This window comes from Camellia sinensis, chromosome 15 (genome assembly GCF_055761805.1).
Source record: "Camellia sinensis isolate YWXY chromosome 15, ASM5576180v1, whole genome shotgun sequence".
Taxonomy (NCBI): domain Eukaryota; kingdom Viridiplantae; phylum Streptophyta; class Magnoliopsida; order Ericales; family Theaceae; genus Camellia; species Camellia sinensis.
Window position 1 is genome coordinate 7,154,891 of NC_138975.1, and position 71,534 is coordinate 7,226,424.

Here is a 71,534-nt window from a genome sequence, read left to right on the forward strand (position 1 = left end):
ATTAAACTTTAATATAATATAATAAAAAAAGAAGACATTTAATTCCTTGAAAAGTTCAACATATATAATTATTATCAAAATATTAAACTTTAATATAATATAAAAAAGAAAAAAAATAAGACATTTAAAAAAAAAAAAAGACATTTAAAAATCGCAATTCGTATATATAGATAATTGTAAAGATATTAAGAAAAATGGGGTTTCTAAACCCCAAGCCTTGTGGCAGCTCCAATCTCTCAATCTTAATTTTCTAAATTTTTGATTTAAAAAAAAAACTCAGCATTTATTGATTTGGTCAAAATCTTCTGATCACCATTTATTAACTTTTTCCAATTCACATGCCTGCATTTATTAATTTGGTCAAAATCCCTGATTAACATTTAAAATCCTCTCATACAAATAATTATAGATACAGCCCGTGCATAGTTACTGCAGTAGTTTTTTTTAATTTCTTCTGTACATTATGGTTATTGATAAGATTGTTAAATTATTTTTATAAAAAATCTTAAAAAACATAATTTATATATTAAAAAAAAATTAAAAAAAATATAAATATCTATAATTATCTCGTACATAGCACGGGTGATAAGCTAGTATATTATATAAGGAAAAGAGGATTTATAACCCACAAGTCTTGTGGAAGTTTTAGTATCTCAATCTTAATTTTTTAATTTTTTGATTTACAAAAAAAAAAAAAAACTCAACATTTATTAACTTCTCCCATCCTACAAACTTTTTGGCGGATTTGGTCAAAACCCTTTCATAATAAAACTTTAATGTATTAAGGACTAGTATAACAAAAATTTTCTTAAAAAATCCAACACATGATTATTATAAAAAATATTAAACTTTAATATAATATAACTTTCGATGTTGATATTAATCTGTAATAAAATTAATATTTTTAGAATTCTCTCATTAAGATCTATCAAATAAGATCAATATTGATTATGAAATTCTTAAAAAAAAAAAATTATTACCTCTGACAATAACATGCTACTTTGATTCACAGTAGCATGTTACTCTGTCAATATTATCTAAGAAAAAAAAAAGATATTTTATTTGGTCCTTGCATAATTATGTATTTTCTCACTAAGCGGTTTATGAAGCAAAATAAATTAGGCTGTCATTTTTACTATACATGGGTCTAATGGAGGGGTTTTGACTAAAATTTTCAAGCCTTTTTGACTTCTCTCATATCTACTGCCACACACTTTTCAATTTCTCTCATACACTATGATTAGTGATGAGATTGTTAAATTATTTTTATAAAAAAATCTAAAAAAATAATTTATACATTTAAAAAATAGCTAAAACAAATATAAATTTTTATTAAAAAATAACATGTTGCAATTGCAGAAAAAAAAAAGAAAAAAAATTACACTATGCATTTCATTAATAATGCTAAAAAATGTGTTTAGTGTTTGTATAAAGAGTTAACACGTATCCACTCTCAAATTATCAAGTGAATATAGATGAAATCAAATAACTCAGTTTTAATGGCTAACAAATATTAGAAGCCTGACCATTGAAGCTTAATAACTATTGATTAATACAATTCAGCAATTGAAAGGTTTCAAACCACATTTCTTTATCTCCTCAAATATTTCCTTCTTTTTGTTCACACATTCAGTTTAATATTGATAGAGAATTGGACGTGTGGAAAATTGAGAGACATTAAAATTATATATTGAGCTACATAATTGTTGTGATAAAAAATAAAGATTGTCTTCTTATTCTATGGTGATTTATCTGGTTATACCTCTAATTAAAACGTCAGGTGTGTTTATAAATTCGAAATCAAAACTATAGAATTTATGTAAGTATAATTGCTAATCACATTTTTTTACTTAATCTATAATATTATATTGATTACATTTTTTTACGTTTATTTTTTTAAATATTTATATAGAAGTAAAAAAATTGTCGTTAGGGATAAATTTTTTGTTAATTTAGTTATAAATTTTGCCCATACATTATTTTTAAATTTTGAATAAAAAAAATATAAAATGATTGATTCAAAATATGCTGCATTTGTTATATTTCTTTTTCATTGAGCCAAAAAAAAAAAAAAAGACATTTAAAAATCGCAATTCATATATGTACAAATAATTGTAAACACAACTTATGCATAGTACAAGTGATACACTAATAAATCATAATTATGTTATTTTTTATTTTTACAAAATTTAAAAAAACTAAAAATGTGAATCTCCAAGCTATAGCCAAAATTCAAAAAATGAACCTACTTTTCAATGGAAGCCAATACTTAAGCCTCGTCTGGCAAATGATTTTTTTAGCTAAAAAGTCATTAAAAAAACTAAGGCTCCGTTTGTTTGGAGAGTTAGAGGTGAGATTGGGATTGATAGTGAGGTGGGACCTACTAATATTGTGTTTGTTTTGAGAGAAGGGGAGGGGATTAATAGTGAGCTCCGGATTAGGATAGGCCTCCCTAAGGGGATTCGGATGGACCTCCAGGACTTGGTATTAGAAAAATAGTCCGGTGGATTAGAATTTTTTTATTTTTATTTATTTTTTATTTTATTTTTTACATGTGGGCAATTTTTTTTGAACATTAATGTTTAATTTTTTATATTTTTTGTTAAGTAAAAATCATTATTTTATTTGTTTTATTTTTTTCTGAAATTTTTTTATTCTATTTTATTTTTAATTTTTTTTTTTGCATGTTGGGCATTTTTTTTAAAACATGAATGTTTAATATATTTGTATTTTTTTAATTTTTTTTTATTTTATATAAAAATAATTTAACAATTCCTACACTAACAACTATCATCAAAACAAACACAATTTTACTTAGTCCCCTCACTATTAATCCCTTCACTATCAATTCTTTCAATTCTACATCTGAAAATAAACGGGGCCTAAAAAGCCAACAACCCATAATAAAAAGTCAAAGATTTTATTTTCTCTCTATTTTTTGTACATTTTTTCGTAAAATGTCAAAAATTCATCCCAAACATACTAATTTTTTTTAGTTCATACTTTAACCAAATAGTTAAAAAATTACTAAATTAACCTGTTCTATAATAAATTTATAGAATTCAATATATTTTTTCTAAATGTTATCGTAAATTACCAAGAAAATTCCAAGAGTCTTACAATAGGGACAAGTTAGGAATTTTGATGGAAGGTTAGGGCTGGGACTGACATTGGATCAGCCAAAGCAAAGAACAGGGGCAGAGAGAGAGAGAGAGAGAGTGTGTGTGCCTGCCTGGGAAGGTGGAAGGTGTTTTCACCTTTTTTCTTTTCTCTCACTAGAAATGGTACCTTTCTCTCACTAGAATTTATTTATTTTTTATAAAAAAAATAATTTCATTATAGTATCTGGGTTTGGATGTTACTGTTGGACGAGAGACAACCCACCAGTTGTTGCGGCTGTCTGAAGGAGAGAGGAAGAGAGAGAGAAAAAGAGTGAGAGAGAGAGAGAGAGATGGCGATGGGATCACACCAGATTTTCAAGTAACAGAGACCCCATCCATACCAATTCTTACAACAAATCCCTCCCAAATACATATCCATACCCATCTTTTCTCCAAATGTTCCTTAGATTTGGACTCTGATGCCTTCTTCCTCAGGTACAAATCTTCTATTCTTTCCATTTTACCCTTCCATTCTCTCTTCCTTCTTGATTTTCTTGGTGTTTGTTCAGAATTATGAAATGGGTATGCTTTGTCCATTTGGTTTGCGCTGTCAAAAGTTCCAAAACTATTTTTGCATTGTTGTCTAAAAATTGGGGTTACAGTACTTTAGATGAAATCTGGGTGTAGTTTTCGAGTTGGGTTTTTGTGTTCTGGAAAATGCTGGGTTTCTGTGAATGATCCTTTTGACTGAGGGTTTTGTTGGCTTTGTTTGGCAAATTGCTGTCTTACAGGTTTTATCCATTACTCAAATTTCTGATCTGTGCTGATTTGTACATATATACTTAGATGTATGTTCTCTCTATGTGTCTTTTCTGTATTTTTTGTTTGAGTTGACTTGGGGAGTCCTAGAAACTGAAAATTGTTCCTGGTTTTTGGTTCCATATATGTTGCTGATAAGGTTAAACTGTCATATCTCTTGATTTGGTCTCCATGCCCTTTTGAACATTTTATTCTCCTTGAATTGCGGCTTTTAATTTTTCTGATCTATAGCTTTTTTGCTTTCTTTTATTTGGTTGAAATGGGTGGCCGATGGTTTGGTTTCCTTCCAAGATCTGGGGTTAGGTAATCCAACAGATTTTGTTCCTTCAACCGATGATGCTTGATTTTGAAGCCTATTTATTGTGATTCATATTCTGCATTTTTCAGAATATATCGAGTATCGGGCATCGGGTTTTCTTTATTTTATGCTTCTCTTTCTTTATGTGCTTGTTTTGAGTTTTGATATTTTAATTGGGACCGTGGGCGCTAGGAATTCAGTTTCTAAATGCCAATGATGAAAACAATGGTTTCTACAATATATTGATTGTCTACTTTTCTGAATCAACAATTCACTTGTTGTATAATACAGGTGATGAAGCTGGCTCTAACGGTTGATTACTTTAGGATGATTTCTAAATGTTTATTATTATTTTAAAGTTATCGATTCATAATATTGGTAGATTGCCCAATTGATGCCTTGGAATGGTTCTTGAGTTAAAAATGGAATTATTTTATTCCCACTACTCCTTTTTAAACCTACCTGAATTTGTGATCTTCTTTGTTGTGTAGTCAATGGTAAATCGCATCAACGATTACATTACTCACGTCTCTGTTTTTTTCGTTCTCATGGATCATTGAGTAAATGCTTCTATTTGCTACATGTTGAAGTTTGCTCCGGTCCTCCTTTTATGTTATGTTATGTCTACGAGATGTTTAAAGATATTTGTCATTTTTTTACCAAATCTGGTGATTGGTTCTTTATGTAGGACTATTTATTTGGAACGTATTTCCCCTGAAGTTATGGATTATGAAACATTTTCTGAATAGACTATATTTGCTATTATTCTGGCAGGGGTTCTGAGTTTCACAACAATATACTAGAAGTGGAACTTTCCTTTTGTGCCACACTCTGAAGAATTCTGATGGGTTCCAGATTCCCATCCCATCAGCTCAGCAATGGCCTTTACGTATCAGGAAGGCCAGAGCAGCCAAAAGAAAGGGCTCCAACTATGAGCTCGACTGCGATGCCCTACACTGGCGGCGATATAAAAAAGTCGGGAGAACTTGGGAAAATGTTTGATATCCCCATGGAAGGTAAGTCGAGGAAATCTGGACCTATAAGTGGTCCTCCTTCAAGGACTGGATCATTCGCAGGTGCTGCTTCACATTCTGGACCAATCTCTAATGCTGCAGCTAGGGCTAGCTATTCCACGCCAGGTCCTGTATCATCTGCTGGACTTTCTGGTTCAGCTTCTGTGAAGAAATCAAATTCTGGACCATTGAATAAACACGGTGAACCCATAAAAAAGTCATCTGGGCCCCAATCTGGTGGAGTAACACCAGTTGCCCGCCAAAACTCAGGTCCTCAACATCCAGTTCTCCCCGCAACTGGTCTCATTACATCGGGTCCCATCTCTTCTGGGCCATTAAATTCATCTGGGGCCCCAAGGAAGGTTTCTGATCCTTTGGACTCGACGGGCTCATTCAAAGTACATGGTTCCTCTATTGCTCACAATCAGGCCGTGACAACACTTAGCCAAGATGATGACTATTCCTTTAAAAGGAACATCCCAAAGCCAATCCTCTGGGCGATGATTCTGCTATTTGTGATGGGTTTCATTGCTGGTGGGTTCATTGTTGGTGCAGTCCACAATCCTATTCTCCTCATTGTTGTTGTGGTTTTATTTGCTATGGTTGCTGCATTATTCACTTGGAATACTTGTTGGGGGAGAAAGGCTACTATAGGTTTCATTGCCCGTTACCCAGATGCCGAGCTTAGGACAGCGAAAAATGGACAATATGTGAAGGTTTCTGGGGTACGTACTTTCTTGATAGTGTCTAGACGTTGATTTTCCCCACTCCTCACCTTTCATTGAGTGGTGCATGAACTGGTGATTGAGATCTTTGGCCATTTAACTTTCTTACATTATTCTTATATTTAGTTTCTTAGGACTCTTAAGACTCTGATTCATTATGACTTTCAATTTCCAAACCATAGATAAAGATTTTTTTAAAGATAGAGGAATTATAAGAATACAAGGATGTAAGTTCATGTCCTAAATTGTGCAAAAGATTATATGCCAGTTAAACAAATACTAACTAAAACCCAAAATTTGACTAACTTTTTCTGATTCAAGTTTGAGAATTGTGGTGAAAACATTTTGACTTTAGTATCTGATGTGTACTGTGTGAACTATTTTCTCGATTTTATAATATTTACCAAAAATGCATGATTGAGTACTATTAGGTTGATTCTTGATTGTATGATTTGTATGAGTTTTGAATCAGTCTTATTAGTCTGCACTATGTGTATATTACCTTCTTGTGTATGCTTAATTTATATAAATTGGAAGTATTTAAACTGTGGTTGCTTAAATTCTTGAAGGTGGTGACGTGTGGAAATGTTCCCCTTGAGTCATCCTTCCAAAAAGTCCCTAGATGTGTTTATACGTCTACAAGTTTATATGAGTATCGAGGATGGGATTCAAAAGCTGCCAATCCTACACATCGTCGTTTTACATGGGGTCTTAGATCCTCAGAAGTGAGTATCTGAATATTTTCTTCATAATCTTGATGGTTAGGTTATAATATCCATAATTCTTTCTCAAATTGTTTAGGTCTTTAATAAAATTGCAGCTGTTCTTAGTTTATGAATAATCTAATGGTAGACTGGGTATGGATATAGATCAAGCGTGCCCTTTTTGGTACTGTTGATTTGACTCATTTGACATGAACTACTGTTTATGTTTCTTGGCAGAGGCACGTGGTTGACTTCTACATCTCGGATTTCCAGTCTGGGTTGAGAGCATTGGTTAAGACTGGCTATGGTGCGAAGGTGACACCATATGTGGAGGAATCTATCATTGTTGATGCCAACCCACTGAATAAAGATTTATCTCCACAATTCTTAAGGTGGTTGGCAGAGAGAAATCTTTCAAGTGATGATCGAGTAATGCGATTGAAAGAAGGGTAAATTTTATGCTTTGTTAAAAGAGTCATCTTCACCTTCATTATTGTTTCATTTTGAACGAAAATGAATCAGCGATGTTGCTTCAAGGAGTGTATGAAAATTAATTTCCGTAGAACCTCTTTACATGTTCTGATAAGAAAACATCTATTTATAGGACGTGAAAATTTAGAATATTAAACTTTTCATGTGGCCTAAGGTCTCATGTTGGTCCCTTGGAATTTCTCATGTGAATTAGCATAGTTGTCGCCTAAGGCCATAACTGCAGTTTACGAAGTAATCGGATGACAAATAAAACCCTTTTAGCAGCTCTCTTTGGGTGATTCTATTTACATCACAAAAACACCTCAACCTTAGTTCACCCAATTTCTAATTACACCACACAAAATTTAATATTCTAATTTTAGCTCCTTACACTCACCATAATGCCAAACATACCTCCATCTTTACACCCGTTACCTCTCAAACCCAGACTCTACCCCACCCCAACTACCACCTACGGTTGCCGCCACCTCCACTTCTGACCACCAACCCCTAGCCCTTTCTCGCCATGACTCCGGCTTCCCCAGCCCCTTCCCCCCACTGTGGCGGTCCCCTATCTAGCCAGCCCCCTATCCCCCCACCACCGCAAACCCCCTCCCTAAATCTGGGTTTTAGGAAAGGAGGAGGGGTGGTAGAAGAGGGAAGGAGCTGGGGGGTGGTGGCGGCTGCTGATGGGGGTGGCGGTGAGTGGCTACAGTGGTGGTGGACTGGTGGAGAAGGTGGGGGGAAGTGGTGTGTAACAAGAAATTTGGGTTTTGGATTTTTTGAGTACTTTTTGGTAATTTTAAGCAGGGATAAAATTGTAATAAAAAGAGAAAAATGGGAGTCTCAAGGAGTGTGTTTTTTTTTTTTTTTTTTTTTTTGTGGTTGGTAAATAGAATCTCCCCCAGCTCTTTTCATTTTTATATCTTCTTTTGCCAAGTTGTTAGTTTGCTTTGCATGCATCAAGTTTTGTATTGTGGTGTGGTGTGGTGTGTTGACCTTGTGGATTGCCATTTGTGCTTTGGTAGGTACATCAAAGAAGGAAGCACGGTAAGTGTAATGGGAGTGGTTCAGAGGAATGATAATGTGCTTATGATTGTCCCTCCACCCGAGCCATTGACCACAGGTTGCCAATGGGCTAAATGCATCCTTCCTGCTAGCCTCGAGGGTATTGTATTGAGATGTGAGGATGCATCAAAGATCGATGTTATACCAGTGTAATAGTGCGTGTTGTCACAAAGCACTTTCAGGTATTGCTTCATGAAAATTAGTTTGTTCTCTTCCTAATATATAGATGGTGGTTGTGGTTGTTTGTAACAGTGATGATGATCAGTGGTATAGTTGTTGTGGAGGCCTAATTGTATTTGATATTTACTTTTGTGTATAGCTGTTATTAGGGTATGTTTTCGTTGTTGTTTCTAAAAATAGAGCTTGAAAGGTTTTGTAATGGGGATGGTTGGGATTATTGTATGCCATGGTGAAATTTACATGTTTGAGGAGGAGATTTGTTCGTTTTATGTTAACTGGGGAAAACACGCTGTTGTATTGGGTGTATTGTGTTTTAATTAGAACTCAGTGCTTCGGCTTGTGGCCTCTTTATACTCACATTTTTGTTATTATTCATGTTTTACATTATATTGATTTGTGCTTTATGCCGTTTGATAAAATTTACAGTATACTGTTTTTTGTTCACAGAAAAAGTTATATATGTAGTTGGGAATGCCAAGGATGTCCATAGTTGGGAACTCCTAAAGCTAGATGTTATGGTTGGGATTTCCTAAACTAAAATTTTTAATTTAATTTTTTTTTTTTTATACTTTCTTTGTAACGCAATTTGGACGACGCAGATAGCATTGGCTTTTTATGTTGAGGATATAAATTCAAAATTATTCTTCGGTTGTAACGATTTAAATTGATATTTAAAAATTCATATTGATGTTAAAGCAGGCAACTTAGCTGATAGTATTATATATTTGTATGTGTTTAATTCTCTTAAGTTATGAATGAGAGAGAGTTTGAGCAGACGATTGGAATTACCGTCGCACCGCAGCAGATGATAATTAAATTCAGATGATAATTAAATTTAAATTTGAATTTGAATTTGAATTTAAATTATTATGCCATAGTGCATTGAGGATTTTTAGAGCAGCGGTGAAAGGTAAGGTTTTAAATGATTCAGTTGACACTTTTTAATTGCCATTTGCATCAATTTCAACTTAGCGCAAGTACATGGTCAGTCAATTACATGTGCTACTCATAATTTTGTAATGATTATTGAACCACTACTTACATTACATTAGAGTATCTTTGTAGGTGGAACGTACTGTTATGCTGCGTTTGGTTGGGGGATTTGTGGAGGAATTTGAAAAGGGAAATGGAAAAGGTAGGTGAAATGTGAATAAATCATGCCTATATTTCACATAGTTTCACACACCTTTTCCTTTTCCTTTTCTAAATCCCTCCCCAAATTCCCTAACCAAACACAGCATTACTGTGGTTTAAGGGGGAGATTTTTTTACAAATCAGTGAATAAATATAGTATTTTAATTATTAAAATATATTAATTTTTATTTATTATTATTTTTTTCTGTCACCACTGTCCCGTCATTTTCCCTTTGATTAACAGCCAAAAAATATTTTTAAAAGGGGACTAAAATATGAATTTATTTATTTTATCTAGAAACAAAAAAACTCAAAGATAAATTAATAAATAAATTCAAGGATAAATATAGTATTTATTTTTTATTTTATTTTTTGGGTTAAGCTGATTGTTTCAAATAAAAAATCTCTTACCGTGCAAGCTAATCAGGTCTTGTCATGTAAAAAAAATAAAATCATTGTTATGATAATTCAAAGAGTGTATGTTTAAAGTTAAAATAAAATCAGCATGCTTGGTTATCATTTTTTAAAAATACTTTTCAGAAAATTTTATTTTATTATTTTTTGTGTTTTTTTGTTTTTATTGATTTTTTTTAATATTTTGAGCAATTTTTTTAATTTTTAGACATACCTAACAAATACATACTTAAAAAGTACCTAAAAAAAAAAAATTGAAAAAAATCTTTTAAAAATTCACTAAATACCAAAAGTACAAAAAAAATATAAAAATTTAGTACATTTTTTGTATTTTTATGTATTTATTAATTTTTAAAAATATTTTTTCACAAATTTTTTACTTTTTAGATACATCTAAGTAAGGTGTATCTAAAAAAGTAAAAAAAATATTTAAAATTTTAAAAACATTCATTAAAAACAAAAAAATACGAAAATCAAAAAACTCAATTTTAAAAAAACTTAACTCAAAAAATTCAAACCAAACATACTGATTACTTTTATTTTAGAAGTTGTGATTTTAAAATTATTTTATTTTATTTTTAATTAAAATTGTTGAAATCTATACTATTTATTATTATATTGCAATAAAAAAAACGACCTAACAAAACCATTCCTGATTCCTGAAGCATATTGCAAATTGGGCTCACTATGCGGTTCTCAGTGCACCGACAAAGAAGAGTATAAATACTGTTGGGCTGGGCTGGGCTGGGCTGGGGTGGCCTGTCTCTCTCTCTCTCTCTGACTCTCTTCTCCGACGACGAGGACAACAGCGAAAAGCGATCTCTCTCTCTCTCTCTCTCTCTCTCTCTCTCTCTACATTGTTATCTTGTTTGGATCCGATGAGATGGGAAGGGCAACAACAGTCGGAAAACACAAATCGACCAAGTTTGTGTTGATTTGCGTGGCTCTTCTCGGAGCTGCCCTCTTCGCAGATCTCTTTTGGGCTTCTTCTTCTTCTTCTTCCTCCTCTTCTCCCTACCTTTCCATTTCATCCGATTGGCCTATCCAAAATTCCGACAAATTCATCGTTCCCCCTCTCCATAACACCACAAAATCAAAGGTACCACTCACTTTCCCACTTCAATTCTTGTCATTTGTTATTTTTACTTTGCTTAATTCATGAAAATTCTACACATATTGCATGATTAACATGATTATGGGTTGGTTTCCACTGCAAAGTTGGGTTTTTAGTGTTTTCTTGATTGATTGAACAATTGGGCAGGATAACAAGGATACTGTGCCTGGGAGATTCTTGTCAGCAACTTTTGCTGATTTACCCGGTCCGGAATTAGAATGGGAGAAGATGGCAACTGCACCGGTGCCGCGTCTTGATGGGGCTGCCATTCAGATCAAGAATCTCCTCTATGTGTTTGCTGGATATGGAACCATTGACACTGTGAGAAATCTTTACCACCTCTTGTTTCTTGTTTTCAATAATGCTTTAGCTTCTTCGGCTACAACATATCTTTGTGAATTGCCTTGTGTTCAATTTATGTTTTTGTTGATATAATCACGTCATGACCAATCTTTTAAAAATTGATCAATATTATTAAATGAGATACGAATGTTTAAATAAAAACCTAACAATGTCAAGATCTCATGAGTTACCAAATAAAACACTCAATAGTCATGAAGATTTTACTTCATATCCGTGCCTAAGAGCATCTCCAATGCTTGCCCTCTCTCTCTCTCTCTCTCTCTCTCTCTTTTGTTTCTTCATCAAATTTGAGTGAAAATTTGGTTGAAAGCTTCATATGGCATGGAACACTCCAATCCATACTCTCTCTCTCCACCCATCACATCTTTTTGAAAAATTCCAAACGTATCATAAAAACCTGTTTTAATCATTTTTGATGAAAGAAATCATCTCCATTTCTTGATCCTTTTAATATTTCAACAAACTTGAGTAACAATATGACTGTTGGAAATTTGGCCAAGGATTTGGTTCATCCTTGATTAGGTGAAAATTTTGCCTATCCCTTGATTTTATAAAAGTTTGATGAAATGATTGGAGCTCTGATCGAATTCAAATTTAATGAAAGAATTGGTGAAGGATTGAAGATGCTCTAATGCAATTTGCCAATGTGAACACTTGGAAGTTAACCATATGTTACTGATTAGGATAAGTGAACCAATCATTTGGAGTTGTTTCCTAACTCGTTAGGCTGACAAGCCATGTTAATTTCCAGTTATTCATATGTCTGTATAGGTACATTCTCATGTCGATATATACAATTTCACAGACAATACATGGGGAGGGCAGTTTGACATGCCAAGAGAAATGGCTCATTCGCATTTGGGTATGGTAACAGATGGGAGATACATTTATGTGGTCACTGGACAATATGGTCCACAATGTAGAGGACCTACAGCGCGCACTTTTGTTCTGGATACTGAAACAAAGCAATGGCAAGATATGCCCTCCTTACCCGTGCCTAGGTATGTTGATATCCGGTGGTGATTTTAATTTTTAATTGGTTTGCTGATTATTTTAAGTACAAACTCGCATTTCCCCTTTCCTCTTTCCCATTCCATGGTAGTATTTTCATTTCTGTTCTGAAACATACTTTTGACTTCCTTCTATTTATTGTGATGAAATGAATGTTATATTCTTCGCATATTGATATTGATTCTGACCACATGCCGCTTGCCTGTATTCTTGTTATGATTGCATTTAATGCAAAGTATGTGGTTGCAGTTCATTCCTGCTTCATTATATATAAACATATAATACGTACTTATCATGACTAGTGTACAGAAATAAAAAGGTAAAGAAGGAAGAAGCAAAAATTATGGTTCGAACTCACCAATGCAATTGTAAATAGTTTAGATGTTAATTTATTAATAATGGTGTGCACATTACATGCTTTTCTTCAATAAAAGCATTTCTATTCCTTTGATGTTGCATTATTATTTTTTTTTGTTTGAGTTACATGACTTTGATATCTTCACTGATGGCTCTATGGAGATATTCACCCTATTATATTGTGTTGTCTATGTAGCCTTCGAGTGCCTCAATATAGAGAGATATTGGTTATGAGTTGTTTGTGTTTTGTTAAATGGTATTTGTGCAAATATTTATTATAGATTTTGAGGAATGTCTTTGTGCATTGATATATAGTTTTATTTTCTTCTTTTTCTTCATGGAATGGATGCACTTGCATTTGGATATGTGTATGGACACGACAAAATGTCCACTGCCTTGTTATTGCATGAACAAAATGTGTTAACTTGATATTTTAGGTATGCACCGGCAACCCAACTTTGGAAAGGTAGACTACATGTGATGGGTGGCAGCAAAGAGAATCGACACACACCAGCATTAGAGCATTGGAGTCTTGCAGTGAAGGATGGAAAAGCTGTAGAAAAGGAGTGGCGTAATGAAATACCCATACCCCATGGTGGACCTCATAGGTTTGTTGACTGTCTTCTTGTGAAAACTAGTTATATTATCAGCAAATTGTAAGAATCTTATTCAGATAGATGCATGAATTTAATTGTTAAATAATGACCAGTATCCTGAAAGTGATAATGTGAAATGCAATTGTCAATTTTTTGTTTTTGTAATTTTTCTAATATCGATAAGATGGACTAAATGACTACCAAAAATCAAATACTTAGGCTATGTTTGGTTCATGGATTTAGGAAAAGATTTGGAAAGGGAAAGGAAAAAGGTAGGTGAAATGTGAATGAAATATAACTACTTTTCACGCATCTTTTCCATTTCCTTTTCCAAATTCCTCCCCAAATCCATGAATCAAACACAGGTTTACTGCCAAAAGATGTAGAAAATGAATGATAAAATGAGTATGTTGTCTATCCTGATATTCTTCTAAGCTTTCATTTCTACCATCATTAATGATGAAATGACTGTTTTATTTGTCCTGATATTCTTCCACTCTTAATTTCTACTTATTTATCCTGATATTCTTTCATACTTAATTTCTACCGTTTGCTTAAGTGCTACATTGTTGCTAAAGCAATTGTTGCACTAATTTTCTTGATGAATGGACATCTTTTCATTTAACTTCAGATGGGTGTTTTGTTAATACAACTTACAGTAATAAAGTTAAGATTTTCTTCCATATCCAGGTCAGTTGTTCACCAATTTGTTTTCTTCTATTGTCTGCAACTGGTCTGTTTGTAGTTCTGGGATCTTCTTGGACTTTGCTTCCTTAATTTTCTCATTTCAAGTTCATTTTTTCTGTCCGGCTAGTTTCTCATATTTATTTTGTACCTGAATTGAATCTATTGATGGATCTTCTTTTGGACCCCATCAGAACATCTAAGCTTGTTTTCATTGAAATTTACTTCAGCCACTGATCCTACAATTCTGTGTGGTCAAAGTTCTAATACCTCGGACTGCCAAGTTTATTTTTTATTATTATTCTCCATGTTTTCTTAAGTTATTGTTGCGCTTCTTTCAAGTGATTAACTTGACACAGATGTCAGGAATATTGAAACAGAGGTCAAAAAAATTTATTTGCATTGCATGGATTTGTGAATGTCACTTTTCTATTGGGACCGAGACGCTACAATCCTTTTATTGATCATTTTTACTTTCATGTAGGGCTTGTATTGTTGTCGATGATCGTTTATACATTATTGGTGGACAAGAGGGTGATTTTATGGCCAAACCTGGCTCACCTATTTTCAAGTGCTCTCGCAGGAATGAGGTAATATGATTGGTATGTTTGCAATGAATATTGACCGATGATTAAGTATGTAAGGCTTTATCACTTGAGCATGCTTTTGGGTTCTTTTTTCATCGTCCCTGGGTTGCCATGATGTAAACAGGACATATTCTTCTTATACATAATTGACGCAGAAATCTAGGTACTAACCTACTATATCATATGGAAGTTCCTTTTGACTTGTTCAAGATGATTATTTTCAAACAAATGAAAGTAAATGCTGCTTTTGCATCAGAATTCCATTTTTATTGTTTGTCTTTTTGTTGCTATGTGACCTATGGTCAGCATTATCTAGTTTTCATGTTGTCCTATGATGGAAGCACATTGTGCCGAATGATCAGGGAAGATAGTAAGATCAGGTACAAATGCAAACCCAAGTTCCTTTACAGTTTTTGATTGTCTTTATGTTTTGTACTGAATTTCGAAAACCTAAATAGATTAATGAAATAATATATGGATGTTTTTATGGATACATCTATTTTCGTTTATGTTATAGGCTTTTACCATTCCCCTAATGTCGAAGAAAGACTTCCGGTGATATGCATTTAGGCTTCATTATGACTTGAGTTCTTGACTGTTACAGGTTGTATATGCCGATGTTTATATGCTAGATAATGAGATGAAGTGGAAAGCATTACCTCCCATGCCAAAGCCTGATTCCCATATAGAGTTTGCTTGGGCAATTGTCAATAATTCTATCGTCATTGTTGGAGGTACGACAGACAAGCATCCAGAAACCAAAAGGATGACGCTGGTTGGAGAAGTGTTCCAATTTAATTTAGATACACTGGTAATGTTTCTTTATCATCTATGCATTTTAAATATTGTAGATGAACTAGTACTTGGTTTTGAAATACTCATTTACTTTTGCACCTTGGGGGGCTGCAATATGTAACTGGCTGCTTCCTTATTGCTTAAGCTACCTTTGCTTACTTGTTCAAACCATTGAATTTGAATTGTTGGCTTATAATAGGGCCTCATAAGTTCCTATTCTGCTACATGCCAACATTTGGGTTTTCTTTTCCTTCTTATTTCAATTTTTTTGCCAAGTGAAATAAGGTCCAGGCATATTGATTGGAATTCTCATTCTCTGTCAGAAAAAAAAATTGTTCTTTTGAACACGATAATTTTGCACATGCGATATGTTTAACTCGCATTGAGAGTGTTTCTCTGCCATGACACTTGTTGCCGATTCCTTGTGTGTCCTTAATGGTCATCGCGGTTTGTGAATGATTGCAGAAATGGTCGGTGGTTGGAAAACTTCCTTATCGTGTGAAAACCACTCTAGTCGGGTTTTGGAATGGATGGTTGTATTTCACATCAGGCCAGCGAGACAGGGGACCAGATGATCCAGCACCAAAGAAAGTCATTGGAGAGTTGTGGAGAACTAAATTGCACTTGTTGTGACCAACTGATTGCCAGGATAATCGATTATTAGCACATAACCGAATCAAAATGTATGTTTGTTGCTTGCTTGTCTAATTTTTCTTTTTTGACTCCAATCAATTGTTTATTTCTCCTCTCTTTTTTTTTTTTTTTTTTGTGCCATTTTCTTGGAGGGAGGTAGGCAGTTTTATCAATGGTTTCTTAGCTTGCAACCCTTGTGTAGTTTTTGTATGACCATGGCTACTATCTTATAGGGATACAAATATATCAAATATGCCACCCACAAATATTCTAAAGGGGTGTTGAAATGTGGTGCTCTCTCTGTCTCTGTCTCTCTCTCTCTCTCTCTCGTGTGATGAAATGTGTGCTTCTCACAGGTCAGGTGATGCACCTGTGTAGATTGAGGATGTTGTGTGAATATACAAAGATCAGGGCAAACACATTTTGCTGGTTGTCTTGTGATGATGATTACTTGAGAGCACAATCTGATGATCTGGTGGTGCATAGGAAGAACTGGTTCCAATATGCTCTTTGTGGCGCGGGATTATCTGTCTCATAATCTTTTGGTCATTGATTTTGATAATATGACAATATGTGATGGTTATGAGACACACAACGAGATAGATGATCTCTTCTCGGTGTTGGCTTGCCTTGGTCATACCATTGGCATTGATGCGTTTATTAATAGAGAAATTTTACTCTGCGGCTCAAACCATATCACACCTGATCACTTTGTCCTCTAATTTATATCAATTTTAACAATCAAGGATGAAAAACAAAAAAACAGAAACTCTTTGGATGTTTGATAGTTACCCTTCGCGTTGTTTTTACTGAAAACAAGATGAAGACTGAAAAAGCCATAATCAACTCAATTTACATAAAACGGTTTAAAAGCTACACCTTAGCTAATATTTACAAAACTGCTATTGATGACAGTATTCTTCTTCTCTAGATCTGCAGCACAAGTTCCACAAGTAAATGCTCGCCATCAAATCTCAGCCCAGATGACCCAGAGGGCTGGAGTAACCCATCCACCATTCCACCAAACACATACAAATAACGCCCCGAATGATCTGCGCAAGCTTGATGAAAAGACCTGCAGTTAGGTTTATAACCCCTGGACTTGATTCTTCTCCACATTTTTGCAATCGATCCGTTTTTCCATTTTGGCATCATCGGCGCCATTTTAATGGATGGAATTGAACTAATATCTAGTACCCAAAAATCATCTTTCCTATGCCTGTACGAATCTTCCCCACCATAAATCAGCAATCGACCTCCCAAAATGAGCGTCGCTGAGTGACCAACGCGTGGGAGAGAGAGTCCTTCGGGTATGCTTCGTAGCTCAAATAGTAATTGAAGCCATCTCAACCGCCCATCGGATGAATCAAAGAGCCAAACATCATTGAGCACCTCATAACCCAATCCTCTTCCTCCAAACAAAACCATTTGGTTTCCCCCAATGTAGGTCAAAGAGTGTCCTGACCGAGCTGCAGGCGATGGATGAGTCGTGACTTCGTGCCAAGTTCCGAAAAGGAAATTTTCAGAGAGGTCTAAAACCCATGTATCTCCGAGTCTAAGACCTGACAATCCAATCCCTCCATGGATAAGCATTGTTTTCTTGTCAATGCAACATCCAGCATGAGCCCCCCGTGGTGGAGGCGCAATGGGACCCACATCAAGTAGCGTCCAAGACATTGTAATGCCGAGGGTCTCATGGAATACTACTTGACCTACCCATGTATCGTTTTGGCGGATACCATGGTCATTGATCCCTCCGAAGAGGACAACAGAATCACCAACAACAACACATGAATGCCCAAAGCGCCCGGTTGGAATACCTGAATTAATCTTCTGCCAATTCAATGTCCGCTTAAAGTCATTACCAATGTATGCCACCCATGTGTCATCGAGATGGCGACCTAAAAGGAAGATAAATCAAGGACAAATTAGCTTCAGCTGAATCACCATAAAACACGATAGTTCAATTTACAAGCTAGAATCTGTTATACAGTTCTAATGTAAGTCATACAAATCATTTTCAGAGCAACAAAGCAAATAATGCTTTGAATTTTTGTAGTAGTCACAATAGTGGAGCAAGGTATTTCAAACTACATGGTTAGACAAGACCACCTATTGCACTTTCCTAGTTTGAAACACATATAGTGAGCGATGAAGTTGACCACTTAAATCCTACTCACACTCAACAGTTGGCATTGTGTTGAAGTAATTCCGTCTTGCGCTCTAGGGTATAACCGATTCAAGCAATTAGTTTTTGGATCAAATTGCTTCAATTACTCCTAATTTGTTAAGAACACCAATAGCAATCCAGGAGCCCGAACACAAGATAACATGACGTCATTATTAATCAAGGCAAAGCAGCCTCCTCTTGAGCGTTTCTATGCACTAATGCAATAAATTTGTCTAGAAGTGCAAGGTAATCCCTCCAAAAACTTGTCTTGATCAGACGAAACCATTTTAGAACTCACTACATTCACTAGAAAACCACTCAAAGGATACAGATCTTAAATGGGAAAAAGAGAGTATGGATCCTATTTCGAGATCTCTAATGGCCATAAGTTTGTTTCAATTGGCTAATTTATTAAAAAAGTTGGCACACACTCAACAGTTATGACTGGTAGTAAGAATCCTTGTTGGTAGCACTCTTTCCACACTTTGTGTATAGTCTTCGATCAACTGATTATTATGAAAATGCTGGAACCTGCATTCAGAACTTGTTAAGACAAAGGTTTCTAAGCAGAGTGGAAAAACAAACAAAGGAAGAGTAGATAAGTAAGTAAGCTTACACATTGACAACAAATTAGATGATCGAAGGAAGATTATAGTAGGTAACTGACAAAAAATAAGAGCAACCACCAAAATCAAAGGCTAAAAGAAACATACAAAACTTATATATAGCCATAGTCATTATATACTCATGCCATGAGCCTGTATGCGTGTCATAGCCACACGGGAGTATGCCAAGTCATCAAGAAGTAATTCCAATGTCCTAAACATCCATTTTTATCTAAGTTTGGATTACGTGGCAAGGGAAAACATAACCCAAAAGTTCCAAGGAAATTTATCCCTAAATAAACAACGAATTGGGAAATTGCCTAAACTACACTTGAACCGCGACATGTTCAGTAGATTTTAGTCAGCCTAAATACTTCAAAAGCTACTTATTTATCCCTATAAGTTGCTTGTATGCATCCTGGCCACTACATCAAACCCTTTTTATTTTTTTTCACTAGGTAGGCAGGAGGTTAGCGAGTTAGTAACACAATCGATGCTTCTCCATACACTCCCCAACCTCCTATCAACTTTCAGTTATGCTCAAGTCAGAAAATCAAAAAACTTGCACCTCACAAATTTAAATGTAATAAGGAGAAGAGCAAAAGAAACACACACACACACACACACACACACAAAAAAAAAAAAAAAAAAAAAAAAAAAAAAAAAAAAAGAGGCAATCATCCATGTCCTAAAACCATCAGGGAAAACATAACCCAAAAGTTTCAAGGAAATTAAAATCATCAGAAAAAAAGAAGAGTTAAACCTTGACATATTAAGCCTAAATACTTCCAAACTACTTATTAATCTCTATAAGTTTCTCGTACGCAAATCAAACACTTGCACAGCAGTAAAAGAAAGACGATCAAAAAGCAATCATCCAAGTTCGAAAACCATTAAGATAACAGAAAGAAAGAAATAGACATAAATGGGAGTGGTTAAAATAATAACAATAAAAAAAAGGAATCATCCATGTCCCAAAACCATTAATTAAAATATAAAAAATAAAAAATAAAAATCATAAACAAAGATTACAAAAACAAAGAAATACAAATGGGAGTGGATAAAAGAACTGACCTCCCTCACATCCCCCACCAAACAAAACCAAACACCCAGAAACAAAATTGAGGGAATGAGAAGCTCTGGGGCCTGGAAACACCAAATCACCATCTGGGTCAGAGAGCCTGTTGCAAGAAACGGAGTCTAGCTGATAGACCTGGCGATAGAGCTCCATCCATGGAAGCTGATTGTGTTGTTGGTGTTGTCTGGAATCAGCAGAAGCAGAAGCAGATTTGATAGCATCAACAGAAGTGGAACCCCAATCCCTCCTGCAGATGGATTCCCAGAGGGAATCAGAGTAAGTGAAAGACCTGAATCTCTTGCAAGTCATGGCAAAAGAGAGGATCGAATCTATGGGTAAGAGTAGGAGGATTGAAAAGAGATGGTCTTGAGCTATGTTGGTTATGGGTGACCAAGGTCCATAGCTATTGCTGCTTTCTGCCATGGAAGCTGTGTGTGTGTGTGTGTGTGTGTGTGTGTGTGTTTCTTGGTTTTTTTTGAGGCTTCTCTGTTGAAGTTGAAATTTCTGGCTCTGGTTCTGCAGGCAGAGCAAGAGTGAGTTCTCTTTCCTCCCCAATTCTTTTCCTTCTTTCACAATTTTTGGTTGTTTTTTTGGCACAAGGGTGGAATTATCTGGTTAAATTGTTTTGTCCGTTGTCCTATTGTGATGTGAAATTGTCAATCAATCTATTTCTCAATTAAAATCATCTATATTATTTAGTTGATCATGTTAACCCTTTTGTTTCTTGTTTTGTCCATTTTGTGTGTTTCTTGTTTCGTCCATTTTGTTTTCTATCTCAATTATCCTTACATCAATCGAATTTGTTTAATTTAAATTTGTTTAAATGAATCTCTTTCAAAGAAGATATTTTCGAGAAACAACTCACTTAACATTTTATATGTAAAAATTGAATTAATTTATTATTTAATAAATCTCACCACTCATAATTATTATTAATATAATATTAACATAAAAAATTAAAAATTAAAAATTATATGAAAATATAATCACTTTTAGAAAATGTATTCACTATTAGAAAATTTCAAAGTATTAAGGCTTAATTTGAAAACTTTGTTAAAAGTCAAAAGCTAATTTGAGATCGTTTGGGAAGTCTTGGTTTTGAATTTTTTTTTGTTAAAATAATTATAAAAAAATAAAATAAATTTTTTAACTTAATAAGATAAAATATCACATCTAATCCATAATTATTATATTCTTTCTCTCACTAAGGCCAAGTTTGGGAAGACTAAAAAAGTGCACTTTTTGTCTTTTTGGACTAAAAAATTGAGGTTGAAAATATGGATGTTTGGGTTAACTTTTTGACTTTTTTATTGAAAAATGTGTAATAAAAAATTGTAAAAATTGATTTGTAGAGAAAAATTTGAATTGGGAGTTGTGCAGCCGTAATTGTTGACTTTTGGTGAATAGTGTTAACTTTTTAGCTTTTTGAGTAACTTTTTGGCTTTTTGGCTTATTTGGGACTTCCCAAACTTAGCCTAAAAGTCAAAAAAATCTAAGTCTTTTCTAAACGAGACTTTTTAACCTCAGGTTAAAATAGCCAAAAAGTCAAAAAATCAACCCTAAATGAATCCTTTTTAATCTATTTTTGATCACATCATCCCTCTAATTTTTTAGATATTTTTTTTTTAAAAAAAATAAAAAATAAAAAATAACTTTTAACCAACTTCCTAAAACAATCCTAAATAATCACAAGTCTGGGTGATTCTGCGTACATTCGGATGATCATAATTCAATAATTATGAAAAAAATACTGATAACCCTTTAGTTGAAAGTGTACATAAGTGGCTAACTGAGTTAGCCTAATTTATTAAATTTATTTATATTTATTTTAAGAATTTATATAAAATGTTTGAAACAATTTCTGAATAATATTAATTTGATGAATAATATTGTGTGTTTGGTTTGAATTTTTTAGATTAAATTTTTTGAAAATTGATTTTTTTATTTTTGGTGTTTTTTTAATTTTTAGTGAATACTTTTAAATTTTTAACTATTTTTTTTTTTACTTTTTTAGATGTACCTTACTTAGATGTATCTAAAACATAAAAAAAAAATTGTAAAAAAATATTTAAAAAAATTAATACATACATAAAAATACGAAAAATATACTAAATGCTCTTATTTTTTTTTAAATATTTTTGGTATTTAGTGAATTTTTAAAAGATTTTTTCACAAAAATTATATTTTTTATTTGTATTTATGTTAGGTGTGTCTAAAAATTAAAAAAAATTACTTAAAATATTTTAAAAAATTAATAAAAACAAAAAAACAATAAAATAATTTTTTATGAAAAGTGTTTTTAAAAAATCAAAAATAAGCAAACTGTAACTTTATTTTTTAATGTTGGGAAGTTTCCAATAGTACAAATATTTTTTTAAAATTTTATTAAAAGAAAAAAAACTGCCCAAACATAAAAATTGCACCAAAACATAGTGCCACTAAAACTTTTGAGTTGGTTAATATGATTATTTGCAAGAGTCTTGGTCTAGTGAGCATGAATTCTAAATTAATATGTCAAGTCAGAGCGTTACTATTGTCCATTCCATGGTGGCCTAAAAAGGAGTTAAAAAAAAAAAGAAAAGGAGGGGGGAGGGGGGGTTGTGTGAAGATGACTTGCAACTTGGTACTAATGATGCAGTTGGAATCAAGATTAGGATTTTTTGTCATGATTTTTTTTTTTTATATTTTTATTGTAATAATTCAGTAATCTACCATGGAATCAAAGTGAAGTTATTTTAAGATGGAAAAATTGCCTGTGAGTGTGCCTATCACAACATTATTACAAAATTATGAAATTTTTCATATTTTTAATTATTAATTTGTATAAATTTTAACATTTCTTTGTAATTTTTTTTAAACATTACACCAAATTTAAGTTCCCCCTTTTAAGATACATGGTTATGTAATATTATTTTTTTTGTCAAATTTGAACAATTAAATTATATATTTTATTGATATGTCTTAGAATGATGGTACATAAGGCTGAGCATAAAAATTGAAAGGAAAAAAAAATCGGTCCAGTTCAAACCAAATCGTATAATTTGGTTTGGTTTTCTCAATATACGGTTTGATTTTGAATTTTGAAATAAGCGAATCGTACTTCACGATTCAGTCTTTGATTTTATAGCAATGAATTTGATTGAAACCAAACCAGATCATTTAAATTGTATATATAATTTGTTACCAAATATAAATACAAAAATATTTTATTAGGATCAAATATATAAATAAATTATAATTAACTCCACTTTATAAGTATATTTTTATAGAATAATAGAATTAGTTTTAAACAATCATGTAAACAATTCTTAACTTGTGAATAATATTTTGTAATATATTGTGAACAATAATAATAATATTTTTAAAATTCGTAATTTCAAATCGAACCGAACCATGATTTAGTCATTTAGTTCATATAGATTTCAAATTTAATGGAACCTTAGTTAATAAATTAGTCTTGATTTACAACTTAACCACACCAATATGAACCATACTCACCCTTACCTGCAATGCTATCAGTATAGTTTCATTATCTAGGGTCTGTTTGAAAACGTAGATTGGCTCCAAATTTCATGGAACCTTATAGCATAGTTTCTGTGGGGATATATTTTCTGAGTACCAACACGTGGCAAGGTGACGCCGATGTGTCAGCCGAGGTGCCACGTGTCCTGATCGTGACGCCGAGGTGATCTCGGCTAGGCCGAGGTTGCCTCCGAAGATATCGGAATCCGAGATAAGCGGATAAGGGACAAGAGTCCTAGAATGAAGAGGGAACTCAACTTGGATATGGACAAGAGTCCTAGATTGGGAGAAGACTCCAGTTTGGGCAAAGATAAGACTCTTAGAGAGTTTATCCTAATCCCACTGGGAGTCCCAGATTAGCAGTAATCCTAAGTCCATTAGGGCCAGGCTCCTATTGGGACTAGGATTGGATTGGCTATAAAAGAGAGGCACCCCCATGGGTCTAAGGTATGCTTTTAATACTCAAGCTTGTGAGTTTAGTAGTTGATTTATCTTTGAGAGATATACTGACTTGATCGTCGGAGTGCCCCCGGGTGGTCGAAACCACCGCGGGATTCTTATATTTCTGTTGCAGGTCCGTCAGGTGCCATCTATTCTGCCAGTGCTCTCCAGCTGGTTACTAAGCGGGCAGTGTGGTCGGAAAATCACCCACACAATTTGGCGCCGTCTGTGGGAAGGAAAGAAGAATAGATGGCCAATGACGAACAGAATGACTAGATTAGAGACTACGCTCCTGCTGGGAGTGGAAGACCTATTGATTTCGACGTTGAAGGGGACAATAGCAACACAGACACTCGTGACCAGAGTCACGGAGTGAAAGAAGCCGGCCAGGAAGGTGACGCACCAAAGACAACAGATCGAAGCAACGAAGACGACCTCCAGGTATGAAAGGATAGATACCTGCGGAGGAACAAAGACCCTTTTAGAAGGGATGCAAAGACAAGGGGCATGAGCGCTCCCAAGAAGATAACATTCAAGTATAGAAGAGCTCAACCTGAGTGAGCAAATCCCGGATCCCAGATCCCAGAAGACATGATCTCGGCCTAGATGAGTAGGTCCGAGAAAAGAAGAGCTCAACCTGAGTGAGTAGATCCAAGATTCCAGAAGATAAGATCTCAGGACCTGAGTCCGAGAAGAGAAGAGCACAATGAGCAGATCTCAAATCCCAGAAGATAAAAAGGAAACACACAAGATCAGACTAAAGTTGGCCAGAATTGAGAAGTATGCTAGGGCCGAGGAAGACATGCCAGGAACAAAGGCATCAGAACAAGAAAAGAGAAACGGCTCGCCGATGCGAGGCTGAAAATCAAACTCAGGTTGGAGCCAAGTAAGATCAATAGAGAAACCAAGGCCGACAACCTCGGATTGAATTCAACCTCGGCGACAAGGTCGAAGCTACATGATGAGAACCCAAGAGGAATGCGGTTACCACTTGTTGAAATTTGTAGCAATTTACAAGGTGGTTAAACCAATATGATGCTTAGCCGAAGTTAAGCCGATATGATACTTAACTGAAGTTAAGCCGAGATAATGCTTAACCGAAGTTAAGCCCAGATGATGTTTTACCGAAGTTAAACCGAGACGATGCTTAACCGAAGTTAAGCCGAGATAATGCTTAACCGAAGTTAAGCCGAAGATGATGTTTAACCGAAGTTAAACCGAGACGATGCTTAACCGAAGTTAAGCCGAGACGATGCTTAACCGAAGTTAAGCCGAGATGATGCTTAACCGAAGTTAAGCCGAGATGATGCTTAATTGAAATTAAGCCGAGATGATTCCTTGTCTCCACTTGTTGAAATTTGTAGCAATTTACAAGTTGGAGTCAAGCTGATTCCTTGTCTTAACTTGTTGAAATTTGTAGCAATTTACAAGTTGGAGTCAAGCTGATTCCTTAATTCACTTGTTGAAATTTGTAGCAATTTACAAGTTGGAATTAAGCTGATTCCTTATCTTCACTTGTTGAAATTTGTAGCAATTTACAAGTTGGAGTTAAGCTGATTCCTTATCTTCACTTGTTGAAATTTGTAGCAATTTACAAGTTGGAGTTAAGCCGAGATTACTGTTTCTCTTCACTTGTTGAAATTTGTAGCAATTTACAAGTCGAAGTGAAGCCGAGGTTATAGTCTGCACACTTGTAGCAATCTACAAGTTGGTTAAACCAGAGAAGATGCTTAACACTTGTTGAAATTTGTAGCAATTTACAAGATAATGTTAAGCCGACATGTGATCATCTGTTGAAATTTGCAGCAATTTACAGGTTGAGGTAAAAGCTAAGTATATTGTTTAAACACTTGTTGAAATTCGTAGCAATTTACAAATAGATTATTATTTAACACTTGTTATGTTAATCCTTGTTGAAATTTGTAGCAATTTACAAGTAGGCTAGACTGAGATCACCGTTTAAACACTTGTTGAAACTTGAGAAAAAGTTTGCAAAGTTAACATTGAGTAGTATATGTTTCACACTTGTTAGAATTTATGAAAAGTTTGCAGGTCAGTATCTTGCCGAAGTAAAAGTTTTGTAGCTATTATACCCGAGGTATGTAACCCCGAGAAGATTGCACAAAGGAGGCAAAGTATGAAAGGCATGCACAATATTCTAAGTATAGAATCTTGCAAGAGCAGTTAGAAGAAGATCAAGACAGAATTCATGATGATTAACACGCCCTCACCATACAATATCATCTTGGGAAGGCCATGGTTGCATACAATGGGGGTAGTTCCCTCAACGTTGCATCAACTATTGCGATTCCCCACAGAACATGGGATTGAAGAAGTCAGAAGAGACCAATTGCATGCAAAGAATTGCTCCATGGCAGCAATGAAAACTACCTGTAAACATTCAGGAACCAGGGAAGACAGAGATTGAAGACGAGGACATAGAGGTCCTAGATTATGTCGGCAAGGAGCCAGCCAAAAAGAGTGAAGAGACACTGAAGAAAATCCTCGTCCAGGAGGGCGACGAAGAGCGCTTCATTCAGAGAAGGAAAGTTGAATTAGACATTCAAGAACAAGGAGGCACATCGGCCATATGCAGAGCTTACATTATCTAAAGAACAAAAAGGTATAGGAGTACAAGCGACAAAAAAAGAAAAAACTTCAAAAACTAAGGTGATGCTTAACCGAAGTTAAGCCCAAATGATGTTTAACCGAAGTTAAACTAAAGTGATGCTTAACCGAAGTTAAGCCGAGATGATGTTTAACCGAAGTTAAACTGAGGTGATGTTTAACTGAAGTTAAATTGAGATGATACTTAACCAAGGTTAAACCGAAATAATGTTTTACACTTGTTGAAATTCTGAGAGAATTTACAAGTTAAAGAGTGCACAAAGTTAAATGTCGACAAAAGATTTGCCGGAGTCAAACGTCGTTTTGATTAGAACAGAACCACTAAGTACACACCAGAAGAAGTGACCAGAATTGTGAAAAGGAATAAATGCTTCAAGAAATAGCGATGATAGTTTGCAAAGGCCAAGAGAAAGAGGGTCTAAAGGGGGTGAATTAAATACCAGAAGTTTTAGTACATCAGCGAAAGAAGAACACATCAGGTCTGTGACTACAGCATGAAGCCCACTTCCCTAATGTGATCCTAAGTACAACTTGCGTTCACATTAGGGGCCAGGGAGAAGGTGTAGGGGGAAGAAATGATAATTAAGAAGCAAGGAATGTTAACACTTGTTGAAATTTTTGAGCAAATTACAAAATGAGTTAACCGAAGATTATGAAGTCTACCACTTGTTGAAATTTGTAGCAATTTACAAGTTTGGTATAGCCGAGATAACACTGAAAGACGTTTCCAAGATATGATCAACCGAGATGACCAACTAGCTTGTTAAGAGCTGAGAAAGTTGGCAAGTACAAAAATGAAGACCCTAAGAACTAGGGACTGAAAGCAAGAACGTCGGACTAATTTATTTCGACGGACGACAATGGTTCAACCTCGGCAGTCAGTTGGAGGAGCTTCTCTACCGCTACCTCGGCATCAATTTCAAGAAGGAAGCAAACTACTTGGCATCAGCAGTAGGTTGTGTCTCACCCCCAGAAGACAGTTGGAAAGAACTTCTTAGCAGCCTACTCAGCCACGAGCTCAGCATCAATCTCCTGAAGAGTTTGATCAAGGCTTTTCTCGGCGATTGGCACCTCGGAGTTTGAAGGCAAGGATTGAAAGCAAGAATCTGGAAAAAGACACAGAAAATAGAAATAAGAATGTAATTCGTAATCAAGAATGGTGATGAAGCTATCAGGAAATCAAGACAAAAAGATTGTACAGGTGTGTCAAGCCAAGAACAGTGGCAGAAATCAACAGATATGTGAACAGTGTGTATTTAAGAAGATGATTTGGAAATAACAGGTAAAACAAGCAATGGTGATTAACAATAAAGCAGAGCTTCTTGGAAAGCAACAAGAAATAAACCAGGAGGATCAGTGGCTTACCAGAAAGAGGGAAGCCGGAATGAGAATTGCCGAAGTCTGACGACAATGACAGAATGACGTAAAGCTTCACCAGAGGAGAGAAACGAAGATAGTTGCAGAAGCTTGAAAGCTTGGAACAAATGGCGGATTCAAGCAAAAGAGCTAGAAAGCGAAGAAGCCAGAGGATTAAATGAAAAAGAGAAAAACAGAAGTCAAGAAGATGACAAATTTCAAAGAATAAAGCCAAGTGCACAGGTACTAAGTAAGTATGTGAAGAACAAGAAAGTAATGAACCAGACATCATGCTAGCAACAGAAAACGGATATGACAAAGAACAGTTCCAGGCATTTTAGCAATAAGAAATCAAAAAACAGACGAGAACAGAAGACAACAGAGAGCAAATAAACAGATTCAAAGTAAACAGATTCAGAAGAGTTATAAAAGATTGAACTTAATAGCAAGTAAAGAGTTTATGAACCTACAAAGTAAAATGAGCGCCGATATGAAAATCGCTGGAGTCAAATAGATGACTGGAAATCACCAGAGAGTGTGAGTAGAACAGTTGCGAAGCTCTTGGAGTTTACGAATTAATGGAACCAGAACCTCGGCTAGGAGGTACGATTTCAAGCAGTTTGGAAAACATGAAACTTGATTCTTGACACCAGTGGACAGTAAAGTCCAAGGAACTTTGAAGACGGCAAGTTTGATCTCGGACAGAAGGGCACAGATGAACGAACAGTGTAGGTTCCATCACCTCAGAATGCCGAGGTAATAGAACCTAGGGGGCAGTTGTGGGGATATATTTTCTGAGTACCAACACGTGGCAAGGTGACGCCGATGTGTCAGCCGAGGTGCCACGTGTCCTGATCGTGACGCCGAGGTGATCTCGGCTAGGCCGAGGTTGCCTCCGAAGATATCGGAATCCGAGATAAGCGGATAAGGGACAAGAGTCCTAGAATGAAGAGGGAACTCAACTTGGATATGGACAAGAGTCCTAGATTGGGAGAAGACTCCAGTTTGGGCAAAGATAAGACTCTTAGAGAGTTTATCCTAATCCCACTGGGAGTCCCAGATTAGCAGTAATCCTAAGTCCATTAGGGCCAGGCTCCTTTTGGGACTAGGATTGGATTGGCTATAAAAGAGAGGCACCCCCATGGGTCTAAGGTATGCTTTTAATACTCAAGCTTGTGAGTTTAGTAGTTGATTTATCTTTGAGAGATATACTGACTTGATCGTCGGAGTGCCCCCGGGTGGTCGAAACCACCGCGGGATTCTTATATTTCTGTTGCAGGTCCGTCAGGTGCCATCTATTCTGCCAGTGCTCTCCAGCTGGTTACTAAGCGGGCAGTGTGGTCGGAAAATCACCCACACAGTTTCATTATCTAGGGTCTGTTTGAAAACGTAGATTGGCTCCAAATTTGATGGAACCTTAGTTAATAAATTAGTCTTGATTTACAACTTAACCATACCAATATGAACCATACTCACCCTTACCTACAATGCTATTAGTATAGTTTCATTATCTAGGTCTGTTTGGTAGCGTTTACGTTTTCAATTTATATTTACAAAAATTTTATAAACTGATTTTTGTTTATTTTTAGAAAAATGTAAACTACAAACGCGTTTGATAATTGACAAAATGTTTAAAAAAAATTAAAAATATAAAAAGAGTGAGAAATGACAAGTGGTGACAATTGGCGGCAGAAGACGGTGGTGGAAAGTGGTGACAGTGGGTGGTGGGTGGGTGGGTGACAATGACGGGTGGTAGCGAGTGGGTGGTGACGGGTGGTGGTGGCGGGTGGATGGTGGGTGGCGGATGGCGGGTGGTGGCGAGTGGGTGGTGGTGGTGGCGGGTGGGGAGTGGTGGTGGCAGGTGGGTGGCAGATGTCGGGTGGTGGTGGATGGGTGGGTGACGGTGGCGGGTGATGTGTGGTAACGAGTGGGTGGTGGTAGTGGTGGTGGCGGGTGGTGGGTGATGGTGGCAGGTGGGTGGTGGATGGCCGGTGGTGGTGGTGGTGGTAGTGGGTGAGTGGGTGAGTGGGTGACGGTGGCGGGTGGTGGGTGGTAGCGAGTGGGTTATGGCGGGTGGGTGGCAGGTGGGTGGTGGTGGTGGATGGCTGGTGGTGGCGGGTGGTGGATGGTGGTGGCAGGTAGTGGTGAGTGGTAGTGGCGGATAGGTGGCGGGTGGTAGTGGTGGTGGTGGCGGGTGGTAGATGGTAGTGGCGGGTGGATGGCAGGTGAGTGGTAGGTGGTGGTGGTGGTGAGGGGTGGGTGGTGGCGGTGAGTAGGTGGCAGGTGGGTGGTGGCTAGTGGTGGGTGGTGGGTGACAGGCGGGTGGTGGGTGGTGGTGGTAGGTGAGTGGTGGTGGCAGGTGGTGGTGGTGGCGGAAGATGGTGGTGGAAAATGGTGGCGGGTGGTGGCTAGTGTTGGGTGGTAAAAAAAAAAAAATTGAAAACTTGAAATGGAAACACATTTTTTGAGTTTACATTTTTTGGCCAAATTTATAAATTGAGACCACTGATTTATAAATAAAAAATTTACCAAACAAGTTTTTATTTGAATTTTTTAAATTTTTATAAATATAAACAGAAAACTGAAAACGTAACCTAATAAACCATTATATCTACATAATAAAACTCACTTAGATGCGGTATTTATTTAATTGTATTGAATTTCCTAGTTACATTTAGATAATAAAATTTATCATCGCATGTAATAAGTTGTTATTAAAAGATATACAGTACGTGTCAACAATATTTTGATAGAGTAATTATTCAAATACTCCTCAATTAAGTAACTCCAATATTGATGTAATATTCATTTAGTCTTTTTTAGAAAGTGACTTATAAATTAATTTATTGACTTTTTAATTTATTTAAGTTATATCACCTTTTTATTTTTATATATCTTTTCATAATAATTAAAAAAAACTAACTTATTTAGCACTTTACTTATCTTAATTAATTGGATGAAATAAAATTGGTCTTATCTATATTTATACTTATCATGTCATGCTCACAACTTTTTTTAATTTTTTTAAAACGAAAAGTTAATTATTTGTTTGGGAACTTGGTTTGGGGCTAAAATAGCCAAAAAAAACAAAATATGCTATTTTAGTCAAAAAAAAAACAAAACATCAAATTCAACTCATAATCATTACAATCCTCTCTCACAAAAAAAGTCAAAAAATCAAAAAGTCAAAAAGTCCTTCCCAAACCAGGCTAAAATAGCCCAGACTAAAATAGCCAAAAAACTAAAAAGTTAAAAAATTAACCTACTTCTCAAACGGAGGCTAAGAATACTTTTAAGTTACACACTTTGTGATTATTCGCTTTTAATTTTAAAAAGTAAAGACACCACCAAATAAAAGAGTTGGAGACCAAGTTGACATGGAATTCCTCCAAGCAATGAAAAGACATATGAAAAGCTCCACCAAATCCTCTTGTTGATAAGGCCAATTGACTTCACTATCTACACCTCCGATTGTCTCTAAAGCACCCAAGTAGCCACTTGAAAAAAATTAAAAATTAAAAACTAAAAAAAAAAAAAAATTCTTCCCTCCAACTAAGGGCATGTTTAGTGCCTTTTTTTTTTTAATCAAATTAATAATTAATAATTAAAAAGAAAAAGTTAAAAACACATATTCCTTCACTTTTTAAAAAAAAAAACTATTTAAATTATTTTTACTCAATTTGAAAACTTGACTAAAAGTTAAAAGTCAAATTTTAACATATTTTGGATCGCATTTCTTCTCTACTTTTTTATACATTTAAAAAGAAAAAGAATCAATAAAAATCAAAGAACCTAACTTTTAATTAACTTTCCAAAACAACCTAACAAAAACATTATCTAACACTCACAAACTCTCCAAAATAAATAATAATAATAAAAAATACTATATGCAACCTCTGCATGAAACAAACCCCAAAAAAGGTGACATCTAATTCTATATAATAGTATATATATGGGTATGGCTTCTGTCCAGTTCGAGATTGCATTAGACCGTACTGTTGGGTCTATGGGGGCCATCACGGGTTCCGTTTTGATAATCTGAACCGTTCAATATGTAGAAATCGCCGAGTAATATATGCCTGTAAAAAATCACGTTGATCGAATATCGATAGCTATGTGATCAAAACAGTTTTTTGTCAACCGTTAATTTGTTCACCGTCCAATTTTTTTAATACGAAAGTAATTTGATCATATAGCTATCGATATCCGATCAACGTGATTTTTTATAGGCATATAGTACTCGACGAGTTTTACACATTGAACGGTTCAGATTATCAAAATGAAACTCGTGGTGAGCCTCCACGGGCCCAACAGCACGATCCAATTCGATCCCAGGCTGGACAGAAGCCATACCCTATATATATGTAGGGGTCTTTTGGGAAGACAAAAAAAAGTCAATTTTTAACTTTTTATCTATTTTGAGTTATATCACTTCTCACATTTTTTATTTACAAAAAGACAAAATAAATTAAAAAAGCTAAAAAATTAATTTTTTACCAACTTTCTAAAATACTACATATTTGATGCACTTAAAATTTCTCTATAACCTCTCACCAAAATCCAAAGTTGGTCAATCTAAAATTGGTAACAAAAATATGCATTTATCAATAAGATAATGGTCCTCAAAAGAAAAAAATCAATAAGATAATGTGTCCACATCACCGGGATGAAAACAAACCTGTTGTATAAGTCTACATTATTTACTCCAAATAATTGACTTTGAGAAAGGAATATCTACAACTAGTATATGATTTTGATCCAGTCAAGATTAGGAAGACAAGCACAACTTTATTTAGTTCTCAAAAAACAAAAAAAAAAAATAGCACAATTTTATTCAAAAGTTAATTAAAATATTAATTTATTAACTAAAAATAAATTTACAAAAAAATAATGTTAAAAACACTAATTTATTTGACGCATTCCTTTTCTTTTTTTCTTTTTAACTTTTAAAAGTGACTATACTAAGACATTGTTTGGGGTACCCTAAAAAAAACAAAAAATTAAAAAATCACTATCCTATATAAGTCACATCATCTTATTTAAGTCACGTCACCTTTCCACCACATCACTTCAAACCCAACTCATATTTCATAAAAAGTCAAAAAATATACTTATTTAGATCACCCCAAACCATCCCTAAACTTTTTAACAAAATAAATTTGTCAACCGGACTTTCAAACTTCTTTAACTAATAAATTGACTTCTAAACTACAATCAAACAATCCAAACCGCGCCACCCCAACCCCAACCCCAACTTCACAAATGGCAAATTCAACAACTTCGACAATTACCTAAAAAGGAAAAGAGGAAGAGAATAAAAATGTTTACGTTTAGATTAGTGGGTAAAACCACGAGTAAACGTGTTGGGTCCAAATACGACATGCCTCTTTCAATATCCAAACATGAAATATGTCCTTGGTTCCATACACATACACTGTCACGGATCGCTAACATTTCGTGGCCCTGAATGGAGGAGGTTGGGATCACTTGGGCCGAATGGCATGCCCAACAACACAAGCACACAAGCAACAAACCACAAGTCTATTACACAGAAATGAAAAGAGTAAAAATTTTCAAGAAAGCACTTGCAAAACCGAGAGTCGACAATCATAGAGAAATTTCATGCAACAAAGTAACATCAAGCACCAGAAAAAAAGTATTATGGCAAATGGCACGATCAATGATTTCAGACAAATTATAGATCTCATTAATCAATGCTTATACTAATACGAACTTAACAAGTCTGCAAAGGGGAAATTAGTGAGAGAAGAAAAAAGATACAAACTCAATTTATGCCTCTCAAAAATAAGCACACAAAAAAGAGTTAGTGAGCAATGCAATCCCTATTTCAACAAATTTTAAACTCGACCTTTGTGTATTAGTTTCCAAAGTGCCGCCTTGGCTTCCTCTAGAGTTTCTACTGCATTCCCCTCTTCAAATGATAACCTCTGTATGTTGAACTACATATAAAAATATAAAGAGAAATATGAAAACATAAGCAAAGAAACAGTTTTTTTAAAAAATGCAAATATTTATTGAACTTCTTCAAGATAGGAATAATACTTGTGCGCCTTGCCGAACACGAATATCAGTTCCCTTGCTGTCTATTGATATAAGAGCAGCGTCATCTACTTCAATTTCAGCGGACAAAAGCCCTTTCAGGGGCTTTGAAAAGATAGCATTGAGCTCCTACAAATTGGGAAAATTCAAAAACCCAAGTGACAATGTGAATGGACATTGCTCGTGCATGAATGCATTACTTCTTCCAAATATTTGCAATCTTCAAATGTATATGCCACACAAAACACCAATTTTAAGATGATTGCACTCTAGAATTATATGTAATCATAATTCAAGAAGCCCACCTTCAAATTCTGCTCACCACCATCCACCGCGATTTTATCAGGTTGAAGAGCCTCGTATTCCTTGACATCAACCCAAGCAACAGTGCCAAAGCCTCCAATGAAATATATGTCACTGATGGCACCAAATAGGAAACAAAAAAAAAAAATACATAAACTCCGTGCTAACAATTTGCTAGTTACTGATTCTATCACCATAGATACACAACAACGAAGTGGAAATTATTTATTAAAAAAATGGTAGGACTAACCTGATATATAAGAGCATTAAAAATGAATTTTAAAATGATAGGTGTAGCTTGATCACACTCCAGGTTTAGAAAACACACCTTATATTCTGCATCCTAAAGTAGTAGAAGTTCCCCCATTGTTGAGAAGGCCCTTGTTGATGTTTGGCTATGTACTGCTTATGAGCCCATTCCTGGCAATACACAATCAGAAATAATCAAATCAATCATAAAAAATATATATCATCACTAATGCATAATAGTAAATGTAGACAATTGGAAAACATGAATGTCTATTCTTAAATTTCTTGTCTTCCCACATGCAATGATTTTATGTGGCGCCAAAGAATGGTCCAATGATTCAATTGGTCTTGTGAACAAAAGATATTCCAAATCATCAAATTTGAAAATTGAAGCTACTCAAGCATTAATTCTTCATGTTATTCTAGGTGGACAAAAAATAAAAAAAACACAGAAACAAAGCTTCAAGAAATTACTAACATGATCATAAAGGTTAATTCATAAGGGGGTCCCCCAGTTTTTTGTTCCTTTCATTTTCAAAAAATGTTTCCCGCCATCATGCATGGCCAGAAAACGAAAACAAGGATGCGTAATTACTATCAAGAACAAACCATAATTCCACATAAATTTATCAAGTCAGGCAGACACCTGCTGATGTTCTGGAAGAGGGAAGACATCACCGAATATTGTTACCCTTGCATTTGATAGGCCACTCCATCCGGGTATCTATGAAGAAGCGTAAATGTCAATACAATCCATAAATGGAGAACTACTAAACAAATATTGAATGTAAAAATAAAAGCACTAACCTGCACTACAAGTGTGCATCTTGGGTCAGCTAACAAATTTCGCGTGTGAATAGCCAATGGTGAAAATGAAAATATTGGATCTGGAAGCAAAATATCACACTCAATTATATCAAACAAAAACAGGGAGAGTAGTGACAGTTCCATTTGGCACAAGTACAGTCTATTTATGACTTGCTTGTAAAATGTCAAAAATGAGGGAACAACACCTCAGCTAGGTGTGCAAAACAAGCAGAGTTAGTCAAGTTCGACTTGATCTTGACTTGGTTTTGGCTCATCTAGCTCCGACTTGCAAGGAAAATGAGCCAAGTTCCAACAATATTTTAGGCTCAATATGTATAGGAGCCAAGTCTAGGAAACAGTTTGATTAACTCATAAAGCTCACAAGCTTTGGCAATGGAGTAAATAATAATTTTTATGGGTAGCAACTTAGCAAGAGCCCAGGTGCACTTTTACTGAACAGCCAACTAGAAGCCCAAAAAAGTACTATTCAGCTCGGCATATAAACACTACAATCCTCCGCTAAGGCTAACAATGCATAGAACAACAGGCTAAACTATACCCCAAGTCAAAAAAATAAAATAATTCAGATTTGTAGAAAGAGAAAAGCATAACCAAGCTAGAAAGGATGGTGAGCGTCATAGGATGAGATAATGGGACCTAAAAGGGTATAAACTAGAAATATTTAAGAATAGAATGAATAAGGAAGATACTTGGGACTTGGAGGATGATGTTAACACTATGTGAAACTCAATGGCCAATTGTATGAGGAGAATCTCAAGGGAAGTGCTAGGAGAGTTGAAAGGGACGGGACCCAGCTCTAGGGAAACTTGGTAGTGGAAGAAAGAGGTTCAAGCGGTAGTTAAGGCAAAAAAAGAGTGCTTTAAAAAGTGACAGAAGGATAAAACTGAGAAAAACCTTAAGAGCTATAGATTAGCTAATAAGGAGATCAAAAAAGTGGTGAGAGAGGCTAAGTTGAAAGCTTATGATGATTTATACACTAGACTAGATAGTAAGGAGGGAGAGAAGAGGGTATACAAATTTGCTAAGATACAAGAAGAAGAGATTTTAATCAAGTTAAGTGCATTAAGAGTGAGGATTTTAAGGTATTGGTGAAGGATTAAGAGATTAAAGAAAGATTGAAGAACTACTTTCAGAAACAATTAAATGAGGAACATGGAGGTATGACAATAGGGGAAGAAATAGCTAACAATACAATAAACCAAGACTATAGGTTCTATCGTAGGATTAGGAATTTTGAAGTGGAGATTGCACTTAAGAAGATGAAATCAAATAAGGTTTTAGGACCCGATGATATCCTTATTGAAACTTGGAAGCGTTTAGGTAAAAAGGAGTTGCTTGACTGACTAAATTGTTTAGCAAAATTTTGTTGACTAGGAACATACCAGATGAGTAGAGGAAGAGTATTTTAGTGCCAATTTATAAGAATAAAGGAAATGCCCAAAATTGCAACAACTATAGAGGAATCAAGCTAATGTGTCATATAAAGAAAGTGTGGGAGAAGGTGATGGAACGCCGATTGCGAGATATAACAGAGGTGTCAGAGAATCAATTTGGATTTATGTCTGGCAGGTAAACAATGGAAGCGATTTATTTTTTGAAAAGAGTAATAGAAAAGTATAGATAAAAGAAAAGAGACATTCATATGGTGTTTATCGACCTTGAGAAAGCATATGATAGAGTGTCTCGGAATATAATATGGTGGGTGTTAAAAAAGAAAGGGATGACAAAAGATTACATTGATGTGATTAGGGACATGTATGAAGGGGTGGTGACTACTATTGGATCGTCTGCTGGAGAGACAAATGAATTTCCTATCACTGTAGAGTTACACCAAGGATCTACCTTAAGTCCTTATCTTTTTGCTTTAGTTATGGATGAGTTGAAGAGAAATATTCAGGATGATGTGCCATGATGTATGCTTTTTGCAGACAATATTGTGCTAGTGGATGAGACTAGCGAATGAGTTAATATAAAGTTGGAGATTTGGAGAAAAACTCTTAAATCTAAAGGATTTCGAATAAGCAGAACTAAAACAGAGTACATGGAGTGTAAATTTAGTAACGTAACAATGAAAGTAGGGGAGAAGTAAAGATTGAGAATCAAGAACTGCCTAAAAGTGAACATTTTCGTTATTTAGGGTTGATTATCACAACATCGGGGGAGATTGATGCGGATGTGGCCTATAGGATTAAGGAGGGATGGTTTAAGTGGAGAAGTACATTTGGGGTACTGTGCGATAAACGGATACCCACTAGATTAAAAGGTAAGTTCTATAAAACGGCTATTAGACCAGTAATGTTGTATGGGACGGAGTGTTGGGCAACCAAGAAATAATATGTAGATAAGATGAGTATGGCTGAGATGAGGAAACTTAGGTGGATGTGTGACAAGACTAGACAAGACAAAATTAAGAATGAGTGTATTCGGGAATCGATAAGAGTAGCACCGATAGAAGACAAATTGAGAGAGAATCGATTGAGATGGTTTGGTCACATTCAACGGAAATCAATAGAGGCAGTAGTGAAGAGATGCGATGCTGTAACGATAGGTGGGAGTGTTAGGGAAAGGGGTAAGCCTAGATTAACGTTGGCTAACGTGGTAAATAGAGATATGGATCTATTTAATTTGACTAACGAAATGGCCTTTGATAGGGCCGTGTGGAAAATAAGGATTCATGTAATCGACCCCATTTGATGGGACTTAAAGCTTAGTTTAGTTTGGTTTGGTTTGGTTTGGTTTGGTTTTATCTAGCCGACCCTAAATAAAATTCTATATTCATGTTAGACTTCCCCAAGGATAATAAGACAACAAATTGGTCAACCAAATACTGAAACTAAACTGACTTACGTCCCATTGAATCTGGCGCAAAATCTACCAGGGAACCAAATGGGTAGCCTTCTCTTCGGTGGTGCATCCGAGACATTACCGTACACAAATGAGCAAACCTAGCCTTGAATTAAAACATCAAAAAGTAAGGGTATTAATATCGTTTACGAGCATTGGTGGAAGGAAACTTCCCTCCTCAAAAAAATAAAATTAAGCATGTCTACCTGCATACTATATTACAAGGGTAGATGAAACCCATTAACGTGGCCTCAAAGCTCATTGTTTCAAAAACAGTGTTCATATTGTTTCATGGAGAGAAATACATTCTTGCAAAAAGGTTCATAAATTCCAATCACGTTCTAACACCGCCTCAAATTAAGTTAAGCAACTTTTTAAAAAATATATATAACATGTGCACTTTTACCATACAGAAGCAGAAGAGAAAAACTGAGCCAAACATGCTTACCGGCCAGCATGCATTTGCAAAGTATAAACATGGAATTAATTCCATCATTTGATGATCCACTATAGAATCAAATGTTCAAAATATTGACAAGGGTAGATGATTTAGTTATTTGACAGTGTTCAAAATAGTTTGCATACATTTACAGTAAGGTAATATTTCAAGAATGTTCCAAAATGTAAATGATGCATGCACCAATGGTTAAGCTTATCAAACTCAGATTCTTAATTGGAGTTGTTGGAATGCCAATCTATTAATTGAGTTGCTACTCAAGTAAATAGCACAGCTCTGTAAACCATTGAATGCATTTCTTCCAATCATTATTCCCATACCCTTCCTCCTTTTATTAAATTTTGAAGGAAAATATATTAAAAATGGTAAATTGCAAAAATTAGGTCAGATATATTCAAAAGTTGGTTGATTATAACCCCACCTAGCAGCTCAGACAAGCTTGGATTCAAGGACTGAAGATGTATACTTTAGCCAAATAACTAATCCTTGCTTCAACATGACAAAAAAATCAGGTTGACAGCAATTATTGGTATACTGACAAAAGAAATACCTTTATTTTAATTTTACTTTTTTTACTTTTGGATGATGAGGTATCCATGCCTCTTAAGAACCCAATTAATCCTCTAAGACATGTACTCCCCCATCCCACATGCAACAGGTAATTGCTGAAATAAAACCCCCTTACCTGCTCCATCAGATTGCGCACTGCTAAGGCAGGTCGAGGTAAACCATGAGCCGAAGTTGCACTCTGCACCCCACCAGATATGGGAGTTCTGAAAAGCCCAGCCCTCGTGCCTCCTCCCGTTCCACTTCCATATGAGACAGTAAGAGACGTCTCCATCTTTGGTGTTTCATCTGCATCCTTTTCACTGTTTTGATTGTAATCTGAATGAACCATCTTTGGTGTTTCATCTGCATCCTTTTCACGGTTTTGATTGTAATCTGAATTATCCTTCAGAATACGAGAGAGGCCATCACAACAAAGCTGAAGTAGCCATTTGGAGTATCCATTCACATACTATATCATAAGAAAAGGACAATTCATTTTCATAAAGCAGAATCATAGGTTTATCAAAAGCCTCCCAGAAGGTGTCACAAATGCATACTTTTTGTGAATCGTAATCCAAATTTGTCAATTTTACTATTTAAAACATGTGTGGATAGCTATATCCTTCAGCTTGCATAATGAAGGAAGAAACATCAAGAAAGTCACAAACAATTTTCCCTTTGGCATACTTTTGTGAATCATAATCCAAAATTGTTAGTTCTACTATTTAAAACATGTGCAGATGGCTATATTCTTGAGCTTGTATATTAAAAGAAAAAACATCAAGAAACTCATAAGTAATTTTCTTAACACTTGTTGGAGTGTTCTCCAACATTGTGACCCAAGAAAATCATTAAAAATAATCAAATTACCCAATTAGCAGTATGACAGCATAGTTGAGCATAATTTAATATCAAATTCTCTCAAAGGAATTCAATTTCTATCTTTGCCTACGTTTTCTCAGCAACCAAACAAAACACGCCGCATAAGTAAGTGATTCGAGTGAAGATTATAAGTACCTGAGACAAAGACGCATTCTTTTCAGAAATTAAACCTAACCCATTATTCAAAAACAGACTCTCTTCTTCCCCTTCGTCCGATACTTCACGGGAAAGCGCGAGAACGCGAGACCCACTAGCCCACGGCGTCCTATTAGGAAAGGCTTGGTTGATTTTCAGAGACCCAGTACGCTTATTTGGAGTTCTGATCGAAGAGTGAGGTACGTGAAGAACTGGAAGTGTCTCTGAGAACACGGGGACGAAAACAGAGCTCGAAAGAGCTTCCATTAGAATATAGAAGACGACGAATAGCTTGGAAAGAGGTAGAGAAATCAAAACCCTAGAGTGAAAAAAGTAGCTTCTTTAATTAGGGTTTGTGAATCGATAGTCTGTCGTTCTCTGGTTCTGATTCCACAACTGCGATGCTAGTAAAAGGTGTGATGGACCTTTTGCGTTTCATGAGAGAGAGAGAGAGAGAGAGAGAGAGAGAGAGAGAGAAGGGTCCACAGTAAAACGGAAGGTTAGAGGAAGGAGCTTAATTTACCAAATCTAGATTAGATTCTGATTGTATTTGGTTTCTCTCCCGTTCGATTTTTAACTAGATTAGATGCCTGAGGTTTTTTACCGATAAAAATAATTGAGTAGAAATTTATTATCAATAAGAATTTATAAAAATAATCTTATTAAAAAATAATTAAAAATTCTTACTAATAAGAGTTTTTTATTTAATAATTCTTACTGATCAAAGTTTTCAGTATTATAATTCTTACCAATCAAAAACATAAACTATTTAGTTCAATTGAAATTTCAATTCGAAACAAGTCATTTTCTTAGGTGTATTTGATAACATGATTAAACACTTTGTACGGGGAGCAAATATTCGACAACGCCCGTACTCCTTTCGTCCAAGCTCCGCTTCTATCCGATCAACCTGTGAACGCAACGGCGGTGAGCTACCCGACGGTGTGTTGCCGGAAAACCCCTCCGATGGTCAAATTAGCACACTCACAGAGATAGAGAGAGAGAGGAAGAGAGTTGAATGTTTAGGTTTTTCTCACCAAATGATGTTCCATCCCCAGCATGGGGGGCGCAGTCATGCTTATATACTTTCTGCGTTCACCTCTGCATCTATTCGCTTATTAACATGTGGAGCTGATCTCCCATCCGTTAGCGCAAATCCAGCTAAACACCACCTACCTAAACCGCCAGACAACATTACCAGGAACGGGGCAGCCCGGCGGCGTCACCTCGAACTCATATGACCGGGCTACGTAACGAGTTTGACAGCACCACTCGCCGAGCTCCACCACAACCGAGCTTAGTAGCATTCCGGTACGACTGAGCTCCAGGCAGGTTAGGCCGGTTTTCAAAAGGCCTCTCTCGCCGAGCTAAATGTGCGAACCGTGAAACCAGGGCCGACAGACAATCACCTCGGCCAACTCTGGACAGACCCACGTTAGCTCGGCCCAAACATGCTCGGACCTCTCTCTGCCCAGCTTCTACCATGGCCAAAGCCACATTATAAATCTCCCTCTCAATTGCCCCTTAATTCCGTTCGCGCAAGCGTGATTGGGATTACATGATCCAACCGGGGTCGATTCTCCGCCCTACTTAAATCAGCAAGACGTTGACTAAGCTAATCCCCACGCTCGGTTTCTTGACTTGCTCGGTCGACGCTTTAACTCGTCATCTTGTCTCTTCAGTATTGACGCCGCCGTCAATAGGGACACGCGTCCTTCGCTCATTGGCCTTGTACAACCAACCCCGCCGCCTCTTCACATTCGAATTTTGGCGGTTCTTTTTTCTCCTATAAGCACGTCGCTTGCCCCTTTACATTTCTTTCTTACTGCTTCTCTTCCATTCTAGACGACCCAATGTGCCATCCTCTCTATCAAAAACCATTCTTGCCCTGGACTGTCTTCGTGCTCGAAGATTCGACCTTCACCCCCAAACTGGTAAGTTCTTCGTATCTTTTCATTGTTTTTCATTTGATACTCACATTTTAGGGCACGATAGCCATAGGTTTTAGGGCGTAGCTCCCCAAAGACCACCTCTGCCCCTTCTCTCTCTACTGTTCTTCAACTTCAGTGATAAACACGCAAGGATCTGGGGCGGACTGGGCTCCAAGTCTTCTTTTGATCCCAAAAAACACCAAAATCGAGCAAGTTGCAAGTTTGCAAAACTCGTGTAGGAATCGAGGTAACAGAGTGCTAGACCGCTCGACCGGGTTAATATTTGGTCCGCTTGAGCGGCCGAGCTTCTGGGTTTACCTCTGTGACCGAGATGGTCTGGCACTCCATCTGACCGAGCTAAAGTCGAGCCCATTTTGCGCGACCGCGCTCCCACTTACACTTACACTTCCTTTTACTGCAGAGTCCAAAGGGACCAAGCACCAACACTGACACTCTCAAAGGCTGAGCAGCCATCAAACGAAAGTTTGCCAAACCGACACAGCCGTGCTAAAACCAGTCGGCTTCACATGGGGCGTTACCACTTCCTGGTTGACAAGCCGGTCGCACTAGCCGCATTCTGGGAAGAATATGGCATCCCCGCAGACATACATCTCGAGCTTGGTGCTGAGGATACAACCCCTTGGGGTAGACTAGACCAATGCCCTTTCACCATGCTTTCCATTATCGAAGGCGGCCTTCGCTTCTTGGTCAATCCTCTAATGTGCGAGTTTCTGAGGCGCATCGGGCTAGCACCAACACAAGTTTCAACCAACACCTACAGAATAATAAACGGGATAGCCGAGCTAAACAACCAGCTAGACCTGAGTCTAGGATTAGCCGAAATTCTACGCCAGTACACCCTCGGGCATACAGGCGATGGACTTAACTACTATTTAAAGATTAGGCCGGGCAAGGAGAAGATTGTAACCGCACCCCAGATAAAGAAATGCACGACGATGACTTTTTCTGGGTGTCTGGGAATTACGAAACAGCCGACGTGCTCAGCTGGTACATCAGCAAGAACTTCGGTTCGACATGTAAGTCGTGCTCACTGCTCGGTCAATCCATTTTCCTTCACTGTTCTGTACTAATGTTCTTTCTTCTTTCCCACTTTGCATCTATCGAAGCCTTGCAAGCAAACTACTATAACCCCAACGAGGCCGCCATCAGAACCATACTGCGGTATCGTAACCGAGATTGCCACAAACTTCTCGGCTACGTATCGAGCTACAGATACACAGTTCCCCGCCGGAGTAGGGTTACAGACTTTCTCCGAGCACCATCTCCACCACCCGATCCAACACTACCGGACGTGCCCCTAATCCGGTAAACCGAAGAAGAAGAGATGGCCAAGCGAAGCCGCATCAAGAACCTCATCACCGCCACATCCACCGAGCTGCCGAGCATCCCTCCTCGCCCAGCTGCTGCCGGTCAAACAACTGGGGCGATGGTTGCTTTGGCGTCAACTACTGCGGCGCAGACCAGCAAGGACAGTCGCCGAGCCGGGAAAAGGCCTCGGACCGTAGATCTCACAGCCGAGCTCGTTGCGGAACTGAGCACCGATCAACCCGCGGTCGCATCTGAGCCAACACCACCTTGGAAGCCTCAGTTGAAGCACCAGGGTAAGGAGATCCTGGCCAACGCTTCGGTCAAAGGCGACAAAGAACACCTCCTAGCCTTCGACCTGACAAAAGCCCTACTCCTGTCGAGCGACGTGACCGGCAGTGACCACGTGCCCAACACCCGGCTTGTGAAGTCCTCGGTCAAGTCTATGACACGGGTAAGAATTCCGCATGCTTTATTCAAATTTTTTTAAGTGTTTGCACGGTTGGCTTTCTTTATTCAAACTCTTTTCTTGCAGGCCATCCAGAAACAACATCTTGTGATGGAGCGGATTCATTGACTCCGGCAAAAGGTGATCGATGCCACCAGCCAGGTCGAGCACCTTCAAACCGAGTTGGGATGGTCGAAGGCTTATTTGGGGATTACAAATACTGACAACTCCAAACTGCTCGGCCAACTTAGAGCCGTTGAGAAGGAAATGGACGCTTTCCAGGCCGAGTTGGCAGCATTGAAGTAATCAAGAAAAGATGGAGTGGATGAGACAAACAATGAAGGTTTCAAGGAGGCCGAAGAAAGCTACACCAAGCAAGTCGAGGCCACCAAGGACATATTCTTTAAGTCCGGCTAGAAGGCTGCTTGCGAATAGCTCGGCCAAGGATTTGGGACCAACGTGTTTGCTTCTCCCTAGGCTGCCTTTCTGCCAGCCTATATGGTGCCATATGCAAAAGATGTCTTCAGTGCCTTGCAAGCTGAGGCCGAGGAAGAAAGCGGGGACAACGCCGAGGACGATGCCGACGGAGAAAACCGCCCTAAGGAGACCGGCTAGGTTGAGTCCGACGCCCGAGAAACCACAACTATGGTCGACTTGGAGGCAGTTGCAACCAGGGACGACTTTGCTGGCCTTTTCCCCTTAGTTTAGTTTTTGAGAATGTAACCGGGCTGCCTGCCCCACCTTATGTACTACAGTTTATCATAAATGAAAAGTTCTCATTTTGTTTACTGTTGCACTGCTTGTTGTACTATGTTTCTTCATCTCGGCAGGAACCTTTGACCAGAGAAAAACATCAACTCCTTTAGCCGGGGTAAAGCATCTCGGCTAGAGCTTTTGAGTTGGGCAAATCATCAGCTCCTTTAGTTGAGATAAAGTACCTCGGCTAGAGTTTTTAAGTTGTGCAAATAACTAATTCTTTAGCCGGGATAAAGCATCTCAGCTAGAGCCTTTGAGCTGGGCAAATCACTAAATCCTCTAGCCGGGATGAAGCATCTCGGCTAGACCCTTCGAGTTGAGCAAAACATCAACTCCTTTAGCAAGAATAAATCATCTCAGCTAGAGCCTTTGAGTTGGACAAATCACCAACTCCTCTAGCCGGGATGAAGCATCTCAGCTAGAGCCTTTAAGTTGAGCAAAACATCAACTCCTTTAGCCGGAATAAATCATCTTGGCTAGAGCCTTGAGTTGAGCAAGACATCAACTCCTTTAGCCGGAATAAATCATCTCGGCTAGAGCCTTTGAGTTGGGCAAATCACCAACTCCTCTAGCCGGGATGAAGCATTTCGGCTAGAGCGTTTGAGTTGAGCAAAACATCAACTCCTTTAGCCGGAGTAAATCATTTCGGCTGAAAACTTCAGAGTCGAGCAAATCACCAACTCGTTTAGTCGGGGTACATTATCTCGGCTGAAACCTCAAAGTTGAGCCAATCATCAACTCTTTTAGCCGGAGTACATCATCTCGGCTTAGGAGGTGTTTACCTCTCGTGTACTACATCACTTTAATCACAATAAAGCTCATAAACAGAAACAGTTCCTTTGAGTTGGGCAAACCACCAACTCTTTTAGCTGGGGTAAATCATCTCGGCTACGCCACAAGAGTAAGCCCCTCAGACATTATATTACTTCGAACACCACAAACTTCTTCAACAAAGATAATGCACTTCAATTGTATTGACAAAAAGAGTATTACATTTAAAAGTGTAGGGAAAACAAGTCATTCCACAAAAAACTACATAAGAACGATAAAATACTAAAAATAGTACAGTTTGAGGTTAGCCGCATTCCATAGTCGGGATACACCTTTGCCATCCAAATCTTCTAAGTGGTATGCCCCCTTGCCCGCCAGACCGGTTATCTTGTAAGGCCCTTCCCAGTTTGCCCCTAGCTTGCCTTCGCCCGGCATTAGTGTGTTGCCCATGACCTTCCTTAAAACCTAGTCGCCAACTTTAAACGGTCTGGGGTGCACTGATTTGTTGTATTTCTTGCACAATTCTTGTTGGTATATGGCCACGTGGATCAAAGCTTTTTCTTGGCGCTCGTCAGCTAAGTCCAATTCCAGGACGACTGCTTTAGAGTTCATCTTGAGCTCAAAATTTTCACTACAGATGGTGGGCATGCCGATTTCCAATGGGATGACCGCCTTCATGCCGTATGTCAGGGCAAAAGGAGTTTCCCTAGTGGATTGCCTCAGGGTCGTCCGATATGCCCACAGGACACTTGAGAGTTCCTTGGCCCATTTTCTTTTGGCTTTCTCTAGTCTTTTCTTCAATCCATCAAGAATGGTCTTGTTTGATGCTTCGGCTTGGCCGTTGGACTGCGGGTAAACCGGGGTGGAGTTATAGAATTCGATCTTCAATTCCTCACAAAGTCCTCTGAATAAGCGCCCGTTAAATTGGGTGCCATTATCAGAAATCAGAATCTTGAGGACGCCAAACCGCGTTACCACATTCTGCCAGACAAACCGCTTAACATCTTTCTCCTTGATAGTCACTAAGGGCTTAACTTTAACCCATTTGGTGAAGTAATTCGTAGCCGTAATAAAGAACTTCCGATTGCCTGGTGCCGTTCGGAGTGGTCCCACTATGTCCAGCCCCCACATCACAAAAGGCCAAGGGCTTGTGAGGGGAAGAAGTTCTCTGGCCGACTGATGAATTCGGTGGGCGAACTTCTGGCACTTCTCACATTTTCTAACATATTTCTGAGCGTTCGCTTGCATGCATGCCACCAATATCCTTGCGAGATGGCTCGGAAGGCCAAAGATCTTCCCCTGATGTGGCTCCCGCATACGCCTTCATGAATCTCGTACAGGAAAGCTTCCAAGCTGTTTGGATGTACACACTTGAGGTACGGACCGGTGAATGACTTCTTGTATAAAGCGCTGGATAGAGAGAGCCAAAACTGCTCTGACTTCACCCGGACTTTATGCGCTTTCTTTTTATCGGCCGGAAGGGTCCGTTCTTTCAAGAAAAGGATAATAGGGTCCATCCAAGAAGGGCCAAGCTCGGTGTAGAATACTTCTATCTGCTCGGGTTCCTCAATACTAGGCCTTGGAAGAAACTCAATCAAGAGAGGACTGGGAGATGAATTGTTGACCATGGAAACTAGACCGGCTAACTCATCCGCACGACCGTTTTTTTCACGACCAATTTGTTGGACCCTTATTGCCTGGAATCGCTGGATGTGTTCTCTTACCAGAGCTTGGTACTTGGCCATTCTGTCATCTTTAGCTTCGTAGACCCCAGGCACTTGGTTGACAATAAGTTGGGAGTCGCTGTAAACCATCAGCTCGGTTGCGCGCAATTGGACCGCGCTCTTAAGCCCGGCTAATAGCACCTCGTACTCAGCCTCATTGTTTGACGCAGGGAATCTGAGTATGATAGTGTTCAATGGTCAGGCCGTCTAGCGATATCAAAACTATGCCCAACCCGGTGCTGTGACGATTTGAAGCTCCATCTACAAAAAGTTTCCACATTTCACCGATGAAGAGTTTCTAATACTCTGATGGGTCTTGGGAGGCTTGAAAATTGATGGGATCGCGGTCGCTCGGCTGTTCGGTTTCAAGTTCCCTGCTATCTTTTTCGTTGCCGGACACTTCTTCATCCTCCCTTGGCGATGCGGTACCGGACCGAATAGGTTAGTTTGTTATTCTCAAGTCTGTCGTCACATTGCCAGGCTGCAATACTATTCCGACTGGAAGTTCTATGGACGGGCACGCAAGTTCCGCGTCGCCAACATCACCCTGTTGTGCAATTTCTGTTGAGCCATCATTCGCTTCCTCGGTTACCGCGGTGAGATCCACCGAGCATACTAGGTGAATTCCAGGCGAGAATTCAACAACAAAATCTGCCAATGCTTGGGCTTTTATGGCCGTTTGAGGTTGAAACTTGATTTCGAATTGTCCCAATTCAACCGCCCACTTCAGGATTCGCCCGGAGAAATCCGCTCGCTCGAACAAGGCTTTGAGGGGGAATTCGGTCAACACGACGATTGTGTGAGCATGAAAGTAGTGCACTAATTTCCTGGAGGCCATCACCAACGCCAAAGCAAGTTTTTCCAGCGGCAAATACCTCGACTCTGCCGGTAGCAAGGTTTCGTTCACGTAAAAGATAGGAAAATGCTGGATACCTTCTGACCGGACAAGGACCATACTAATTGCATGCTAAGAAACTGCTAGATAAAGGTAGTGTTGTTCGCCGGGCTTAGATGTCACCAATAATAGGGCAAAAGACAAATATGCCTTGAGCTCGGCCAAAGCCCTGTCACATTCCTCATCCCATGAAAACTTGGACTTCAATGCTCAAAAGAAAGGGCGACAACAATCTAATGACCGGCTTATGAATCGGTTAAGCGCGGCGGCCATACTGGCTAGATGCTGCATGTCTTTTGCCGAGTTGGGCTACTTCAATTCTTGTATGGCTTTGATTTGTGTGGGGTCCACCTCGATGCCTCGGTTTGTGACTAGGAAGCCTAGGAATTTCCCAGATTCCACGCCGAAGGCACACTTTGAGGCATTCAGGTGTAGCTTGTGCTATTTAAGAATGGCAAACATCTCGGCTAGGTCGGATAAGTGGTCTACCTGATGCCTGCTTTTGACCACCATGTCATCGATGTAAGCCTCTATTGTCCGGCCTAGCAAAGGAGCGAACATTTTGGTCACCATCATTTGGAAAGTTGCCCAGGCATTTTTCAAACCAAAAGGCATGACTCGATAGTAGAATAGTCCCCTTAGGGTGGTGAAAGAGGTTATCTCGCGGTCGGGGCCATGCATGGCGATCTGATGATAACTGCGATAGGCATCCAAAAAACTGAGCCTGTTATGCCCGGCCGTAAGATCCACCAGCTGGTCTATTCTGGGCAGAGGAAAGATGTCTTTAAGGCAAACTCGGTTGACAGTCTTGTAGTCAACGCAAACTCGCCACTTCCCATTCTTTTTGGGTACTACGACCGTGTTTGAAACCCACCGAGGGTAGTGCACTTCTTGGATAGCCCGTGCTTCTAGCAGGTTCCTTACCTCCTCCACGACTACCTCGGCGTGATGAAGAACCAATCTCCTCGTTCTTTGAATGACAGGGCGTGCATCCGGGAAGACATTGAGTTGGTGGCAAATAAAGCTTGGATCAACGCCAGGTATGTCACACGACGTCCATGCGAAGACTTCGATATTTGCCATCAAGAAATCTACTATCTCAGTCCTTTCTTGGGCGGTCAGGCTTGACCCTAGCAAAAAGAACTTGTTTGGACTTTCGGCGTCGATCCGCATTTCCACCAATTCTTTAACAGCCTTGTCCTTATCCTTGGCACCTACATCATCAAGGACACCCTGGTCTTCCGGACCTTCAATCATTTGGACGAAGCCTTTGGCAGCTCGGCTCCCGTTCACTACCACGAAACATTGCTTCAACATGACTTGATCGCCCCAAATTTCCTCAACTTCCCCTATAGTCGAGGGGAATTTCATAACCTGGTGATAGGTTGACGCTACTGCCTGCATGGCATGAAGCCATCCCCTACCCAAGATCAGGTTGTATGTGGACGGCACTTTCAATACCCAGAACTCCACTTGCTTGACAACGGATCCGGCTTTGACTGGTAAGATTACCTTTCCCATAGGCCACTTCGGTTGTGAGTTGAAACCAACTAGCGGCGAAGTTGCCAAAGCCAAGTCTGTATCCTGGAGTTTGAGTTGCTTGAACGCATCGTAGTACATAATCTCTACCGAGCTTCGTTGGTCAATCAAGATTCGCTTGACATCGAAGTCTCTGACGCGGAGGGTGACTACTAGGGCATCATTGTACGGCGCTTGAATGCACTCTAGGTCCCTAGTTGAGAAGCTAATCACATCTTTCTCCTCGGTCTTTCCCCTTTTGATCGCGAGCTGGACTGACAACACTTCCCTCATATGTTCTGCTTTTTTTATCATTCCTCGGAGCTCGCATACACGCGTCGGCTCCACTATGTCGTGGATCACATTAACCACTCCTTGAGGAGGTGCCTCTAAGTCATCCGAACCACTCAGATCAGCCGGGGTGGGATGCGCGGCTCTAACACCCACATCAATGTAAAGGTCTAAGTGACCGGCTGCAACTAACTCCTCCAAGTGTTGCTTTAAATGCAAACAGTCCTCTGTTCGGTGTCCACGCTCCCTATGATATGTGCAGCGGTACCGCGGATTGAAGCCCTTTTGCGCATCGCCTAACTTAGCAGGAAATCGAACGTAGTCCTCGTCGCAGATTTCACTAAGTATGCAATAGATTGGAATCTTAAATACCGTGGTGATGCCCATCCGAGCGTTCAACCTTCTGTTAGCATTGGTTGAATCATCGCAAGGATATTCTGCTCGGTCATTGTGGCGACCTCTACCCCGGTTTCTATGATTTAATCCATGGTCAGATTCCCCGGTGCGATCATTTAGAGGGTTAGTCTCCTGTCCGACCGCGTGTACCTTGCCAGCCGCCCTTTTGTCTGTTACCACCGGATTTGTCTTCGCGGTGGATGCCACCGCATTATCCTCTACTCAGAGGTGCTCATTGATGCGTGGCATTAGTTGCCCCATGGACGTCGGTTGGTTCATTGTAAGCGAGTCTCTCAGCCTATGCCCAACCGAGAGACCGCGCTTATATTGGGTGATTGCCAGGTTGATCGGGCAATCTAGGATCTCGTTGAAGGTTTCCCAGTACCTAGAGTTGTATGCCTTGAGGGTGTCACTCGACTCCATCTTGACACTCAGAAGGTGGTTCACTTCCTTTGGCGTTTTGGTGTTGGTTTTGAAACGAGTCACGAATGCTTCCGCCAACTGCTGCCACCTCTCGATGCTTTCTTCTGGGAGTCTCTTAAACCATTTCAAGCCCAATTCGCCTAAACTGGATGGGAAAATAAAGCACATAAGCGCATCATTACGCCTGTGTCCAGCCATGACTTGCCGGAAGTGGCTTACATGCATGTACGGATCGCTTTTTTCGTCATAAAGTGTAAACTTGGGCTAGTGAAAGCCCGCTGGGAGCGACGTGGTCTCTATTTCAAGGGAGAAGGGGGAGGCGTTCAGCCTTGCCAAGTCGGTGTCCAAAGGAACTGGTACGGCCAAATGGGGCGGCAGCATCATAACCTCCTTATTATGGTGACCTCCGTAAGATAATCGTTGGAGTGCCGGCACCCTTTCAGGCTCCCGTCGGCGAGCTCGCTCCTTCAAGACGTCCTTCAAGTCCTCTGAACGGACGGAGTAAGAATATCTCGAAGTGGTCGACGGACGTGAGGGATGGTAGGTACTATCTTGCGCGCTAGACTTCTCTAAAAGCGTGTCTAGGTCCCCAACTCTATAGCTTCTGGTGATAGAAAGGGAAGGCGTGTGCCATTGGCTCTGGTTGCCTGAGCGGCGGGGTTGGGTGTGCTCATTGTGGTCTCCCACTCCAACTACACCCTTTCTTTTGACCTGTCGTTTGAGAGCTTCTATCTCTGCCGCCATTCTCTAGATGACGGTGTCTTGGTCCCTTAACTTGTGCTCCAGACATCGAGCATGCGATTCTCTTCACCGCCGGTGTTCGTCTGGGCTCCGTGAGCGACCAAAACTTCTGGCACGCTTATCTTGTGCATCTCTCGGAAGTCCTCCTGGGGAAATCTCTAGGTTCGCCATGTTCGGAATGGTGGGGAGTCCGTCTCTCCGTCTGGCTGACTCTAGGGTAACGCCGTCAATGGCAGACAATAGTATTTCGTCGTTGTTCGCCATGGAAGGCGATTAGATGAGCTTGAAGGACAAGGTTATGTTTGCAAATGCTTCCCACAGACAGCATCAATTGTATGGAGAGCAAATATTCGACAACGCCCGTACTCCTTTCGTCCAAGCTCCGCTTCTATCTGATCAACCTGCGAACGCAACGGCGGTGAGCTACTCGGTGGTGTGTTGCCGGAAAACCCTTCCGACGGTCAAGTCAGCACACTCACAGAGATAGAGAGAGAGAAGAAGAGAGTTGAATGTTTAGGTTTCTCTCACCAAATGATGTTCCATCCCCAGCATGGGGGGTGCAGTCATGCTTATATACTTTCTGCGCTCACCTCTGCATCTATTCGCTTATTGACACGTGGAGGTGCTCTCCTATCTGTCAACGCAAATCCAGCTAAACATCACCTACCCAAACCGCCAGACAACATTACCAGGAACGGGGGCAGCCCGGCGGCGTCACCTCGGACTCATATGACCGGGCTACGTAACGAGTCCGACAGCACCACTCGCAGAGCTCCACCACAACCGAGTTTAGTAGCATTTTGGTACGACTGAGCTCCAGGCAGGTTAGGTCGGTCTTCAGAAGGCCTCTCTCGCCAAGCTAAATGTGCAAACCGTTAAACTAGGGCCGGCAGACAATCACCTCGGCTAACTCTGGATAGGCCCACGTTAGCTCGGCCCAAACATGCTCGTACCTCTCTCTGCCCGGCTTCTACCACGGCCAAAACCACATTACAAATCTCCCTCTTACACTTAAAAATAAATTAATTAGTTGATTAATTAAGCCCGTTTAATAACTGTAATTAATATTACTTAAAAATTTAAATGCCTCTTAAAACATAAATTAAAATATTATAAACTCATTATCGCTGCCACTATCACTACTACCACCACCACCGTCATGCCACTGTCACAACTACCACCATGTCACCGCTACCGCTACTACCATCGTCATGTCACCACCATTACTACCACTACCATCACAACCACCATCGTCATGTCACCACCACTACTACCACTACCACTATCACTACTATCACTCTCGCTATCACTACCACAACTACCATGCCATTGTTACCACCACTGTCGCCCCCATTATGTTGTTGCCATCATCACCACCATAACTACTACCATCACCTTTATCACCATTGTCATTATTGTTATGAATATCATCATCATTTTACTACTACTATCATCGTTACCACCATTACCACGCCATTGCCACCACTACCGCTACCACCGCTATGCCACTACCGCCACCACCACCATCATCACAATATAAAAATTAAAATATACAATTTAAAAATAAATAAATTTCAAATTTTATCTTACACATATCAAACAATTTATTTTTAATTCAGCACTTAAATTTTTATCAAACAGTTTTTCAATTAAAAAAGGGCAAATTACAGAAATGGTCCATATAGTTTATTTGTGGTTTCATTTTGGTCCCTGCACTTCTAAATGCATCAATTTTGCCCCTGCAATTTGGTTTTTGGCTCGATGTAATCCAATAGTTAACAACTGTTGGGCTTTTGGATGGAAAACCCATGCGTGCCTTGTACGCATGGGACTTACAAGGGCAAGGTTGTCATTTCGACACCCTTACCCATTTTTTCCAATTCTGTAACTGATATATAGATATATGTACATCAAATATTATGTATGTAGGTTGAGGGCAAGACGAAGAAGATGAGAGAAAGAAAATGGAATCAATTTGTTGCCAATGTGGGTTAAGGGCTCGAGTATGCACATCTTAGACTGAGAATAATCCTTCAAGAAGGTTTCTGGATTGTCCCCGTTATGGAGTAAGTTAAAATATATATATATATATATATATATCTTTTTCCTCTGTTCAATCATGCTCTTTTGAATTTTTTGTGGTTTGATAAATGCAGATATGAAGTAAGTGAAAATAGATATATATATATATATATATATATATATATATATATATATATATATATATTATCCTCTGTTGAATCATTTTCAGTTGAATTTGTTGTTGTTTGATAAATACAGACTAGCGGTGCTTATGGGTTCTTTATGTGGGTTGATCATCTTTTTGATGCCTGAGTTCAAGAGGTGATTAATGGATTACTTAGAAGAATTAGGGTCATTGACGACCAAGTCCGATTGCATAGATGAAGAGAAATGAAGTTGTTGATCTTTGTAGTGATGTCATGGATATTTTTCTTATGGTGCTACCTCACAACAAAGCAAGATAAGGAAGTTACTGGTGGCAATAATGACAATGATTCGACATAAACTGGGTTGCTTCCTTTTTTGTGTATTTGGGAATGGGAATGAGAATTGTAGATGTGGGTGTTTCATGTTTTAATGTTTTGAATTTGGATTGTGTTAGTTTTGTGAACAATGCTAGAATAACATATGCAATGATAACCATGTGTAATGTTGTTTGAATGGTTGAAATGAAATGGGTTTTGTATTTTTGTGAATTGCAATGCCATTCGAAGATTATGTATTGAATTTTCTGAGCTTTGTGATCAATGTTAGACTGCAATTAGATTACATACAAATATATAATGTGTTGTGATTTGGTAATATTGACTGGCATTTCCAACAAACAAAATAATACAATGCCAAAAAACAATAAGAATAAAACAAAGACACTTGGTCAATATTCATTCATTAAACAACAAAAGGCAATCACATTGTTCACCAACAAAAGACAAGGTTTACCAACAAAACACAAAATAAATATAATAATTGATCAACAAAAGTGATTACAAACCAGCAAAATGATGAACACATCTAGTCAAAAAGTGTAACTACAAAAAATTGATCAACATTGTTAACCCTAGCAAAAAACGGTAGGTCATAGCAGTTCATGTACAAAAGACAATTGGGGCTTGTCCTTGACTGCCATTAATTTGCATTCTTGTTGTTAGTTGCACTAGTTATAGCTTGTTTCTATGGAGACAAGGACACAAATCTTCTCCCCCTAAACATGAATGAGTCTGTAGGTGCAGATGTTGATGACTGAGTTGTGGAAATGTAACTAAATGCAGGTGGTGGTGCTGACCTTGCCATGGTAGGCATGCATGATTAAATGCTTGGCCTTGCCTTTGCCTTGTTGGCCATGGTTGGCTGACTGCCACTAGCTCTTACAGGTGCTGTATTTTCCCTTTTGGCCATGCTTGGTTGATTGCCAATATCTTTTGCAACTGTTGCCCTTGCCCTGGTGGCCATGCTTGGTTGACTGGAACTAGGTCTTATAGCTGCTGTCTTTACCCTGGTGCCTATGCTTGGTAGACTGCCAATAGGTCTTGTATTTGCTGTCTTTGTCCTGGTGCCCACTCTTGGTTGACTGCCACTACCTCCTGCAGCAGCAACCTTTGCTTTACTCTTCCTTGCCATGTTTTGTTCAGTAGTCATTGAAGGAATTTCAACTTGGCTTGAACTATTATTATTCCTCACCTTCAAACATGGTGAAATGTAATGTAATTAATCAATCAATGCCTCATACAAATTGCAATGTAAGAGTCAAATAAATTGACAATAACTTTACTTACAGGTAGGTTTGCCTTTATAGCATTGTTTTCAACTGGTTGACCTTTAGTGTGTTTTCTCTTCAACTTGTAGGGTTTTTGGGTTCATCTGCCTCTCTCCTCCTCAATTTCTTTGGCTTCCCTGGTTATTTTTTCACTCTAGAGTGCAATAATGCATCTAACACTGACTTAGGCCACATTTCAGATCCATTGATGGGGTAGATTACTGGCTCATAAGAGGCCATACAAGTCTCTTTCTTGAACCAGTGTGCCACATATTCTTAAGGGTTCTCATGTTTATCATAAATGGCTGCTATTGCATGACAACATGGGATACCAATTAATTCTCATTTTCTGCATGAATATGTGCTATCTTCTAGATCAACCACAAATTGTTGTCCATTGAAGCAGTTGATCTGGTACTTTTCTTTCCCTAACCAAATTGTAATGCAATTGCATGCATTCAATTTCTATTTCTCTAGTCTTTTTTGGATGTTAGGACACATAGGACCCTCATATGCCCTCATTTTTTCTCTCCTTATTTGCATCATCTTTATCAAAATGCATTTAATATCCTCAAGCAATGGCAAAATAGTCTTACCTCTTACATCTAGAATCAAATTGCTGAAGCTCTCGCACATATTATTGTCCAACTCATCACACTTGCTATATGTTGTGAAATGGGACCTGCTCCAAAAGCAAGGTGGTTTGTTTGCCAACCATGTGATAGCTTCTTCATTTGTCTTCTTCATCTCTTCCATATGATATTGAAACCTTTGCACATATGTGGCTTTGGCTACATAAAACAAAATTTCTTTTAAATGGATGTCCTTGAAGTTGTCTTTGAAGTTGTTGTAACAATGCATAATACAGAATCTGTGCTCAGCATATGGAAGCACCTCTGCAACCACTGGAATTAGTTCCTATGACAAAAATAAATGAAAAAAAAGAAAAAAGAAAAAAACAAAACAAAAACAAAGACAACAACAATTAAAATCCAAGCCAAAAGCAAGTAACATAGGTTATCCACAAAATAATAATTAAATTAAGTTAAAGAATATTAAAGCCTTTACCTTTTGTTTATCAGATATGACTGTGAACCGTTTGTGGTTGCCTATCCTTAGATCTTCTTGCAGTATCTCTAGAAACCACTTCCATGAGGATTTTGTTTCCCCTTCCACTACAGCAAAAGCCACTGGAAAAGTGTTATTGTTACCATCAATGGCCACAGATTGAACCAACTGGCCTTTATAAGGACCTCTCAAATGGCAAGCATCCACTCCAATATATGGCTTGCAACCTGTAATGAAGCCTTTCTTAGAAGCCCCCAAACATACATAAATCCTTTCAAATCTAGACTTCCCTACATCATCCTCATCCTTATTTTCATCCTCTGGCTAAATCTCATGAACCTGCATAATAATGGTTGACCCAGGATTTGATCTTCTAATTTCTTCACAATAATCCCACAGCTTTGCATATTATTCCTCATGGTTGCCCTCAATAAGCTCTTATGCTTTCCTCTTAGCCTTATAAACTTGACTCTTTGACACCCCAACTTTGTGGTTCAGTTGCACAGCTTTTGGAAAAAAGACAAGGGCCATGTAAGGTTGGTCTTAAGTGTCTCTATGTACTGTTTGGACAACCATGTGGAATTGGCTTGTCTATTGTGGAAAACTCAGCCACAGTTATGTGTGAGGTGGTAGGTTTTTATTTGAAAACTTTTTTCCCTTGAACTTTAGATGTAAAAAGGACCCACTTGCATGGAGGCTTATAGGTGGCTCTCACCCTAAGGTTGTCATTTTTGACAAACTTGATTATTTTTTCAGTCTTTATAGCATGTTGTCTAACAGCATCTTTAAAGATTTTGTAAGTCCCAAACAACATCCCAACTTTAAATTGTGGCTCAACCATATCTGTATGCATATTAAATCGAGGGTACTTTTCTTTCTTCTTTCCATTGTCCTCACTTCTGTAACAATCCCGACTTGTGATTAGCTAGCTAACCATGATTAATTATGCTTAATAAGTAATTAAGGTGAAATTATGAGGAAACTGCATCTGTGTTGCATTATATGTGCTCATATCTGTCTAACGTAGAAATATCTGTTTGGATTTCTGTTTTGTTCTGTGAATTGAAGGCCTTATCAGCATCCGACCACGAAATTGACTTGGTTTATGTGTTATTTGGAAATTTTAGAACATTGTAGTAAGTTCAATTGAAAGTCGATTCGGAACGATTAAATTAAATTAATTAAGGCCACTGTGATTAGCTAAAGCTAAATTAATTAAGGCCACTGTGATTAGCTAAAGCTAAATTAATTAAAGACCACTAAGCAAGCTTTTATAAGGCCTATATACCACTTAAGACACATCTCATCTTTATCCTTATGAGCCCCAAAACGTGAGAAGAGAGGGAGAGGAAAGCTTGAGAATTGAATTCAACAAACAAAGAAGGAAGAAAGGGATTGCTAAACATTGGAGAAGAATTTGGAGGATTTTAGCACTCTAGAGCATAATTAAATATCTAAGGTGAGAATTCAAACTTTAGGTTTGAGTTTAAGTCATTCCATACATGTATTCAAGAGAAGTGAGCTAAGTTAAGCAAGAATAGAACTAGGAGGTAGAAAAGAGGAGCATCTCATGAATGTATGTCCATTTGAACACAATTTGAATTTGATTTCAAAGAATTCTCTCATGCATGTACCCATCTTACCTTTATTTTGAGAATTCATCTTGATTAACACCATTTCATACCAATTGATCATGTTTTGGAAGTTTTGAAGTCAAGACAATACATACATGTTATGTTTTTCAAGGAATTGAGCTTAGTTTTGAGCATTTGGCATGCTTTTAGGTCTTTATTTCATGAAATGATCTTGAATCTTCAATGTTTTCCAAGTTTAAATGTGTTTTCTCAAGTGTTTGGCCCAAAATGATGAGTTTTGTAGCCTTGAAGTTGAGTTTGGAAGCTTAGAGGTGAATCTGGAAATTCCAGAATTTGACCTCTTCGCTCGAGCGACAGACCCTGCACTCGAGCTGCCACCTTTGTTTTTGCATCTTCGCTCGAGCAACTAGAAGTCCACTTGGTGGTGAAATGCAAGCCCCTAGAAGTTTCATGTTTTTGTAGACCGCTCGAACATTAAGAGTTATGCTCGAGCGAGGACTTGAGTCTTACGCTTGAGCAACCGTTGAGCGTTCATCAAGCGCGAAAATCACACAACCAGTACTTTTTCAAAATTTGCAGACCGCTCGAGCGAAGGAAGTTACGCTCAAGCGGCTCCTCACATGTTTGCATGTTCACTCGAGCGAAGTAAGTTGCGCTCGAGCAGGACCTCTATTTTCAGCAAGTTTGGTTAAGTGTTTCCAGGTGCATTTTGGCATCCTCATTGCATCTTAGGCATTCCTAGGCCAAGATTAAGACACAATAATGAGAGTGAAGGCTAGAAACACACTAAGAACAAAATGAAATGAGTTATGTACAATCCAAGCGTGTGTTTCAGTAAATGTATCTGTTATGATTGGTGTAGGTCATACGTCGTGAACGGTTGATCCATTGGTTTGCTGCCAAGCTATTTGTGAGTAATAACTTAAAAGCTATGTTCGATATGAAATACTTTTTAAACAATATGATATGATATGAACTTTTTGAATGATACAAAAGGCTATTATGTGATTACATGAATGATGATCCACTTCTTTGAAATGTTTATGTGGTATCCTTAGCAGAGGCCCTCGCCCAAAGGACATAATATTGTGGCTTATGGTCATAAGGCCCTTGCCCGGGGAAGACAATTCCATGGCCCAAGCCGTCGCCCAAGGAAACAATACCGTGGCACAGGCCCTCGCCCGGGGGAAACAATACTTTGGCCCATGTATGAGATATGTTACTTGGTACCAGAGGTTCCAATGTGGAACTTAATAAGCTTGACCAAAGAGATATGCTTAATGCTAACGGATACACCACTCATGATATGAATATGTTTATGATTCTGTTTCTAATATGAATATGGTTATGCTTTTGTTCAATAAGAGATTTGAAGTTATATTTGTGATGGGCATCATTCATTTAAACTCTTTACTCTATTATTATCCACTGGGGTTCCGCTCACTATTTATATTACGTATGTAGGTGACCAGGCGTGTGACGCGTGACCAGGCTCAGAATTGAGGACCTGGCATATTAGTTTTGTTAACCAGCTGTTGTGCCTCCGATGAGGTTTCCTTTTATGAGTGAGTCAAGTTTAAATCGCTTGTGTTTAAGACCTTGTCTTCCTTTGGGTATAGAACAAGTTTTCTGTTATCTGTATATTGGGCTAAGTCCCTTTTGGCTATATTTGTAATGAATGTGACGAAGACTATTGCATTATGACATCATGTATATGTGTATTAAGTTTAAAAATTTCTATTTCATATATGTCTCCACAACTCAATGGACTATGTATGTTTCTATATTTGCTTCCGCAGCCCCTATTTATAAGTTAATCTGTTCAGAGGCCTTTGGTAATCCAAGGATTACTGGCCGGTTGTGACGCTAAACCTATAGGGGTGGGTTTGGGTTGTGACTGAGTGGTATCAGAGAACGTGTTTTGCCATACACACAAGTCTATATGAGCTTAGGGTGTCCTAGTAAGAAGTAGAGGTATTCTATCTGCATGTGTGGGTGTGTATTCTTTAAAAGCAAAAATTGAATCTAACCATGACCACGTGACATTGAAATGAATGATTTGAATATTGTGAAAATGATTATTTGTCTCTGTTTACCTATAGCAAATGGAAAATACAAGAAGTAATGGAACAACTAAATCATCTGAGGCTCGAATGAGCCGCATGGAATAAATGCTTGTAGCTTTAACTGAGGCAATGACACAACAACAGAGGCAACAACCTTTATCTCCTCTGTCTTCGCCGGTCCAAGTTGAACCGGATAACAATGACATTATCAACTTAACCCAGAAGTTCATGAAAATGAAACCACCAACTTTCTTAGGTGTTATTGAGCCGTTGAAGGCAGAAATGTGGCCACTTGAGATGGAAAAATTATTTGAGGTCTTTCTCTACTCTGAGACTCAAAAGGTTCTTTTGGCCACTTATACCTTAAAAGATGAAGCCCGTAGATGGTGGTTGTTAATTCGAGGTAGTAATGGGAATATGACATGGGCTCGTATTAATGAGGTCTTTCATGACATGTACTTTCCTCAATGCTTCAGGGATCGAAAAGTGTCAGATTTTCAAGAACTCAAGCATGGCAGGATGTCCATGGCCGAGTATGAAACCAAATTCGCTGAGTTGGTTTGGTTTGCCCCACACATGGTGGATACTGAATACAAAAAGGCGCAAAAATTTAAAGACAGCTTAGATTTGGAAATGTTTGACTGAGTAGGCGTTTTAAAGTTGTATAACAACCCCGACTCATAATTAACGCCAATTCATGTTTAAGTATGCCTAACAAGTAATTAAAAAGAAATCTTGAGTTAATTACATGTGCATTGCATTATTTTGCGTTTATATCTGTTTAACGTAAGAAGACCTGTTCATGCTTTTATTTCGGTCTGTGAATTGAAGGACTTATCGGCATCCGATTTAGAAATTGACTTGATTTACATGTTAACTGGGATTTTGAGAACCTTATGGTAGGTTTAATTAAAATTCGATTTAAAACGATTTAATTAGATTAACTTAATGTCCACTTATTTGGCCTTAATTAATTACACTTTTACTCAAGCCTACATAAGGCTCATACACCCCACTTGAGCCTCTTTTTGATATCATCTTTAAGCCACAGAGAGTTATAACATGAGAGAGAGAAAGAAAGAGACCAAGAGTGAGATTGGCTATCAACACTTGAGATTGAGAGGATCTTGCTAGAGATTGAACGCATTGGGCTTGGAAACTCAAGAATTCAACTTTTAGCACACATTTTGGGAAGTCTAGGTAACAATTTAACCCCAGAGTGTACAATTATGATGTATAGGACTTGAACTCTAATGAATTAGGTTGGTTGATGCAAGAATAGAGTTACAATTGAAGAGAATTGAGTCATTCCATACATGCATGCATATTTTCTCACATTTTGAGTTGAATTTCCAAGAATTCTCTCATGCATGTCTTAAATTCACCTTAACTTTGGGAAGTCATCAAGTCTCAAGTTGTTTTGTAACATTTGATTATGTTTTGAGAAGCTTAAGGTCAAAGAAATTCATACATGTCATGTTCATGGATCATTCATGAATTTTAAGTTGAATTTTGCACAATTAGCAAGCTATTTGGCCATGATTTCTTGAAAAGATCCTTAATTCATGATGTATTATGAACTTCTAAGTGTTCCTCAAGTTTTAGCCCAAAAAAATCAAGTTTGGATACTTAAAGTTTGAGTTTTGAGCTTTGGGAACAAATATGGAAATCCTAGAATTTGTACTTACGCTCGAGCGTAGGATCTCACACTCGAGCGACCACTCTGAACGCGTGCACTTCCGCTCGAGCGACCTGAAGAACGCTCGAGCGTGAAATGCAAGCCCCAGAAGTTCTTATGTTTTATAGCACGCTCGAGCGACAAGAGTCACGCTCAAGCGATGGTCTGAGTCTTACGCTCGAGCAAGGATCGAGCGTCCGTTGAGCGTGAAAAACAAGCAACCAGTACTTTTTTAAAGTTTACAGACCACTCAAGCGAAGGAAGTTATGCTTGAGCGACCCTCACATTTTGCATGTCCGCTCGAGCGAGGAAAGCCACCCTCGAGCGTGGATCCTGTTTTCAGCAAGTTTTTAAAAATGTTTTCAAGTGCAATTTTGCATCCTTATTTCATCCTAGGCATTCCTAGGCCAAGATTAAGACACCGTAATGAGAATAAAGGGTAGAAACACATTAAGAACAAATAAAATAAGTTATGTATAATCTGAACGTGTGTTTCAATGTATATATCTGTTATGCTGTGTAGGTCACTGTAGACACCCCATTTTTGATCGCCCTTAAGACTTGGGCATCACTAATTGCTTACTTGGTGATGAAAGTTGCGTAGTGCAAAAGTTTGATTTCTTTGGCAAGAGGAGAGTCAAATCCCAACTTCATACCCCTTTTTGGACCAAAACTATTTTGAATGGTTTTTATCCCTTAAAACCCTTTCTTTCAAAATATTTTTGAAAATAGGTTCCTACGATATTTCGACGCTCGCATTTTGTTAAATGTTGCATTTTTCGGTAAACCGAGTAAGGACAAAGTGGAAATGAATGAAAGAGAGATGAAATCTTTGAAAAATCTTTCAAAACACCTTGTTTAGACGTTTGGAGTTGAAGAAAAAGAAGAGGAGAGGAAATAAACCTAGTTGGGGAATAAGTTGGTCATGAATTGTTAAAAGAGAGTTGAGCGGCCCTCGCTAAATCAGGCCTATCCGTTCGTACACTTGGATTTCAACTATGAGGCACCACCGTTGGAAAGAAGACTTCCGGGGCTTCCTTTTTCACTCAAGAATTTCCTAAAGCCGAGTCCGAATGAGAGAGATATGGCTGGTTGAAGTTGGACATCAATTCGGTTGGACCGAAACTGAGCAGTCTTCACTAAAAGAGGGATATATCTTAGCACACATGGAATTTTTAAGCAAGGCTACCACCATTGCAAAGCTTACTTCTGGGGCTTCAATTTGCACACAAGAATGACCTACAAAGGAGTCCATATGAAGGATTTATGCTTGTTTGAAGTCGGGGGCTGGGACCAGTTTTTACTGTCTGCCACTGGGGGAGTGTGTCGACCACAAATGGCCTTTGTCGACAAGAAGGCATTCTTGCCAACCAAAAAAAGTAGCTGGTCGACCACCAGAGGTGGTCGGTCGACCACTTATACCCAGAAAGCCCAGATTTTGCAGATATTTTGCTCTAGCTGTTGTGCATTGCTCCAGATATTTCCAAACTCAGATATTTCCGACCCAAAGCTCTTAAATTGCTATATATGGAAGCTTTCTCTCATTTTGAAGAGGTTTTTTGAAGTTTGGGACCCTCTCTTCTAAAATCCCTCTCTCTCTACAAGGTTTTGTGAGCAAAATCTGAGCCTCTCTCTCTAAAAGCCTCTCTCTCTTCTTGTTTTGAGCCTTAAGCTTGGAATTCTTAGTGCATTTGCAAAGGGGCTCTTGATCAAACACCTCTACCTTGAGGCTAAGGTGCTTGGAAGTCTTATTTGATCTCTTAAGGGCTGATTTTGCCTCAGAAATTGTTAGTTTTGTAGTTGTGCTTCAAGGGTGAGTAATTTCCTCTTTTAAGCTTTGTTTTGGTTACTATCTTAGCCACCTTTGTATGCTATTTTAGGCTTAGCTTTAAACTGCAAAAAGTTCTATTTTCAAGTGTTTAAAATGGTTGTTTAAGGCCTAGTTTGAGTTAGGGGTGGTTTACCCCCCTTTGGTGGCTTGTTTTGCTTTGCTTTGTGCCATCTCTTAAGGCTTTTGGGACCATCTCTTTTTGGCCTTCTTATCATTGAAACTCAGAGGAATTTCAGTGGTGGAAAGGTGGTTTTGAGGTCTCAAATGGGTGGGGGTGGCCCCCCTCCTCTTCTCTTGTTTGCATGTGTTAATAGCCAATCAAAAGAGCATGTGTTTTTACTTCTTAGTGGCTTTGTTTAGGCTCATTTTTGTGACTTTTTAGACCTTCCATAACTCTTTTTTTGGCTGTCTTGGTCACCTCTTGCATGTTTCTTGTACTTGTAGTGTAATCCTACTTGTAGCCTTGCAAAGTAGCATGTCTTTGTGCCTTGAATTTGCTAAGTTTAAGCATGTTTTTAGCCATAATTTTTCATGTCATAACTCTGTTTTTGGCTGTCTTGGTCACCTCTTGCATACTTCTTGTACTTGTAGTGTAATCCTACTTGTATCCTTTCAAAGTAGCATGTCTTTGTGCTTTGAATTTGCTTAGTTAAAGCATGTTTTTAGCCATTATTTTCCATGGAATGACTCTATTTTGGGTTGGTTTGGTTGCCTCTTGCATGCTCCTTGCGTTTGTAGTGCAATTTTGTTCACTACCCTACTGTATTTGGTGTTTTAGCCTATTGATCTAACATGTGTATGCTCTACTCCAGCACATTTTTGGCTATGTTTTAGCATGCTTTAGGTTTGATTTGAGTGGTTTTGTTCATGCATGCTTGGCTCTGCATAGCTATAGTGTATTTGGCTTTGTTAGCCTTGCACTTTGAGACCTCTAACATGTCATATTTGAGCTTTTTGCATGGCATAGCATCATTTGGCATGTTATTTCAGACCATATACCTCTGCCATATTCTTGCATTTATCGCCCTTTTGTTGTGTTTGAGGTTTGGGCCTTATGTTTCGCTTGTGAGCCACCTTGCATGCATGGTTGTCTAGGCTTTTGGGCTATCATTTCAATATGTTTTGGCCTTTGATTTGGCATATTTTAGGTCTGTCCATAGCTGGTTTGACCATTTGTGCTTGATATTGCATGCCTCTTGTGTGATGTTCTTCACTAGCCTTAGTGTTTTTGGCCTTTAACATGTCTTGCATGCATGTCTTGCATGATTTAGCGTCTTTAGCATGTCATTTCAATGCTGAAATATATGCCATTGCATCCCACTAATTCAATCTTTCAAAACTAGAGGACTCTCACTTTTGGACTTAACCGATTAAGGGACTAATTGGTAATCTAAAATGTCTAAACAAAATGAATCAAGTAAAACATGGCCAAGATAAGCATGTTGTTTGTATTGCATGTGTTTGGATCGGACGTTAATCCAAACACGAGAAATGTGGGACGTTTCATACTCATAGTGATGAAACGTATCACATTTCTTGGTCGCCGACGCCCTTGGTTGTGCATGATAGGGAGGAGGCCTTTCGAGTCTTATGTATGCATTCATTGAGTTTTGCGCAAGCTTGATCCTTTGGCCACCATGCATTGAAAATGCCTGGTTGTTGGCTCGAGAGTCAAGTGCCATACTCATTTGAGCTTGAGATATGATAAGGAGTGTGGAAATGAATACATTTCCTTGCAAATACACTGTCTTGCCTCTGTTTGTGCTCTGTTACAGCAACATGAGGAATTTCAGCCCTCAAGGTGTTTTTGAGATCAGAAAGAAGCAATTTGGAAATCGATGAAATTTTCAAAGGTTCAAAAGAGTGCAAACAGAGGCGTCTTGAGGCAAGGCGATGGATTTATGGGAGGACGCAACTGAGCATGCATATCTCCCTCGCCCGCGAGGCCATTTATTGCTTTTGTTAGCTAGTTGTAGTTAATTAGTTGTGCTGTAATTAATTTAGCTTAATGCTTTGTAATATTCTAATTAGCTTAGATTAGCTAGTTATTCAATTTGGTTTGTAATAATTAATTAGCTAGAATAGTTAGTTAATTAGTTGGTTTGTAATAGTTAGGTTAATTAGCGTAGCTAGTTAGCTTTCATTTTATTCGGACCCTCCATCGAGAGGGCAAATGTTATACTAAGTGTGCGTGTGTGTGTGAATGTCTTCCAACCCCACGTCTTTCTCCCTTTTACTTATCTGCTTTTGATGGTTAGTTTAGGGCATATTTCAATTAGCATACTTATACTTTGCATGCATGCATCATTCATTCGTATTGCATGCACCGGGCTCGGCGCATCATTCAAACTGCATTGTACTTCAATACCTATTTGAATACGTGTTTCAAAGCATGTTATCAAAGTGTTGCATTTCATATGCCATTTTAGACAACCGAGCCTATTTTAGTTGCATTTTGCATGTGTTGCATTAGGCATCTTGTATAATTAGGATCATGCATTGATTTTTAATTGGTTTCTGTTTTGGCTCGGAGTACACTGTAAGTGTTTATGTTTTAGCATCCTTGCATGTGTGTAAGTGATTGCCACGATAGCATGCTTTCCATGAGGCTATGTGCTTAACTGCTATAACTGCATGAATGCTTGTGGATGAAGGCTTCATTGCTTGAATTGGGGCAATTCATTGATTGTGAGTTTTAAGCCCACTTTGCGGAGTGACAAATCATGTTTTCTTAAGCCCACTTGAGGGTGGCAAATCCGCATTTTAGCCTACTTGAGGGTAGCAACTTCAAACCATTTTCGAAAAATAAACATGAGATGTTTTGTTCCAAGTTTAGTGATTTAGTCTATACTTGTATGCTGTGCGCATCAAATAGTAATTCTCTCTGAATAACCGAAATAAGAACGCATGTGTTTATAAAAACAACATATCATGTTAGTAGAGGTCGATCTTTGATCGGGCGAGCGGGGGTGCTCATTTCAGGACCTTCCCCTCTCGTACCCAAGTTCCCGAGCCGAGGCAACTTTGGTGATGACGGACACATGACCTTAGACACGAGTCAAGGTTTCCTAAATTTCCCAAAATAAAATATTTAGGTGGCGACTCTGAAATCTGGCAAAGCAGTTCATGTTTGGCGCTTTTTGATTAAAATCGACTTTTCAAAACGATTTGCCGGATTTGGACTCTTTGGTGATTTATCAGTCTTACATTGCACTTTGTGAGATTAGATTCAGAACTGTGACAGGAGTCCGAACTGTAGTAGTTATGAACACAATTCGCGCCCTCTCCGAAAGGGGGGCGCACGGAGCGAGTTCGGGCGGTCTACAGTCACGCGCCACAAAGAAGCTGAATTGCCTACTCTGTTTGTTTACTTGGAGCATCTATTATCTGTGAGTAATAACTTAGTAAAGCTATGTTCAAGTAAATTATTTTTGTATATGGAATGAGATCTGTTCTATGAAATGCCATGTTTTATACCATGAATGATTGTCCAACTCTAACAAGCATTTGTGACATTACGCTATGATTCAAGTGTGTTACAAGTTCCCGGTACCGGAGGTTCCTTATGGAACTGACAAGCTATTTGTACCCGGCTGGAGGTTCCTAAGTGGAACTTACAAGTTATCTATTCTTAGTCCGGAGATTTCTTTATGGAACTGACAAGTTATCCTTACTTGGTCGGAGGTTCTTCTATAAAACTGACAAGTATGATTTATGATACCCTGTATGTGATTTGCTAACGCTAACGAATGCACTATGTAAGCTTAAGCATGAACTCTGATTTATATATATATATATATATATATATATATATATATATATATATATATATATATATATATATATATATGCGCAGAATGAGAATATGAATGTAAACTTTGGTTTCAGAAATGGTTATGGAACATCATTCATTTACCCTTTTACTTTGTTATTATTCACTGGGCCTCCGCTCACTGGTTATGTATTATGTATGTAGGTGAGCAGACTAGTGATCAGGCTTAAGATGAAGCCTGAAGCATTTTTTTGTTTGTCAGCCACCTTTTGTGCCTCACGAGGAGGTTCCAGATCAAGTCAAGTCTTGTGGTTGTGTTATTATAGATGTATAAGACTGTTCATTTTGCTCCATGGACAAGTTTTTCTTTTATATGTGCATGAAGTGATGTGTAATACTGTATCTTTTGACGTCACTCGTATGTCTATAAAAGTTTAAGATTATCAGTCCCATGTATATCTGCATAGCTCGATGGACTATGTATGTTTCTTTTTATGTATTTACTTTTGCAGCCCCAAATTATAAGTCTAATTGTTAAGAAACCTTTGGTAATCCAAGGATTACTGACTGGTTACGACACTAAACCTATAGGGGCGAGTTTGGACCGTGACAAGTTGCCTACTTATGTGGAAGTTTTGGATAGAGCAATAATGGCGGAAGCCACCCTGGCAGCAATGAAACAAGCCAAGGCGCCAACCACAGAATGAAGAAGTAAAAGATCCAGATTCAATTTCAAAAAGGGCCGTTCATTTGCTATGAATGAGAAACAGAATACGGGATCTTCCAGCAGCTCTAGCCAGAGTAGTGGCTCTATTCCAAACTGTCCTAATTGTGGAAGAAAGCATAGGGGAGTGTGTAACTGTGCATCTGGTGTCTGTTACCTGTGTGGCAAAATTGGCCATATGATGAAAGATTGTTCACTTGGGCTTAAGAATGCCAATTGCCCCACAACAAGTTCAGTTGAGTCTGCCTCGGTGGCCAGGTCAAATGCTAGAACTAATGTTAGGGGTAACACTAGGAATGAAACGTTGAGGCAAGGGAGAGTGTTCGCACTAGTTCCCGGAGATATACAAAACACCAAGTCTGTGGTGTCAGGTATAATTTCCATTTGTGCCCAAAATGCACATGTCTTGATAGATTCTGGTTCTACACACTCATTTGTGTCGCATGCATTTTCTCGAAAATTAACTAGACCCTTAGAATCCATGAATTATTTATTGTCTGTATCTACGCCATTTGGGGGTTCTATGTTATGTGCATATGTGTATCCAGCATGTGATAGTGTGATTGGTAATGTGACGTTGTATGTTGACTTATAGCCATTGGGAATTGATCATTTTGACTGTATACTAGGTATGGACTGGTTAATGAAGTACTGTGCAACTATTGACTGTGTGAATAAATCTATTGTATTTCGTCCACCTGGCTTACCTGAGTTTGTGTTTACTGAGAATGGGGTAATTCCTCCCCCATACCTAATTTCTGCCATGAAAGCTGTTAAACTGCTTAGGAAGGGATGTAGGGGTTACATGTGTTGTGTTTTGACTGAGATTTCTGATAATTCTAATGTGGAAACTATTCCTGTTACTTGTGAATTTCCCGATGTGTTTCCAAATGACTTGCTCGGAGACTTAGTTGATAGGGAAATTGAGTTCACTATTGAAGTAACACCAGGAACACAACCTATTTCTAAGACCCCTTATAGAATGTCAACCTCAGAACTGAAAGAATTGAAAACCACTTTCAAGAACTATTAGACAAGAAATTCATTCGATCGAGCACTTCACCTTGGGATGCTCCAGTTTTGTTTGTTAAGAAGAAGGATGGGTCCTTGAGATTATGTATAGATTACCGTGAACTGAATAGAGTAACTATCAAGAATAAATATCCATTGCTCGGATAGATGATTTATTCGACCAACTTCAGGGAGCCCAAGTGTTTTCTAAAATTGACCTCCTATCGAGCCATCATCAGTTAAAAGTTAAAGCAAATGATATAGAGAAAACAACATTCAAAACAAGATACGGGCACTATGAATTTTTAGTCATGCCATTTGGGGTAACAAATGCACCAACGGGTTTTATAGACCTAATGAACAGAGTTTTCAAACAATATCACGATGAATTTATCGTTATGTTTATTGATGATATCTTGATTTATTCTAAAAATAGGGAAGAACATGAGAGTCACTTGAGAACTGCTCTACAGATTTTGAGAGAAAAGAAATTGTATGCAAAATTGTCCAAATGTGAATTTTGGCTTAACAGCGTGGCATTTCTAGGTCATGTAATCAAACAAAGATGGCATAATAGTGGACCCACAGAAAATCGAGGCTATTGTTGATTAGCCAAGACCAACCAATGTGTCCGAAGTCAGAAGTTTTCTAGGACTTGCTGGTTATTATAGAAGATTTGTGAAAGATTTCTTGAGACTTGCTATGCCGTTGACACAGTTAAGACAAAAAAAACATGCCATTTGATTGGACTAATTAGCGGGAGTCAGCCTTCTAGGAATTAAAGACTAGATTGGTAACTGCACCTATCTTGACATTGCCTAACGGAATCGATGGGTTCCAGATTTACAGTGATGCTTCCTACAAAGGCTTGGAGTGTGTGCTAATGTAAAATGGGAAAGTAATTGTTTATGCCTCTCGGTAACTCCGTCCTCATGAAAAGAATTACCCAACTCATGATCTTGAACTGGCAGCTGTGGTGTTTGCTTTGAAAATTTGACGTCACTATCTGTATGGCGCAACTTGTGAAGTGTATACCGATCACAAAAGTTTAAAATATTTCTTTACTCAGAAGGAACTGAACATGAGACAGAGAAGATGGTTAGAATTGATAAAAGACTATGACTTGCAAATTCTGTATCATTCAGGGAAGGCAAATACCGTTACAAATGCATTGAGGCGGAAATCTATTAGAAATTTGTTATGTTTGCTCACTGGTCGGAGAGAGTTGTTGTGTGACTTGGAAAAAAATGAGAATGAAATAGTGTTGCATGAACAAGGCGGGATCTTGGCTGCTATTTCTGCTCAACCTACTATCATTGAAGAAATCAAGGAGAAACAATTTGAAGGTGAGTATTTGAAGAAAATCATTGAGAAGATTGGCTCAAAACCGAAGCCGAGATTTGTGGTTGAAAATGGTGTGCTGAAATTCCATAATAGACTTTGTGTGCCGGACCATTCTGATTTGAGGAAACGTGTTATGACTGAAGCCCATAATTCCAAATTTATTATGCATCCAAGGAACACAAAGATATATCATGATTTGAGACAGAACTTCTGGTGGCCTGGAATGAAGAAAAGCACTGTTGACTTTGTGGCTAGATGTTTACATTGCCAACAAGTTAAAGCTGAACATCAACGACCCTCGATTACTTCAGTCGCTTCCAATACCGAAATGGAAATGACAGCATATTACCATGGATTTTATTTGGGTCATTGTTGATCGTTTAACTAAATCTGCTCACTTTTTACCTGTCAAATCTTTGCATAATGCGGATAAGTTGGCTAACTTATATGTTAATGAAATTGTGAAATTACATGGAGTTCCAGTGTCCATAGTATCTGACAGAGATCCCAAGTTTACTTCGAGATTCTGGTAGAGTTTGTAACAGGCTTTGAGAACTGAATTGAGATTAAGTAGTGCTTATCACCCACAGACAGATGGTCAATCTGAACAGACCATTCAAACGTTGGAATACATGTTACGGATGTGTGTGTTAGACTTTCAAAGCAATTGGGAGACCCACTTACCATTGGGCGAATTCGTGTATAATAATAGCTATCATTCAATTATCGGTATGGCCCCATATGAAGCTTTGTATGGTAGAAAATGCCGTTCTCTGATCTGTTGGGCAGGGGTAGGTGACAGACCTTTATTAGGACCAGAACTGGTACAAGAAACAACTGAAAATGTGAAATTAATTCGACAAAGACTGAAAACTACACAAAGCCGCCAGAAAAGCTATGCCGATATCCGAAGAAGAGATAGAGAATATGAAGTTGGGGATCACGTATTTATCAAAGTGACTCCAATGAAATGCCAGACATGGTTTGGCGTGAAGGGAAAATTAGCACCAAAATATGTTGGACCCTATAAAATCCTTGAGAAGATTAATTTAGTGATGTATCAAGTTGCTTTACCACCAGTCATAGAACATATTCACAATGTTTTTCATATCTCTATGCTTCGAGATTATTTGAGAGATCCACTACATATGATTGAACCGACACATGTGCTTCTAAAAGATGATTATACGTACGAGGAGAGGCCAATGCAAATTGTAAATCGTCGAATCAAAAGATTGAGAAATAAGGAAATTCCGTTAGTGAAGGTTGATTGGCA

General features: G+C 38.2%; 5 protein-coding genes across 8 annotated transcripts; 3 read left to right on the forward strand and 2 right to left on the reverse strand.

Moving 5' to 3' along the window:
* The first annotated feature begins 3,154 nt into the window (after positions 1–3,154).
* On the forward strand, positions 3,155–8,736 carry LOC114274329 (protein SHOU4-like). 2 transcript variants are annotated; one of them, XM_028216238.2, is made up of 5 exons: positions 3,155–3,596; positions 4,993–5,956; positions 6,526–6,681; positions 6,898–7,109; positions 8,160–8,736. In XM_028216238.2, the coding sequence occupies exons 2-5, from the start codon at positions 5,063–5,065 to the stop codon at positions 8,350–8,352; spliced, it is 1,455 nt and encodes a 484-aa protein (XP_028072039.2). In that variant the 5' UTR covers positions 3,155–3,596; positions 4,993–5,062; the 3' UTR covers positions 8,353–8,736. The 2 variants fall into 2 exon arrangements, with proteins under 2 accessions (XP_028072039.2, XP_082766440.1); XM_082910314.1 differs by having other exon boundaries at positions 3,344–3,892.
* Positions 8,737–9,617: 881 nt separating this feature from the next.
* Positions 9,618–16,354, forward strand: LOC114274331 (Galactose oxidase/kelch repeat superfamily protein). The gene is made up of 7 exons (XM_028216240.2): positions 9,618–11,026; positions 11,189–11,362; positions 12,176–12,405; positions 13,210–13,380; positions 14,537–14,642; positions 15,244–15,450; positions 15,900–16,354. The coding sequence occupies exons 1-7, from the start codon at positions 10,811–10,813 to the stop codon at positions 16,065–16,067; spliced, it is 1,272 nt and encodes a 423-aa protein (XP_028072041.2). The 5' UTR covers positions 9,618–10,810; the 3' UTR covers positions 16,068–16,354.
* Positions 16,355–16,847: 493 nt separating this feature from the next.
* LOC114274330 (Kelch repeat-containing F-box family protein) lies at positions 16,848–20,890 on the reverse strand. The gene is made up of 2 exons (XM_028216239.2): positions 19,917–20,890; positions 16,848–17,968 (listed from the first exon to the last, which is right to left on the reverse strand). Exons 1-2 carry the CDS (start codon positions 20,341–20,343, stop codon positions 16,995–16,997), a joined length of 1,401 nt encoding a protein of 466 aa, XP_028072040.1. The 5' UTR covers positions 20,344–20,890; the 3' UTR covers positions 16,848–16,994.
* Positions 20,891–33,551: 12,661 nt separating this feature from the next.
* LOC114274332 (Pyridoxamine 5'-phosphate oxidase family protein) lies at positions 33,552–40,758 on the reverse strand. 3 transcript variants are annotated; one of them, XM_028216241.2, is made up of 9 exons: positions 40,175–40,758; positions 39,294–39,626; positions 38,155–38,257; positions 35,287–35,366; positions 35,126–35,203; positions 34,559–34,650; positions 34,233–34,344; positions 33,931–34,056; positions 33,552–33,827 (listed from the first exon to the last, which is right to left on the reverse strand). In XM_028216241.2, the coding sequence occupies exons 1-9, from the start codon at positions 40,439–40,441 to the stop codon at positions 33,726–33,728; spliced, it is 1,293 nt and encodes a 430-aa protein (XP_028072042.2). In that variant the 5' UTR covers positions 40,442–40,758; the 3' UTR covers positions 33,552–33,725. The 3 variants fall into 3 exon arrangements, with proteins under 3 accessions (XP_028072042.2, XP_082766442.1, XP_082766441.1); XM_082910316.1 differs by having other exon boundaries at positions 39,294–39,560; positions 40,175–40,726; XM_082910315.1 differs by having other exon boundaries at positions 39,294–39,593; positions 40,175–40,684.
* A 19,245-nt stretch (positions 40,759–60,003) lies between these two features.
* Positions 60,004–60,543, forward strand: LOC145813836 (uncharacterized). The gene has a single exon (XM_082909960.1). It carries the CDS (start codon positions 60,004–60,006, stop codon positions 60,541–60,543), a length of 540 nt encoding a protein of 179 aa, XP_082766086.1.
* Positions 60,544–71,534: the final 10,991 nt, after the last annotated feature.

Bases quoted from the DNA above. Each gene is read 5' to 3' on its own strand.
- LOC114274329 (XM_028216238.2), top strand. From the start codon at position 5,063: ATGGGTTCCAGATTCCCATCCCATCAGCTCAGCAATGGCCTTTACGTA. The intron at 5,957-6,525 runs GTACGTACTTTC...AAATTCTTGAAG, and splicing joins AATATGTGAAGGTTTCTGGG to GTGGTGACGTGTGGAAATGT. The intron at 6,682-6,897 runs GTGAGTATCTGA...GTTTCTTGGCAG, and splicing joins GGGGTCTTAGATCCTCAGAA to AGGCACGTGGTTGACTTCTA.
- LOC114274331 (XM_028216240.2), top strand. From the start codon at position 10,811: ATGGGAAGGGCAACAACAGTCGGAAAACACAAATCGACCAAGTTTGTG. The intron at 11,027-11,188 runs GTACCACTCACT...ACAATTGGGCAG, and splicing joins ATAACACCACAAAATCAAAG to GATAACAAGGATACTGTGCC. The intron at 12,406-13,209 runs GTATGTTGATAT...TTGATATTTTAG, and splicing joins CCCTCCTTACCCGTGCCTAG to GTATGCACCGGCAACCCAAC.
- LOC114274330 (XM_028216239.2), bottom strand. From the start codon at position 20,343: ATGGCAGAAAGCAGCAATAGCTATGGACCTTGGTCACCCATAACCAAC. The intron at 17,969-19,916 runs GTCAGTTCTTTT...TCTTCCTTTTAG, and splicing joins TGGTGGGGGATGTGAGGGAG to GTCGCCATCTCGATGACACA.
- LOC114274332 (XM_028216241.2), bottom strand. From the start codon at position 40,441: ATGGAAGCTCTTTCGAGCTCTGTTTTCGTCCCCGTGTTCTCAGAGACA. The intron at 38,258-39,293 runs GTAAGGGGGTTT...TTTTAATTCAAG, and splicing joins TGCGCAATCTGATGGAGCAG to GCTAGGTTTGCTCATTTGTG. The intron at 33,828-33,930 runs GTATTATTCCTA...TTTTATATGTAG, and splicing joins GTGTTCGGCAAGGCGCACAA to TTCAACATACAGAGGTTATC.
- LOC145813836 (XM_082909960.1), top strand. From the start codon at position 60,004: ATGCTTGTAGCTTTAACTGAGGCAATGACACAACAACAGAGGCAACAA.